This window comes from Cydia pomonella, chromosome 21 (assembly GCF_033807575.1).
Source record: "Cydia pomonella isolate Wapato2018A chromosome 21, ilCydPomo1, whole genome shotgun sequence".
NCBI lineage: Eukaryota > Metazoa > Arthropoda > Insecta > Lepidoptera > Tortricidae > Cydia > Cydia pomonella.
Genome location: NC_084723.1, coordinates 15405400 through 15477488, shown reverse-complemented (window position 1 = coordinate 15477488; position 72089 = coordinate 15405400). Strand labels below are relative to the sequence as shown.

At 37.1% G+C, this 72089-nt stretch overlaps 1 protein-coding gene and 1 long non-coding RNA gene across 2 annotated transcripts; both read right to left on the bottom strand.

Annotated features, from left to right (window-relative positions):
• Window positions 1-18059: 18059 nt before the first annotated feature.
• On the bottom strand, window positions 18060-19173 carry LOC133529799 (uncharacterized). Its single transcript, XR_009801215.1, has 2 exons — window positions 18856-19173; window positions 18060-18288 (listed from the first exon to the last, which is right to left on the bottom strand). It is a non-coding gene; the product is annotated as an uncharacterized LOC133529799 (long non-coding RNA).
• A 1464-nt stretch (window positions 19174-20637) lies between these two features.
• Window positions 20638-28603, bottom strand: LOC133529559 (cytochrome P450 6B4-like). Its single transcript, XM_061867304.1, has 2 exons — window positions 27250-28603; window positions 20638-25202 (listed from the first exon to the last, which is right to left on the bottom strand). The coding sequence occupies exons 1-2, from the start codon at window positions 28550-28552 to the stop codon at window positions 25036-25038; spliced, it is 1470 nt and encodes a 489-aa protein (XP_061723288.1). The 5' UTR covers window positions 28553-28603; the 3' UTR covers window positions 20638-25035.
• Between the last annotated feature and the right edge of the window lie 43486 nt (window positions 28604-72089).

Below are 72089 nucleotides of genomic sequence, written 5' to 3'. Positions count from 1 at the left end.
TGTTGACTCAAGTGGAGTCTTGTGTAAATTCTCGGCCACTAACTCCCATCAGTAATTCTATTGATGATGCTTCTCCAATTACACCGGGACATTTTCTTATAGGCGAAGCTCCTATCACTGTTCCGGAAGAAAGTCTCGCCACTGTGCCAGTATCCCGTTTGGATCGGTGGCAATTGCTCCAAAGGATGTTGCAATCGCTTTGGACTCGTTGGAGTTCAGAGTATTTAACAACACTACAAAACCGGTATAAATGGACCGTTACTAATCCTGATCCTGATATTGGAACAGTAGTTTTGGTCAAGGATGAAAGACTCCCTCCCGGAAAGTGGTTGTTAGGTCGTATAATAGATAAGCATCCTGGTAGAGATGGTTTAACACGAGTGGTTACGTTGAAATTAAAGAATGGTACTTTTCGAAGACCCATTGTTAAAATTTGCCCTCTACCTCTGGATCCTTAACTATCTGTTAAGAAGTTTAATGTGTTTTAGTTTTGAAGAATAGCTCTATTTGAGTTTCACTATGTAATTTAACCTTATTACTATTGATTCATGTTTTCACGTGCTGCTTACTTCACTATTCTTGGTTTGTTTTATTTACATGGATCTTTATGAAGGACAAGTCGTCCTTGGGGGCCGATAATGTTAAATGTAGTTGTCAAGTGAAGTGTTTCATTACAAAAGGTAGGAAGTGCAGTGCAGTGTAGGGAGTGAACACTTGTCCTTTTCCCATTATTTGGGGTCAACTCTCCTAGTTATGTATCGCCAGGATTTTCGGTCCTGGGTCATCTCAGGTGGGATTTGACTATTTGAGTTTCTTCCATATCCTTCTTCACTGTTCAGGCTGCCAGCCTGTTAGTCGGGGTCTTCTTCGTCGCGATTGTCTGGGGAATATATCATATGGGTATTAGTTAATAAAATAAATTGTAGTTATGCTGAGTTATTTATTATTTACAACTACTACTCGGGCATTTCGAACACGTAACAAAAACATTTCTGTTGCTTTTCAAAATTGAGATGTTTATCTTCGTTAGTAGCACCTTTAAAAACCGAACTAGCATCAACCTCAACAATATTCATAAAGATGTATACTAAATCGATAAACGGCCAATAAAAGAAACAACGCCTAACAAGCTGCTTCTTAAATCTTTTCTTCTCCTTCACAAAACAACAATGACCGCCAATAAAACAGCGATCCAAGTATCAATAAAACTAAATTTTATCACTCTTCACAAAAACTACAAAAGAGCATCATTCGCAACAAATTGTCATACATCTCGCGTTCTGCGAAGGCGCTAAAATTATTCCGCAGTTAAAATCAATACCAACTGTCAATTTTATTAATAAAAATTACATGCAGTTGGTTTTGTACTTTACTGTCCCATTCTCAACTTTACGCGTATATCGAGACGGTTTTCAATTTTATTGGCGGTATTATAATAGAATATAGACGTCAAAAGTCAAATGTCCAACGACAATGGACCGTGATTGCTCGGTCCTCATTCAACGATTATTCACGGCCATTATATTCTATTTAGTTCCAAATAACCATTTAATAATAGTTTACGAACGTTCCCCTTAGCACGCTTATTAACAATACAATAAAATAAATAACAAATAACAGAAAATAAGGGCCACTTTACACCTTCTTGGAAGCTGGCAGTTGCGCGCAGCGTGAGTCTGAAAAAAGAAAAAATCCTTTTCACTCACATGTCTGTGTTGTCTATTCTTTTGTGACGGTTATCGAATCTATTACATCCCTATGCGGTCGATCATTATCTTTTCATCGCAATTTGATCCTTATTTCATACTCAAAAAGAATTATAAGCCAATTTCGGAAGTACATTTAAAAGTTGTTGAATTACCGTCTGTATTACCAGTATAATGGCGCTTAGATGAAGTGGAAAATGATACAGTCTACGTGTCAATCCCTTTTCACGGTGCTAATATAGAATTAATACTTCGGTGGGAAAAAAACCTTGACAAATCATGTTGGCAGTCCGATTTTACGCGGCCAGCGAACGGCAAATTTTGAAAGAATTTATGGTTCGAGGAAGTCATTCGAAATTCGAATTTTATTTGAGGTCGAATTTTATGTTTCACACATGACTCGGTTTTGATTGGATAGGTTTACGACTAAACGATTTTGTCTAATCGGTATTAGATCGATACTTGGCTTGAATATTGATGAATATTTTAATAGTTTTTACCACGTAGACAATACAGGTTTTAATTGCGCATTTTATCCTTGTATTAATCAGGAATTATTTGAGCGATTTGTTGGTGATACATAGTAACTAGAAGCCTTTGTGTGGCCAAATGATATTTATTACGCACATTAAAAACCATCTCACACGATCAAAGCAAGTCAATGTCTCGCTTGAAACCATACGTTTTACCATTGCAAAGTCGTGCAAGCCATAAAAAAGGTTTTTGACCTCGATGTTTGGTTAGTAACGATAGCGGATTTTTAGGAACTCTCCATTTGGTCTAAATTCATTTTCCTAACGTTTAAATTGATGCGTTTTCTATGAACTGTTACAATTTTAAGAATAAAACTACCAAATAGTTAAATAATTATCACGTAGTATACCAACTCATAGGTAAAAATAAGAAAGAAGGGATGTAAACCTTCCTAAATAAATCTTCGAAAAAAAAACCAGACGATATAATACCAAATTGAACATGAACAAAATATAATTTTAATCAACAAAACTAACTTTCCTCCAAACCAACTGCCGCATCAGGCACGTTACAACAACAATGATTGACAGATGCAACTTTTTTTCACGTTCGAATTCCAAATATTTTCAAACGGCCAATTAAAATGGCGATTTGTAAAAGAGCCGCTGACGGTCGGCTAATTCGCTAAAATAACAGTTTTTGTAACTAATAGGGATGAATGATGGATCGTCGGCTGTTTTTGTTGGAATTCGGGATAAAAACGATTTATCTATGACTAGAGGGCGGGAAATCTCAGAAATATTGTGCGGTGCTGCTTCGGAATTTTAATATGTTATATTAATACACCATTTATTTCAGACTTAATGACAATGTAATTATTATGTAAGATGTAGACGATACGAGCGGCACAGCTGATTTTAAAAAATATCGGCCAAGAGCATGTCGGGCCATGCTCAGTGTAGGGTTTCGTATTTTCCATTTTGTCAGAACAGGCCAAACGAGGGCTATTAATTATTAAGTATCATGTACATTACAAGCATAACTGAGTACCTTCGCAGCGCTTTGTAGGTACTTACGTCATTTTACTAATAAGAGAAGATTTTTCCAATAACTCAAAAACGGCTAGACCGATCATGTTCGCTATAGTTTTCATTGAAAGTATTTACTAAACTTTTGTTAAAAAAAATGTTTTTTTACCGTTTTATGCATGATTTATGTATTTTATACCAAACTGCAGCTTTCTAGCACTAACGATCACGGAGCAAAGCCGCGGACGGACGTACAGACGGACATGGTGAAACTATAAGAGTTTCTAGGTGGCTACGAAACCCTAAAATTGATGGTAATGGAAGAGTCCGTGTATGCTAACTTTACAAAAACTGACAGAACAAACTGTGGCAGTGTCATAACAAGCGTCAGAGTTTCATAGAGATTCGTAGTTTATGACGAGACCTTACACTTACTTACGAGTATCATTGTTCCGGCTATCTATACCTATTAGAATCACAACGGTTCGTATATATGTACCTACTCGTATTCTAATTACATTGGTAAAATAACTCTGCGTATATTTTTGAGTGACAAAGCGTGAAAGTGTGACGAAACGTCATATTTTAATACAAATGTGACGTTTATGTTGGCATGTTAATACATGTTTTGATTTATTTATTTTTTACTTGCAATGTATGTAAGTTCTTGTCAATACTTGGATGCAGATTGAGGATGGATTGGATTGAGCTAAATCTTTACATAAGTATATACTAATGTAAGGTAGATGACAATGCAATGTTATGGTACCATCTAGCTGATCTGATGATGGAGACAGGAGGTTAGGAACTCTTTGATAAAATGACGCAATCTAATAGTGTTTGGGTTTGTTAGAATTGTCTCGGTGAGTATTTGATTGCCTGTTGAATAAAAAGGACAGTCAGTGAAAAAACTTGTATCTAAAATGAATTTCTCAGTCGCACTCAGTCGTTGCAGAGTTAGCTTGGTCTCGATTGCCACTGTGGTTTTCTATTTGGAACAATTAAGAAGCTTGTCTCACGGGTCTCTGAAAGAATAACCTCTTTGATAATATAATAACTTAGACGGGATACGCAACATTCAGTTTGATTAAAAGATTGTTGCTGACTAAACAAATCGACCTATACTTATTCGACAGAAACGAAAAGCGTTGTGAAATTGTAATGTATTGCAAATCGCAGCCGATCATTGGCGACGCTTGTAGAGGTCATCATGCAACTTTGAGAAGGAAAAGCATTGTAAAAACTCTCCAAATCGTCAAACTCACCACGGTCAAGCCTCGCGATCGAATCGCTATAACATTCCAACCACGCGCCGATAAATCTGACCTTATTGCGTTTAGATGCCTCGGTGCATCCACAGCGACCATTTGTGACCACACGCACGTGTTCGGTGAATTATACACGTTATAGACATTTGAGGAATCAGGGATCTGCAACATTCCCGCTTTTTTCCACTGGGGCGAAGATGAGTGGAGACATGCGGGAATCAACCAATAGCATTTGTTGTAATCCAAGTCCTTTCTCTGCTCCGCTGGATGGTGCATCAGACAACAAGACAAGAGACGCCGCACCCTGCCAGGAGCATGCTCCGGACTAGGCCTGTATACCAGGGGACGTAATTTTGTGGGGAGTGACACGCGCAGGGGAGTGGGATGGGAGAGGGATAATTATAACCAGCCGGCGATGCAGCCTAAAGCCAATATTGGAAGATAAGTGGGGTAGGTAATGTCGTCGAGGGAGAGCGTTGATGATATGCTACTCGTCGTTTCCGTTTCGGTGTTTGTAATATCCTGTATCAAGCGATGACATCTTGAGATGCTGTTTGCTCGTCGATTCGAGGTGCTGGTGTCAATTATTCTGATTCACTGTTGTTAAAAATTGTTATACAGGGAAAATAGAGTAGGTACGCGAACATTAATACCAGACTTAGAGATACTTGAATGTCATTTCAGAACTGTCCAATAAAGTCCTGTCCAAAGAAGGTTCCAATGTCCGAATTGTAAGAAGAGTAATTAGTAAAGTTCAGACTAACGGACACTTTAAACTTTTTCAACTACCGTGAATGGTTTTGTATTGTTTACGAGCTCCCGATATTTCGACGCAGTAATGCATCTTGTTCAACCATGTTGTTGTGTACCCGTGAACAAGATGCAGAGCTCGAAAACAATACAAAAGGTAATCACGATACATATCCCAGTTGATTTAAGTCTAGGTTGGTATAGGTACACAGTTTAGTACCAGAGTCTAGTATCATCATAATGCATCAAAGTTCTCTGTGATAGCCCTTTAGGGTAATAATTGCTGCGCGTACGCAGGAAACGAGCGAGGCATTAACGCCGACGCGGCGCGCATGCGTACGGTGATTTAATGCAGTTGCCATGCGCTAATCGAAGACCACCTATGACAGGACGATGCCATTATACTTTTGTCATATTAAGAGGAAATGCGAGCTAACGTTTCATCCGCTACGCTACGCTAATCATATGTAAAATCTCTCATCCAAAATTGAACCATATTGACTCAAATGGGACTGAGTCGGTCACATTTATCGTATGGATCCGAATAGGTGGGCTAACATACCCACCAAGTGAATGCCGGTAGAGAAGTGCGGGGTAGGCCCAGACGGAGATGGGGAGACCACTTTGACATCTTCCTTTACAACTGGCCGAAGGTTCCTGATAAAGAAATTTCGATTTTCGTTATTCGCGGTAGGCCCAGGTGGTGATCAAAACATATGGTAAGCAAAATTTCCCAATCGCATTGGGCTAGCGTGAGAACTATAGACCTCTAAGCCACTTATAATTACGACCCATTAATCTATCAAACTACCATTCCAATCTATCATGACGTTACTGCTTGATAAAAAATTTATTTATTTCCCAAACACCAAATCCAAAACTCAATATTCAATGTGCAGCGCCATAATAAACATTACAATAATTGAGAATTATGCAAAACCAGAAGATAGACCTTTGTCCAGCAGTGGGATGCTCAAATAGATAAAGGCAGTAGTAATATATAGTATGTGCAGATTGTCTAAAAAAAGAGGATTAGAAAAAGGTTACTCCCGGGATCCAATCTTCGCCCTATTTGGGCCTAGCGATAGGTTCTTTTAATTTTATTTCGAAAACATACCTAAAGCAACAGGATTAAGGGGCCTGCGATTTTCCGCTGCGAAAGTCTTTAAAGGTATTCTTATTGGATATATTTCTTATGTAGGTATTTAATAAGATTTCGATCTCAACTTAGTATCGAACAAGATTGTCTCAAATAAGAACCAAAACTTCTAATCCTTTTCAACTTATCAACGCATCATAAACCACAGATTATATCACAGTTATTTATCCTTAACCAACCAGTGTAATTCGATTTGAAATGAAAAAAATGGTCTCACTCAACCGCCTCAATTTTAGAGGGCCTACCGTGAAAAACAAAAACGAAATTTCGTTATGTCTCTCTATCGTTCTTGCTTATTCGAGCGATAGAGAGGCAGATAAAGACATTTCGGTTTTTGTTTTTCGCGGTATTGCCCCAGGCCCAGGTGGTGATCAAAACATATGGCAAACAAGATTTCCCAATCTCATTGGTCTAGCGTGAGGACTATAGCCCTAAGCCATTTATAATTACAACCCATTAATCTATCAAGCTACCATTCGAATCTGTCATGACGTTACTGCTCAATAAAAATGAAATTTATTTCCCAAACACCAAAACCAAAACTCAATATTCAATGTGCAGCGCCATAATAAACATTCATTGCAACTGCAGGAACGCTTGGTGTGGTCGCCACACCACACACTTCATCTCCAAAACGTCAAAACTCCATACATATTCCATATATTTTACCACTTTTTAATAAAGTAGAAATGCTACGCGACCAACGCACTTTAACATAACTAATATGCGATGTGCGTTTTGAATAATTCAAATAATGAGTTAAAACAATGTCTTCTAGTATTTTGTTTTATGTGGAAGTTATTCGGTGAAAAAATACGTTTACGGTAGTTTATGGTTATCGTTTCTGGAAAACAAAGTTACTTATGTTAATTTAAGACAAGCAAGCACGTCCTAGCGTGGAGGGCTGGAGATCTCGTTTTAAAAGGTCTGATCACAGACCTCTAACCAGTCGGGAGGACATTAAAAATATTTGCAGGCCCACTCTGGAGGAGAGAAGCAGCTAACCGGGCTAGTATTAAATAATAATAATAATTCAGCCTATATACTTACGTCCCACTGCTGGGCACAGGCCTCCTCTCATGTACAAGAGGGCTCGGGCTATAGTCCCCACGCTAGCCCAATGCGGATTGGGGACTTAACATACACTTTTGAATTTCTTCGCAGATGTGTGCAGGTTTCCTCACGATGTTTTCCTTCACCGAAAAGCTAGTGGTAAATATCAAATGACATTGCGTACATAAGTTCCGAAAAACTCATTGGTACGAGCCAGGATTTGAACCCACGACCTCCGGATTGAAAGTCGGACGTCATATCCTCTCGGCTACCACCGCTTACTGTATGGTGTGGGCTAGTATTAACTTTATTTTAAAAAAAAAGATATTTCTGGAGACCTTTATTCGTCTTGAAAGACCTATCCAACGATACCATTGGGTTAAAGCGATTTTTTTTTTCAAAAAAAAAACATTTTGTATTGGAGGTACCCCATAAAACCGTTATGTCGCAATGTATGATTCATGTATCCCTCCCAAATTGCAGGTTTCTAGGTACTAACGATCACGGAGCAAAGCCGCGGACGGACGGACATGGTGAAACTAGGGTTTCTAGGTGACTACGAAACCCTAAAAAGAGTCGTGTGTGTGTTTTTAAATAAAATGGCCTAGGTATAAATATAATCAATAAATAAATACATAATAAGGGACAATCTTACACAAACCGGCCTAGCTCCACAGTACCTAAGCGTATAAGGCTTGCGAGTTGCGTTGTGGTACTAGACGATAGATCTTCTTCTTCAGTCGGTCCCTCAATGCTGAGGATCGTGACATCATGTCCTGTTGAAGACCAGATTCCTCCATAGGCTTCTACTCCTCGCCAAGCGCATGGCCTCGTGCAGTTTTATTTGCATAGGTGCAGTGATTTGAGCACACCATCTAGTAGGGGGAGGGCCCTGAGGTCTGGTGCCTTCAACTTTGCCCGTCATAATAACTCTCTCTAGGCTATCCGGGGAGCGGACACGATAGATAGATACAGCTAAATACTTAACTACATAGAAAACATCCACAACTCAGGAACAAATATTTGTGATAAACACACAAATAAATGCCCTTACCAGGATTTGAACCCGGGACCTCTTGCTTGGTAGGCAGGGTCACTACCGACTAGCCTACGAGACCGTTAAATAGGGATGTCAATGACCTAAATATGATCTTATTTTAGCAAATACGTCATCCCACTTAGCTATTCCTAGCCCGTCTCTAACGGCGCCATTGACAACGTGCAACATGCCAGTGCTCGACGGTGACGCAAGCGATGACGTCACAGTTCTGGGAGCTTCGCGTGCGTTGATCCTAAATAGGTCGAAGTAGGAAGAAAGGGAGACTTTTGAATAAAATACCCCAGGTTTGTATATGACCTAAATATGATCTTAATTTAGCCCATTGTACTTAGTCATTCCTAGTCCGTGTCTAACGGCGCCATTTACAACGTGCAAGGCATGGCACAACGGTGACGCAAGCGATGACGTCACTGTTCTGGGATCTGCGCGTGCGTTGATCCCAAAAGAGGCCGGAATAGGACAAGAAACACGGTTTTGTGACCCCTACTTTTGTTTCAATTCGAAATTAGAATTTCGATTCAAGATGTCAGTCTCTTATGATGTCATGTTCTGTCTTAGTTTTTCAACGTCACATGTTGAAACTAGTTGTGAAAATACAGTTTTTATTGAATTCCGTTAACTCCGGGGTATGGGTAAGTACATTTAAGGAAACTAAATGGCATAGTTGTTTGTTAACGCAGGGGTCAAGAAACTTTCAATAGCCAATAACAAAAGATAACATTTTAGGTAAATCATAACAAATTGATCTATATTTAGGCAGGTAGTTGAATAACGTAACTATAATACAGATCGACCTAGCCTCAAACTAAGCAAAACTTGTACTTTGGGTACTAGGCGACGATTAACATACGTAAACTTAATATACATAGAAAACACTTGATGACTCAGGAACAATCATCTGTGTTCATCACATAAATAAACCGGGACTTACCGGGATTCAAACCCAAGACCATCGGCTTCATAGGCAGGGTCACTACCCACTAGGCCAGCCTGGTCGTTAAACAGTACACTACACTTTACAATTTTGAATTTAAGAAAGTGAGTGATGTGTGGAGTTTCAACACCCGTTACCCAAATAACTTGTACTTGCCTAAAATAAAAACAAAATTATTTAAAAACAGTTGCTATCCGATGGCCGTCAGATTATTTAATGCTCTTCCGAGTAGTTTCAAAAACTTGTCCTTAGGGGAACTGAAAAGGAAACTTTCACAATGGTTGCTAGAGGAATGTTTTTACTCTGTTAACGAATTCTTGAAGAGAAATGAAATTGCCCGTAGCTATTAAGTACCTATGTTAATTAATAAATTGATTATGGTTTGGTAATAATAGTTTAGAATAAGTTTATATATTTGCATGTCTTTACTGACAAAACATGTGAAACTTAATACCTCTGTTATAATACCTTTGTACTGACCATGTTTTAAGCAAATAAAATTTCTGATTTCTGATTTCTGATTTCTGTAATACCCTGCTTTGGTATAACTTACGAAAAAGAAAACGAAAGTAATTATTTCGGCATGTCTGTCAGCACGCTAAACCGCTAAACTGATTTAAATGAAATTTAGTAGGTATGGTAAGGATATATATAGGATAGCTTTAATAAAATAAAATATAATAAATATTATAAGACATTATTACACAAATTGACTAAGTCTCGTGTTATGGGTACTTAGACAACGATATATATAATATATACATATTTATAAATACTTAAATACATAGAAAACATTCATGACTCAGAAACAAATATCCATGCTCATCACACAAATAAATGCCCTTACCAGGATTTGAACCCGGGACCATCGGCTTCATAGGCAGGGTCACTAGGTCACTACCCACTAGGCCAGACAGGTCGTCAAGTCAGGTTTAATTACTCGTAATCATCATTATCCTACGCAGACGGACCCGCAAACAGAAGCTAGTTATGTCAGTCAAAATTATGTGGCTTGACCGTTGCTTGTGACAATCTGTCATCCCCTAATTTATAGGGTGGGATATGATTTACTAAAAAATCCTGAAATACGTATTTTATTATTTATATCAAGGAGTTCCTATATTAATTTTCAGACCTCTAGCATCAAAATTTTCGGAAGTCTCATACAAACTTTCATCCCCTAGTTTAAGGTATTAGGGGGTAAAAGTTCCAAGTTTTAGATTTTTTTATTGTTTATGTACTAATACTAGCTTACATACCTAATTTCAGCTTTCTAGGACTTCAGGAAGTACCCTAAGAGTTTTGATAATCATCAGTGAGTGAGTGAGTCAGTGACCAAAATTGGGGTATTTTAGATATTAATAAAATCTAAACTGTCTATGTTTAATAAGTCCACTATTCAGACATCATATCCCGAAAATTTTGTTTATAGCCGGTATAATCCAGCCCAAGTTATGAGGGTTCAAAAAAGCGACGAAGCGCTTCGAGAAAAGGTAGGTAGTGCCCTTGCGCTCCGCTTGGCTCGTCTTGGCGGGGGTACTACCGTGTCCCCCACAAGAGAGGTGTAATTCACTTTGTCCAAGCTCCACAAATACCTACACCCATTTGCAATTGAAGAGGGTCACTTAATGGTTTAGAATGTATATTTAGAAGATAGTATAAATTCCTCCAAATGCTTTTCTAATAAGCACTGGAAGTCGCAGCAAACAGATATTTCTTTTTTTTTGAGCAATCAAATCAGCCATTTTAATAAATCGTCTCAAAATCGACCTTGTTAAGAATCAGTTAGCTATAAACCAGGTTAAAATAATAGCAATTTAAAGGAAATAAAAACCCACTCGGGCAGAAATGAATTTCAAGCCACTTTAGCTACAATAACTGTCTTCATGTAAACGTACGACACAGAGAATGATAAGCAGAAGTACGACTCGTTCGCTCTTACACACTTTGAACTTTGACGAAACCTTTCGCAGAAGAATACCTATCTCAAAGATTTTAAAAAGTACAGTCAGATGCAGAGAGAGGTGACCCCCCCCCTGCATACAATCAGTCTATACAAGGGGGGTCACCTTTCTCTGCATCTTACTGTATATACATACATATAATCTCGCCTATTTCCCGGAGGGGTAGGCAGAGAGCACAGATTTCCACTTGCTACGATCCTGACTATACCTCTTTCGCTTCCTTTACTTTCATAATATTCCTCATACACGCTCGCTGGTTTATGGTGTTCTTGGATTATAAAAAGTGGTTGAAAATTATCAATTCTAGCGCTAGTAATACCGCCAATTGCATGTCTCTTTTATTGTTGTTTTTTTATTTTATTTTAATGTAATGCAGGATGCCTGAAACAGTATTTGTAGGCATTTGTTAACTTCTAAATCTTCTTTGAAATTCAAATTTATCGTGATTCATTTTGATGTGAACCGGTGAACTGGTAATCTGTGGGCTCCTTTACATTTCCTACAACTGTAATGTTGTTTATATATCAAAATAAGTTTAAAATATAGTTCCTAGCGCCATCTAGTACTGGCATGTAACAACATATGTCTATGGTAATATCTGTTCTTATGAAAAAAATCCCGTAACTTGTCAACCGTCATCCGTGTGTTTCATTACTTTCTTTAGAGGTTATGGGCGTTTTCCCGTATTTTTAATAAAAAATATCAGTAATTGTTAGTGTTTTTTCGTGTTTAGTGCGTGAAAATGAGTTCTAATTTTCTGACGAACGTGCCAAAGCTTAAGGGTCGCGAAAATTACGACGATTGGGCGTTCGCAGTAGAAAATTTGCTGATACTTGAAGGCGCGAACAAGTATCTGAAGGAAGAACCTCCAGCAGACGGGACTGCAATAACAGCAGCAGCAGACACTGCAGACGCAAAAGCACGAGCGAAACTGATTTTGACGATTGATTCATCGTTATTTGTGCATATAAAGAATGCAAAGACCACGAAGCAATTGTGGACAACGTTGAAGACTTTGTTCGACGATTCAGGATTTTCGCGGAGGATTACTTTGCTTCGTCATTTAATATCCATCAGACTGGAAAACTGTGATAATATGACGAATTATGTGACACAAATAGTTGAAACCTCGCAGAGATTATCCGGTACAGGTTTCGAAATCAATGATGAGTGGGTAGGTTCATTGATGCTTGCTGGTTTACCAGAACGATTTATGCCTATGATTATGGCTATCGAGCACTCTGGAATCAGTATAACGGCAGATTCAATTAAAACCAAATTACTCGATATGGAATCAAGTCAAGTAAGTGAAACGGAATGCAATTCAGCATTAGTTGCAAAAAGTTATTTGAAGAAGAAGTACAGCAACACTAGCAAGCATAGACAACAAACCTCTCAAACGTCAAACTCAAATGTAAACACGAAGAACATAACCTGTTATAAATGTAAAAACGCAGGCCATTATCGAAGTCAATGTCCACTGTTAAATGAAAAAACAGAAAAGAAAAAGCAGACTAACGCGTTTAGCGTTGTTTTTCTTAGTGGAGACTTCAATAAAAGCGATTTTTATGTGGATTCCGGTGCGAGTCAGCACTTTACGGCGAATGAAGCTTGGCTGCAAAATAAAGAGTTTTCGCCGGATATTCCAGACATAATTGTAGCAAATAATACGAAAGTACCTGTTTTGTGTTCCGGAGATATGGAAATTACGACAAGTCACGAATACGAAGTGAACGTGAAAAATGTCCTGTGCGTGCCAGACCTTACGACTAACCTACTATCGGTCAGTGAATTGACCAAAAATGGAAATAGTGTACATTTTGGTCGTAAAAAATGTTTGATTCGCAACAAACTAGGAGATTTAGTTGCAGAAGCAGACCTAGTCAATGGTGTTTACAAGTTAAAACTAAAAACAACACCAAGCTGTATGCTATCTTCGTCAACAGCTGATGGTCAGACCTGGCACAGCCGTCTGGGTCATATAAATGCCAGTGATTTAAACAGGATGAAGCGCGGATTAGTGGACGGAATAGATTTCCCTGGTACATTCACGGGTAGTAAATTAAACTGTGAAGTGTGCTGTGAAGGAAAACAGTCAAGGTTACCCTTCTCACCAGGCACAAGAGCCACAGAGATCCTTCAAGTTGTTCATAGTGACATCTGTGGTCCTATGGAAAAAAACTCAATTGGTGGTGCAAGATTTTTCATCATTTTTGTTGATGATTTTACCAGAATGACTTTCATTTATTTCCTTAAAGCAAAAAGTGAAGCATTAAGTTATTTTAAGGAGTTCAAGTCAATGGTGGAAAACAGTCAGAACAAGAAAATAAAAATTTTAAGAACGGACCAAGGCCGTGAGTACTGTAGTAAAGAATTTGAAGATTTCTTAAAGAATGAAGGTATAGTGCACCAGAAAACCAACCCCTACACAGCAGAGCAGAATGGTCTCAGTGAACGAAGCAACCGTACGATCGTGGAACGAGCAAGGTGTCTTTTGTTTGAAGCCGGCCTAGACAAGAAATTCTGGGCAGAAGCTGCTAATACTGCCGTATACATAAAGAACCGATCAGTAGCATCGGGGATAGATAAAACTCCTTACGAGATGTGGACAGGAAGAAAGCCTAATTTAGAAGGTTTGCGCATCTTTGGTAGCCCTGTCATGGTACACATCCCGAAAGAAAAAAGGACGAAATGGGACAAAAAGTCCAAGAAGCACATACTTGTAGGATTTCCTGAGAACATAAAAGGCTACAGAGTTTATGATCCAGTAAAGAATCAGATCACAACAAGTCGAGATGTAGTGATTCTAGAGAAGAAAAAGAATGAGGATACAGTCACGGTATGTATAGAAAACACAGATTCAGTGGGGGAGTTGACAGAGGAATCTGTGGTTAAATTAGAGCCAATTAACCAGCCTAACTCCAGTGACTCTGAATCAGAGTACCTCGAAGTGGATGATGGTGATCAACATGAAGAGGAAGGACAGCAGCAGTCTTTAGAAGGTGTACCCCATAGAATAGATGCTCTGTCACAATTGACATCTGAAAATCAGCAATTGTCTTCAGAAAATGCTTCACCAAGAAGAGTGGACGTCACAGAAAGATTGACCAAGAAACCTGAACGATTGAGGAAGAAACCTGAACGTTATGGTTTTGCAAATACATGCACCAGCACCTATGTGGGAGAAGACGAGATGACATATGCAGATGCTATCAGTGGACCTGAGAAACAACAGTGGTTGCAGGCGATGGCAGATGAACTGCAGTCTTTTGAGGACAACGAGGTATGGGAAGTTGTCGATGCCCCAGATAACGCGAGTGTTGTGCAGTGTAAGTGGGTCTTAAAAAAGAAACGTGATTGTGACAATAGAGTGAGATATCGTGCGCGGCTAGTAGCTAAAGGTTTCACACAAAAGCTTGGTGTGGACTATCAAGAAACCTTTTCCCCTGTAATTAGGCACTCAACTTTGCGGTTACTGTTTGCTTTGAGTGTGCAGTTAGATATGGATATCACTCATTTAGATGTCACAACAGCCTTTCTTAATGGCCAGCTTAAAGAAAGCATTTTTATGCATTTTCCAGAAGGTTTTCCTGTCATTGATTCAAATAAAGTGTTAAAATTAAAAAAGGCTGTTTATGGCTTAAAGCAATCATCACTTGCTTGGTATAAAAAGGTTGATGAAACTTTGTGTAACTTAGGATATACTAAGAGTAAACTTGAGCCTTGTGTATTTGTTAAAAATCATAACAATAATAAGAAAACTATTGTTGGTGTTTATGTTGATGATTTTTTGATATTTTCAAATCATAGTACAGAAAAAGATAATCTTGTAAAGGCACTGAGTCAAAAGTTTAAATTAAAAAATTTGGGTCAAGTAAAACAATACTTAGGCATGAGAATTAATATAAATAAAGATGAAAATTTCATTACTATAGATCAGGAGAATTATATAGAGACATTGTTGAAAAAATTTGATATGGAAGATTGCAACCCTGTTGAAACTCCTATAGAATGTAAATTGAATGTTGAAAAAACAAATCTTTGTGAAGAAAACCTGCCATAACAAAAACTTATAGGTAGCTTGATGTATTTATCAGTATTAACTCGGCCTGATATATCTTATGCTACTAGTTACTTGAGTCAATTTAATAATTCTTATTCTTATGTTCATTGGAACTATGCTAAAAGAATTTTAAGATATTTATTGAGAACAAAAGACTATTGTTTGAAATATTCCAAAGGAAAAGCAGAACTGGTAGGTTTTGTAGATGCAGATTGGGCGAGTGATACCATTGACAGACGGTCATATACAGGTTTTTGTTTTATGAAGTCTGGTTCTGCTATTTCTTGGGAGAGCAAAAAGCAAAGGACTGTTGCTTTGAGCTCATGTGAGAGTGAGTACATGGCTTTATCAGAAGCTTGCCGTGAAGCCATTTACTTGAAAAACCTTGAAGTGGAACTGATGGGTTTTAGCAATAAAATTGTTGTATACAATGACAGTCAGAGCGCATTGAAGCTGGCAAATAATCATCAGTCACATAAGCGTTGTAAACATATTGATGTTATAGTTGGTCAAGCAAATCTTGTCAGTAGAAAAACGCGGCAAATTTGAAAAATCGCGGGCTAGCAACACTGTGTTCGAATAATTCCAAAATCGCGTGTAATCTGTGTTTTATCTGTAGAATGTGGATCGTCCATCTTGTTTGTTTACATTCCGAATCGGTGCTAATTCAAGAGAAATTTCTGCTCCCAGCATTAAAATAAATACCAATATATTAAATAATATTGTGCATGACCATAAGCAAAGTCAAGATGCCTACAATGTAAGTAAAATCATGCTCGTTGATCTTAACCATTAGAAAATTTTGAGGTTATGATAATTACTGCAAGATCCCGGAGAATTTTTAAGATAATGTGCAGTTTTTTCTGTTTCAGGGTTAAAAGGCTTAAATAAAGATAAAACGTATGCCTAAATATATCCAATAAGACCACGAATTGTGCCCTCGAAACCGCAACTGATTCGATTGTTCCCAATATCAACAGACGAATTCCTCAAATATCTTCAAAGGTAACTTTTTTAAACAATCTTAAGACGTTTAAGAACCTTGATTATACCTAATTTCTTTCGCAACATCTACCTAATACTTCCATATGTTTGTTGCAGGATTAAAACTCGCCCAATATAAGGCGTTCGTAAAAGTTTCTCTTCATACAAAACTTACCTACGGCGCTTTACGTACATACGTGTACAACGCAAACAAGACGAAAAATAAACTTGTTAATTAAAAAAACTAAAAAAATTGGGACAATAGTTTAGATTACATATTATTGTAAAAGTTGTCCGTTTGTTAATCATCACGAAAATATATTATTTAGGCTGATTTGTTTCATGCTGTTTGTGGAGACCGGTCTGTTTAAGCTTACACGGGGTACAGGTTATGTTAAAGTATGTAACTTTACTTTTGAGTGACATTAACGTGAGACACTTCATTCGGTTCTTGTCTGTTTTAATTTATTTGTCTTTTAATTATTTATATAAGAATTCAAGCCTTGGCGACCCTCTACATCTCTAAGGATAATTTAATATATATTTTTATATTTTATCTCTGACACTTAGAGACTTATACATCTCTAAAGAATTTTAGTATTTTATGGTTTTATTTTTTTATCATAGTTTTTTTTTTGTGTAATTTGACATTTAGAGACAGTATACATCTCTAATAAAGTATTTATTATTTCATAGATTCGATATTTGTAATTGTTTTTTTTTTTAAATTTATTGTTTGTAAAAATGGACATGTAAAAGTGCCCCTGTGGCCTATTTGCTGAATAAATGTTTGATATTTGATATTTGATATTTGCACTCAGCTATTGCACATGTATACCTATGGAAAATCCTAGTTTATACTTTGTGAAGTCGGTATGTACCTATTAAAGAGAAGTTTTAAGTCGCTTTACCTGTTTGCTCAATAAATTAAAATCATTTATTCAGTGTGCATAATTTTAGAAAAATATTTTAACATTTAAATCATACCTTCTTTTATCCAGAAACAATATAACTCCATATTACTCACATGAGTGGAAGTTGTTAAGTTTCCATTGTCAAGGTATCTTTTATTAATATTTTGAGTAACTGAAATTGTGTCAGTTCCTGACAAGTCTTGAATAGACTAATGTGAAAGTTAATAAAATTTCTTAACAGCATTCTCCTGATATCTAAATGACTTTTTTAAATATCTACATATAAAATATGATCTAGCCGATACATGTAAATATCTAACATTTTTAGCCTGTATAAAAACAGTAGTGTGAGCAAAACCTTACCAAGCTAGCATGTAAGAGTGGTCTCAGAGATATTGGAATATCTCTGTACTATAAATTAGGCAAATTGCTTTAGACTAAGTTTTATGTGTAACTACTACTATAAGAATAAATTTTGAAACTTGGAGTGGAAACTTTAAACTTGAAATTACAAATTTTCAAACAGATCTGTTTTATGCTTAAGATGCAATAAGTGACTAGGTACAAAGTATTCTGATGCTTGGAGTGGACCAGTAACATTGGTAACTTAATGATATTTTTTCAATGAATGGCCTGAATTAAGTGTAAATAAGCTAAAGTGACCCGTATCTTAATTGCTTTGAAATTAAATGAACACCAAAATATCTGCAGTTGTGTTTTATTTATTTTTAATCTGTATATTTATATAAGTATATTGTAAAACCATTTCAAAATTACACTGGTATGTGAATGTGACATTGTTCAAGAGAAATACACTAATTTACAATTAACAAGTGGCATAAGGCTTCTTCAGTTTCTGAACTGATGTTAAAAACAGCTTTCTACCGTGGTGCTCATGTTCTCTTTGCTCCCTATTTGTCTTCTAAGTTTGCTAAAACAGAATAAAACCATATCAAAATGATGTAAATAGTCCAGATATTTGATATTTAATAAGCCCTGCAATTGTGACAAGAATAGTTACAGTGATACCCTACCAGGGCTACCGCTGCCAGTGATGGCTCAGGGGTTACTTACCTAGGTTTTAATATTTACCTAAATAAAACAATGGATTGTTTTATTCTAGTTAAATTCAGTAGTATAGGTACCTACTAACAGCTCGTTTGTTAAAAAGTACTCAAGTGCAAATGCCTTAACCTTTACATTTATTTAGCTATGACATCTTCATGTTTAAGTTGAATATATATGTAGCAGATCTGCTCCTAAGCATACCAAAGGTTAAGAATGCGAGCGCTCGCCTTTTGCGTCCACCTTTTACTAAGCATACAAACCTTTATTTTAATTCAATCTATTGATATATTTTTCGATTGTACCTACCTAAATATGTCTAATTAGCTTTTGAAGGTTGCATAAAGGAGCATTTGTATTGCATTTTATCGTGATATATCTTTAATATTGAATTCCAACCGAGAAATCTGATAATATATTAAAATCCAGCTACCTGCGGAAGCAATGATTTGATTCAAACATTATTTTCTCCAGCATAGTCCGTTTGCAAATAGGTATTTTTTGATCTCGTTTATCATATTGATTGACATCGTTTTTACTCCAGTTTAAATTGTCCCTCTCATAATAATAACAATTTCCAAATGCTTCAATAAACCGCGAGCGGCAATTTTAGTTGACGTACGAAGAGCGCGCTCAGCGGAAAAAAATATGTTTCGGTTCGATGTACATTGCTGCTTTTCTTAGCGCAATACTGCTCTGTGAGTGTTGCCATACTTCAGTTTGCTTTACATTGCTACTGACAGACTTTGCTTGACAGACTATAGATATAATTTCATTAGGGAAGTGATTGATAATGATATTGTTGAAACAAAATATTTGCCAACCGCTAACATGCCCGCTGACCTGTTAACAAAAGGTTTACCAGAGGTGAAACATTACAGGTTTATGAAAACGCTTGGTGTGGTTCAGAAATGATTTTATTAGTTAATTTCTGTTATCACTAAATCATTTTTTATATTCACTTGAATAGTGTAATAACTTCATGTTTTATTTTATATGCCTGTAGAGACAAAATAGTTTTTTTTTTTAATGAAAGATAGTTTCACTGGTTTATACCTGTTAAATATTAGTTTATTTCTTATTTTGATATAGTGGGGGTGTTGTTTATATATCAAAATAAGTTTAAAATATAGTTCCTAGCGCCATCTAGTACTGGCATGTAACAACATATGTCTATGGTAATATCTGTTCTTATGAAAAAAATCCCGTAACTTGTCAACCGTCATCCGTGTGTTTCATTACTTTCTTTAGATGTAATTACTGCTATACAGGCCAATTCGAATTTTAGTTATGAATCCTCATTCCAATATGACACTAAGCTAATATTGACCTGTCATTGTCAAAAGTGACGTTTTTGGATTGGGTTTTTGCATCTGACTGTACACTCACATCTGACATCTGTTTGAATATGATACTGATCTGTCAGTGTCCAAAGTGACGTTTTTGGTTAAAGGTTGACATAATGCGCAATTCGGCAGGTCCTCTAAAGGAGATTACATCCATCTCATATTGGAATGATGTCAGATCCATCGTCATTATTATATTGTTGGAATTGGCCTGAAAGTCGTCATAAACTCGATTTACCAAAGATTAATTACAATGAATCAGTCATGTTTCCAGGAATATGATGCGTGGTCCACGTCATTATTAGAAACGAAAAAGAGCGAGTCTGACTTCTGATTTCACGCTTCTGTGTCCCAATCACTCGGCAATAAAGGGCGATTTTATTAGTTTGGGTAATGTGTCTAATGAGTTCCCGGTACAGCTTACAGCCTTGTTATAATACTTTACAACAAGACACTATAAATGGGGTCGATAAGGTATTTTATATAATTCTTACTAATATTATAATATGTATGCGAAAGGAACTCTGTCTTTAACCTCGTCACGCTTAAGGCCACCCACACTAGCGTCTCCCGAGCGTCGGCGTCTAGTCAAACTCTCTGGCTGCTGCTCAACACAACGTTGGCGAACTGCGCAGCGATGCTATTTTCCATAGCATTGACTAGAAGCTGACGCTCATAAGATGTGGGGTGGTCCTTAAACCGCTCAAGCGATTAAGATGAAATTTGGTATGGAGATAGACGACGGATAGACGTAGGATAGTTTTTATTATAAATCACTATTCCACGCGGACGAAGACGCGGGCAGAAGCTAGTAATAGTTGTATGATCGATGGAATATAATAAAATAATATATTAAGAAAAAAAAACAATTCAATCAATTTTCATTTTTATTAAGTAATTTAATCAAAACAAAAACTCTAAATACAATCCACTATGATTAATTACATACCTAAAATCACAGATAAAGGGGCATGCCTAGCCAAAATAACAATCGTTTGCAGAAAACGAAACGAAATGCCATTGTCCCTCTATCACTCTTCCATATTAGTGGGATAGAGACAGATAGCGTTTCGTTTATCTGCGAACGATTGTCATCTTGCCTAGGGCCTGTGAAAATCATTAATTGTTAACGTCAATCGAAAAGTAAAAAATATGTATCAAACTGACAGATGCGAACGAACGGATCCCTTTGTTTGACATAATTATTGAAAGTCATAATGTAATGACTGTCAGATTATCATTAGCCATAATTTTGAAGCCGTCACCTTTTCAGGATTTTCGTTAGGTACGCGTTTCTGAGAAAAACCAAATTATGACTAACAAAAATGCGGACAAACAATACATTATGACTTAAAACTTTATGGGAAACAATAGAGACCCACGAACGAATAGTTATAGGTATGGTAATTTTAATCGAAATGTAAATTATTTATTAGGGCCACCCCACACTAGCGTCTTTGAAGAGTCAGTGTCTAGTCAGCGCCATGATGGCGTCAACGACACAGAGTTGACTAGACGCTGACGCTCGGGAGACGCTAGTGTGGGGTGGCCTTAATAAATAATTTACATTTCGATTAAAATTACGATTTCGATTTGCGTTAACGATTAACGATTGCCACATTAGTTACGCCCCAAAGTTTCCTCAAACTTTGACCTCCGAATTTTGGCATAATCATAATATGTACTTTGTCACTTGCGGCCCGATTCGAAGTTTAAGATATGTTAGTGTCAAAAATGACGTTCTTTTGACACTGACATATCTGATATATACCTAATATTTGACATATCTTAATAAAGTTTGAATCGGGCTGTTGAGTAATTATACTTGACAACAATCGAAAGTAGGTAAGGATACATATTTCTCTCGCTCTATAAATTCTTAATTTTAAAACAAATACACATGTGACAAATAGGTATGTCAGATGCATAGAATAAAAATTAACTTTGTTGGCAATTAAATACTCTTATCTTAGTCTCATTGTTCATAAATCTTTGTCTGTCTAACCAGAATCAAATAACCTGTTAAATTTCTTCTCTTTTTAAAATTTCTAAGGGCCACTTGCGCTATCCAGGTTTAACCACTAACTCGTGGTTAACCGGTTAAACCCGGAGTTATAGTATGAATTGTCTCAAATGATTTTTACGACTCAGACACTAATCTGTTGAACAAAAGCCGTGGTTTTGCACGATCGGTCGGCCCCGGTGTTGGGCGTGTGGCAAAGCAACAATGTCGCGTGTCGTTTAAAAAGCGGCTGTATCTTAGTGGTTTTAAGGTTCAAATCTATGTACATGTAACATGTTTTGGTAATGTAGGACGATCGACCACCTCAATGTAGGCGACCGCTCATATTGTATAGATTTGAACCTTAACACTATCCCGATACCGTTGCTTTTTAAAGAACATTGTTGCTTTGCCACGTGGCTAATACGGGAGCTGACCGATCGCACAAAAGAAACAATGGCTTTTGTTTAATACATTGGATCTTATGTGTATAAATAATTTGAGAAAAATCATACTATACTAGTACAATTAGTAGTAGTGGCTAACCCAGGAGTGGTGCAAGTGGCCCTGAACCCAATAACGTCAATGAAGTGACGGATATGAACAAATGAATTTCAACTGTATTTTAAATGGCTGCTAATGGTATTTAGATACAAAGAGAAAACACCCTAAATTCACCCTTATTGACAACCAAGAAAGTAGTACAAACTCTTGGTTTTTAAACTCTAAATAATCAGATACAGAAAGTCTAAAATATTTTTCACATAGCTTGGGTATGGTGATAGATGTCATCTCCATACAATTCGTAATTCGTAACCTTAAAACGCAAAATTGTATTGAGATGAAGTTGTCACCGCGCATCAGCATCAGCTGTCAGCGTGGCATAGGAAAAATACTTGACAGCTAAGTAATGCATAATATTGTAGCCAGTCTTGACAGCTCAAGTAGATGGATATGTATGGCCTCATACAATGACAATATAGTTACTCCTAAAACATTTGTAGCACCGTGGCAGCGCCATCTATTAAAGCTGTCTAAGTTAGAATTTGCAGTTATTTGTCTCAAAATTTCCTTTGTCTATTCATGTATTTTCCATTGGGTACTGAATTAATCTTAAACACCTGATCACAACAATATTCAATATTCTTAAATTTAGTTCTATATAACTAATTTCACGTGACCGCTTCTCCATACAAACATAGTCCTCATTTTCCTCTCTGGATAACATTATAGAATAATTATTTAAGCAGTATTAATATATAGATGTACACTCGCGGGCAAATAATACGGGTCAGTGACAAAACCCTTATATTTTGCAAATTAACAGCGTTATGTGCAAGAAAGGAAACTAACTGTATTATGGAGAATTTAATAACGAATTGAATTGAACCTTCAATGTTCTACAAGGAAAAAGTTTCTATTTAAAAAAAAAGTCGAATTTGGTACTAAATTGAAATTGAGCTTATTTCACTTTTGTTTTCAATCTGTCAAAGCAAAATGTATGTATAATGGCGTAAGCACCGACCGCCATAAGGTCCCTTTTGATTTGGATTATCACATTATATTAACTGAATTACGTTTATCTCCTAACTCGTTAATAAAAAAATTGAAGAAAGTCAAACGCAGGGACACAGCTGTGGTATGGTTCTTCTTCTTCTTGGTCCTCGCCTTACCCCGTTACGCGAGGTCGGCTTTCTTGATTTTAAGGCGTCATCTATATTCCGCTGTTTTGCATCGTCACAGACAGGCCACATTTCATTCATGTCCTTCTGGACGTTGATCATCCGCGTAGTCCGCGGCCTGCCCTTCCCTCTCTTTTGTGTAGTCATGAACACACTTTTTAACTATATGCCCAAACCATCTCAGTCTGGTCTCAGTTATTTTCTCTGTAATAGGTGCAACTTGGAAACTCCCCCTCATGTGTTCATTGCGCACTTTATCCTTAAGTGTAACTCCACCTGCCTAGCGTAGCATACGCATTTCCGTGGTATGAAGTTTTTGTTCTTTTTTTTCTTCATAGCCCAGGATTCACCACCGTACAGTAAAATTGGTCTTACAGCGGTTTTATAAACCTTACCTTTGGTTCTTGTTGGCATCTTGGGGTCGGTTTGAATGGTTAATCTACTTTTTTTCCATAATGTCAATATTCAGGAAGGAAAATGGGGATTACGTTTGTATGGAGAAGCGGGCGTCCACTATCATCTTAAAGCATAACCTTATTTGTGCAATAATTATTAGAACGAATCTAATCTATATTAATAGTGGAAAATAATCAAGTCTTATAAATTCGGTAGGGTAGGCATAGGAAAGACGGTCACACGGGACACTGATATATACGTGCATAGCGGTCTCTCACACACACCGGGAGCGGCATGCGGATCCGTATTAAGGTGACATTCAGATGGTAACTGTGGCGACTCCAGCTGTTAACTATTGCGATATTACTGCTGCAGCTGTATCTGTCACTTATTTGACAAAATAAGTGACGGAGCGAACGTCATACTCGCGGCAATAATGCGGCGGCGACGCTGAGTCCGCTGCGCTGCAGTAAAGTCGCAACAGTATGCAGCTGCAGTTGGTATCCAAACGTCACCTTTAGCGCCACTTGCACCGACCTAGTAACCCGAGATTAACCGGTTAAACCGTTAACCCAGTGTCAAATTTACTGGTAACCATGTTAACTCCAGGTTTAACCGGTTAACCACGGGTTAGTGAGATGGTGCAAGTGGCACTTAGTATAGCAACCGCGTAAATAATTAAGTCTAGTTTCTGATTGACATATGGTTTTTAAGGGTACAGTTGATTTCCAATTTTAACACATATCAGAATATTAAGTCGATATTTAAAGACACCACCGAAGCTTTGTTCTTATCTCATATACTTATTTTAAAATGACAGTTTGATTGCCCCATCTTGTGTCATTTTAGTACAAAATTGGTACAGTCTCTATCAGATATATCGGAGCGGCCGAGGTGCTCAAAAATATCAGAACACGCACTCTAACGCCTTGACAATTGAGGTGTGTTCAGATATTTAAGAGCAACTTGGCCGCTCTGATATTTCTGATGGCGAGTATACATAAGCAGGAATAAAAACCATGTATCAATCACAAACTAGAAACAGTCAAGTGTAAAAATATGGGTGCACACAAGTTGCTCAAAAATATGTGCCATAGCTCTTAAGTCTTTTTTTTATTATTATTATTATTATTTTTTTATTACCCATATTTCTGCACTTGACGTACTGTACACGTAAATATTTGAAATTAATGTCTTCTAACAATATTAATTGGGAAGCCTCCCTTCGGATACAGCATGACCCTCCGCGGCTCATATGCGAAGCGGAGCGGAGTGTTCTCTGAAGGCTCCACTCTGTAGCGGAGGAGCAGCTTGGCCAGGCCCACCCAGGACTGCATTTGTGCGAAGCGGATACCTGTAATAACATAAAATAAGTAAATAAATCAATATTATGGGACAAATGGACTAAGCCCCACGGTATGCTCAATAAGGCTTGTGTTGTGGGAACTATGTCGCAGCCATCTGGTTAAACTAGACAGCTAATTACTCACCTAGGCTATTTATTAAACGCCGTGCCTAGACCGACAGTTAATTGAACTGGTATCAAACTACGTTTAACAACTTGGAGTATTGAAAGTCGGCCCTTTGAAAACGTCTGGGTCACTCAGCCAAGTGATTTAAATGTAACCTAAAAAACTTACAAAACGGAAAGAAATTTAAATAAATAAAGAATAAATACATTTACAATAAAATAAATAAATAAATAACCTAATCTAACCAAACATCATAAATTCATCAATGTCTTAACTAATTGACTACACAAAGTCCGGCCATCTGGTTAAATGTTGCGATCAATGACTTGGCTGGTTGTTCTATACCCATTTAATTAGATGCCGGCTTTTAATGAACGGGCTAGACGTCTAGGTAGCTGGCTAATTTAACCAGTTGGATGCGACATATCATTATAATACCAATATGTGTATTTATATAATTAAATACATAGAAAACACTCATGACTCCTAAACAAATATCCATACTCATCACACACATAAATGCCCTTACCAGGATTTGAACCCGGGACCATCGATCGGCTTCATAGGCAGGATCATTTTCTTTTCTTCTTCCCTTTCCTTCTCAGATCTCAAGTGTTTAAAAACCAAAGCGTTATTGATAATAGTCTAAGAAAAAAATTACCCCCTAAGTGTCAAGCATTTGACTACCTAATCTACCTATCAGAGTTTCCGTACCTATAATGTAAGGAGCCATACAACGCCACTTACGTCATCTGTCAAATTGGAGGCAAAAAAATTCCTTAGACTTCATAACAATAATAACTAAATGGACCTTTGTTAAAAACCATAAATAATAAAGCACTATAAGATCATTGTTTTAGCTGGATTATTACTGCATTTGCTTATAAGCATTTTGCCTTGTATAATCCAGTATAATGAGATCTCCACTTAGAGCTTTTTGCATCGATCTGGAGGGTCAACATACACTGGGAATTTTCAATAAAATGGTAATACAATGCCTGATAAACTTACTTTATCAATGTTGGATATTTTGCTCTGCTAAACAGTACTACTGTGAGATAATAAAAAGTAACTCTTTGTGTTGTTATCTATTTCCTAGTATTCCTTTAATTGAGAAATGAAAGTAGCATACGAATTTAAACATCACTATACAATGACTGCTATACATTGACCCCTTGATTCGTTATAACTATTCCTGACGAGAGGTCATGACACTGGTTTCTAATAGGTACTACTGAGAGGTGGGTTCCTTGACTTCCTTGTTCAAATATCTGTAGGTACTTAGATAGGGGTAAATAATAACAGTAAAATAAATAGTATATCAACACTGCTCATACAAAGGTAATAAAGTCCAAAAAGGGCAGAGTAAACAAGTAAAATATTACTTAAACACAATGCAATCATTAAGCTAATAAGAACTGGTTGTGTTTAGGTAAATATTGTTTTATTAGTAAAATAAAAGTACTGGAAAATCTTAGTGTTTCTGCTTTGTAAGTTCATCTGATTTCATATATATGTATGTGTATGTAAATATATTATGTATTTGTATCAATATTATTTATATATACCTATGTATGTTTGTTTGTGTATTTTTTATGATTGTATTGTGTTTGTACAGGTACCTAATTGTATCAACTATACCTCATGTTTTTGCACCGCCTACAACTTATCTGCTTTGCCTAAAGGTTGATTGGTAGAGAATGCCCTATGGCATTAAGTTCGCCTTTTGAACAGTGGGTTTCCTTTGCGCAATAAAGATTTAAAAAAAAGTATAAGCCACCCAGTCATTTGTTATACACAGCATACATACACATAATTTACATATCTGCCTACTAAAGTATATTTAAACTTCAATCTTATAACATAGATAGGAAGGATGATATTAGAGTAAATATAAAATTAAAAGAAAAACCAAATTATCTCACTTACCAATACATTGCTTTGGTCCTTCTCCAAAAGGCAGGAAAGCACATTTGTGTCTCGCTTGCACATTCTCCGGAGAAAACCTCTGCGGGTCGAAGACTTCAGGGTTCGGGTAGTATTTCTCATCATGATGTATGCCAAGGACTGAAATTTTAATCAATTGGCCTTTATCAATAATTATATTAGTTTCTGGAATCTTATAAGGAGCTTTAGATCTTCGCTTCAGTTTGGTGATGATCGGATACATCCTCAACGTTTCATTGAAGACTTTTTCCATGTATTCCAGATTCATGATAGCATCATATGTCATCTCTCCATTGTTGTTTTCTAAGGCTTCTTTTATTTCTGCATATAGTTTCTCTTGTATGTCCTGGTTTAAAGCTAACTGGTATAATAAGAAACCCATGGTGGAAGCACTGGATTCATATCCTGCTGCGTAGAAGATGTATGCCTGTGCCGCTATGTCTTCATCAGTCATATCTAAGGTATTTTCTTTTTTCAGCTCTAAAAGCAGATCCATAAAGTCATGTCGGTTTGAGGGCTGCCCATTTCTCATAGCAATCACTTTGATTAATTTGGAAAAGAATGTCTTTACTTCTTCAGGAAACAACCAGCCTCCAATCTTCTTTAAAATACCTGGATACATGCTTTCCAGCTCCGAGCCGTATTTCACGCTGAAGATCTTCTTGTCAATCCTTTGAAGGGTTTCATGTTGCTGGTCAAAGGTGTCAAGGTCTAATCCAAAGACACAAGCAATTATGGCAGATTGGGTGAACTTTTGCGTAAGTCCATGGATCTCCTGCTCTGCACCCTTCTTTGTTATCCTGTCAATATACTCAACGAACCTGTCTCCACGTTCCGTCAACAAGTACATCATATTCCTCAATTTCCCAGACGTAAACATTGGTGAAAATCGCTTCCGCAGCACCCGCCAGGTGGCGCTGTCTGCGTGGAATAAGTTCGCTCCGAGCCCTGACTTACTGTATTCCTTTCCACGATCAGTAAATATATCGAAATCTTTTATCAAAACATATTTTACGACATCTAAATCTCTTAAAAGCAGATCCGGAGAACGCATCCTGAAAAACCCGACAACTTTCTCTTCTGGATAAGCATCGTATATTTCCTTGAACACAACTCCAACTGGTTTTTTTCGCAAACAGGAATCTATGATATTCCCGAAGAAAAAAGTAGGTTTCGGTCCCCGCACATTTCTGATCTCCCAATAATTATTGAACTTGGTAAAGTGTTGGTATAAACTATAACCAAGACAAATAACAAATGTTATAATTAATATTATAAGAGTCATTGTTATGGGTTTCAGTATTCTCCGGCACTTAGTTTTCCGCTATGTTGTTACAGTGAACTGAATAATTTCAAATGGTGTGACCATTTATATATTGTGCCGATTCTACCATCGCGGATATTACCTCGGTTTAGCTACTAGATTCTACTATTATTATTTATAGTTTAACTACGAAATAAATATACATAGAATTTGTAATGTATATAAGAATAATATATTTCTAGCTATTATACTTTAGAAACAACTGAGGGTGGCTTTCAAAGTTCTCTACAAATAATACTTATATTAGACTAGATTCTGCCCACGACTTCCGACTACAACGAGACTACGCGATTATCGTGAATTCGCGCGAACGCACGATCAAACATATTGAACTCGAATAAATGTCCTAATTGACAATCGCGCGGCCAATTAGGACACCTATTCGAGTTCAATATGTTTGATGGCATGTTCGCGCGAATAAAATTCGCGCGAAGTTGCGATAATCGCTTAGTCGCGTTGTATTAGGACGACCCCTTACAGTGGCATTTATATCGTTAAATAGAAACATTTTATTGGCTTTTCATTTTAAATAATTAACGAATTTCATGTTCATATAATATTTCACTATAAAACAAATTAACTTGGGCTGCCGGCCTAGCCAAGGTGATAATCGCTATCGCTACGATAACGAAACGCTTTGTGTCTCTCTATCACTCTTCCATATTAGTGCGACTGTGACAGTTGCGTTTCGATCGCTACAGAGATTAAGCGATTTAAATGTTGGCTACGCGGCCTGGTCGTGATAAAATAATCGAAAGAATCGAAATTAGGTAAATTATAAAGATATTTAGGACATTGTTTATCTATATATGTCTAACCTAACTATATTGATTGACTTTATTATGTTCAAAGTAGGTATTTATGTTTCTCAATTAATTATAAAATAATGCCATAATATACAAAACAAAATAATCCTTCAGATGAAAATTCTACCAAATAGTAGACTTGTACATAAACTGGCAACTCTGTCGACGTCAATCGCTTCTAGGATCCACCTAGTAAATGTTGCCATAACTAAATATTCTCGGTATGGCGGTTAGAAAAAAAATATGTTTAATCTTGATTGCACAATTATTTAGAATAATTGCCGTGAATGCTGAGTAATACGATATTGATTAATGCGTAATAGGTAGGTACATACTTAGGTAGTTTATGAATTGTGTAATACGAGTAGGTAAGTTACTTTGATCAAATAAACATAAGTACCGTTCAGTGGATAATTGTTGTTTAGATTTTTCTTTGAAGTTAGTTTTGTATGACGAATCCGGGATACTAGGAAAGTTAAATACCGGCCATGAGCAAGTCGGACCACGTTTTTCGTGGTTGCCCATATGGCAAATCCTATTACACACTATGTGCGAAATTCAGAAATGTGTATTTAATATTATTGCACAAAAGAAAACCTTATAGTACAAAAGGCGGACATAATGCCATAACTAATTTAATGTAATATTCATATTTTTAGACTCTCAGTTCAAAAGTTGGGGGTCGGGAAGTTATCGATATATTATATTATGACTATAGAGGCGGTTATGGTTTTAGAATATTGTTTTTTATTGATGATTAAAGGATGACTCACGCTAGACCGGGCCAGGGCCGGATCTATGGAGAGCACCACGTGATAACCGATCAGCCGTTATAGAAAATGACGTGTCGGAGGCTCCGGCCCGGTCTAGCGTGAGTTATCAGGGATCGTAACCAGTTTTTTTGCAAAAACATCGTAATAACCATATATTTCGGTTTATTTTATACTCTAAATGTAGGACTCAGTTGTGTTTTCAGATAACGACTTCGTATTATTAGATTGCCTAATTAGAAATGAAGTAATTAACAAAGAACGAAAAAATACCGTTTCGTTGCCATACAAAAAATACCGGTTTCCGATCCCTGTGAGTCATCCTTAAATCTTGGTAAAGAATAAACATTTTTTGTTTTAATTTATATAAAAAAATTGCCATGTTAAATACATTTTAAGTAATTTTTAGATTGGTAACACTAACCAAGAATAATTCCCCGTTATTTGTTAAGTACACAACAACGGGTATTTTATAAGATGTAATTTTTTTTAAGGCACCTCTCAGATATGATTGAAAAACATAGTGTTATCTTTAGGTCACATGAGAAACAATTGAGCGACATAATTAGGGGAATCCCCGTGCTTTGAGCGTCGTGTAAGATTGTAAAAGGTGAATACCCGAATAGATAAACACGCATTTAAATATATTGGTGTTATAGCATAAAAGAGGTTATTTTTGCTCTATGTAAACTAAATTTTTGGTGTAGGTATATTATATACAGGATGGGCCTAAAAAACCGAGCAGATTATAATATAGTACTTGACGTTTTAAAAGTAAATGCCGCCACAAGGTTCTTTTTTGTGTTATAGGAGGCAAATGGGCAGAAGAATCGCCTGATGGTAAGTCATTACCGTCGCCCATGGACACCCGCAACACCAGAGGGGTTGTAAGTGCGTTGCCGGCCTTTAATATGGGAGTAGAGTACGCTCTTTTCATACCCGTGGAACGTCACAAATAATGTTCCTCTAATAGTCGTCAAAAAACTTTGTCACTAGAAAAAGGCGCGAAATTCAAATTTTCTATGGGTGATAACCCTACGCGGTTACATTTTTTAAATTTGCCGCTTTTTTCTACTGACGGAAATGGCTTGACAGACTGTATTAATAAACACTCTAGATTAATAACAATGAGTCGTGTTGTACAGAACTTCTGTAAAAAGTAGGTAACCCGTTTTCATTGCTATTTCGTGTGGGTAAAATACAGGGTGTTTATAACCTGCAATCATTTACGGGGTGAATATAGGTCATACTGAGCGTGAACTTTTATTATGAGACCAACCCCGAAATCGCAAAAAAATATGGCTCTTTCATACATTTTGTCTCTCTCATTTTTTTCTCTCAAAATTAATTAGTAATTATTTTTCTCGATTTCGGGGTTGGTCCCATGGTAAAAGTTGCTCAGTATGACCTATATATTCAGCCCGTAAATTACTACAATAATGTATATACGTTAGGTATATAATATTTTTGACTAGTCAAATCAAGATTTTTTTGTCTTCATTATTATTAATCATTTATTTCAAATAACAAGGATTCATAATACATGGTTAGTAACATAATAGCTCATGATCTTATTATCTACGTTAGTATTCTTATATCTAAGGTTTTTATATTACTATGGCTATGTACACAAATATATGTATACATCGCATCGCATGTATGTATGCGTTGGTGTGGGCACCTTGTACGTATGGCACCATCTAGACTGCCTAAAGTAGTGTTTTACTCTGAGCTAGCTGCAGGTAAACGCAAGGCTGGTGGGCAGTACCTACGCTACAAGGATGTCTTAAAACGCCACCTTTCGGCCACCGGCGTATCATGCGAGTCGTGGGAGGAGCTTGCATCTCGGAGATCGGACTGGCGAACTGCTGTCAACACAGGTCTTAGTAACTTCGAGCACACCCGACTTGAAGATCTTGACGCCAAACGCCAGCTCCGAAAAACTCAGCCCAAGCCCTCCTACCATTTCACATACAACGCATCTGGGCAGCTCTACTGTGATTCGTGTTGCCGGACTTTTAAAACAAAATTTGGATTCGCAAGCCACGTCCGCGCCCATGCACGTAATAGTTAAGACCCTTTTATTTGTCAGGATGTCGCCGTCGACGGATACGTCTGGGAGGACATCATCATCATGTACACAAATAAATAAATACTCCATTGCAACAGTGCGCACATCACCCCACTACTTGAGCATTGTTAGAGATGTGCACACTGCAGCAATGTCGTATATAAGGACAATCAATCCTATCCGCTATCATGGCCAGGATGCTGTTGCGGCTATCCCGCACCCGCCGCACCAGGGACGCGCATTTCTTTCTGATTGTTGCATAAAAGCAGTCAACTCTCGCTTCCGCAAACATCCCCGATGCGCTGCAGAAGCGGGGCAGCCGCATCAACACCCTGAACGCATTATTATATTGTATTGTCTTCGAACAGTCAAAACGATTAGTGACTACGACGTCAGGTTCATCTTTTTTTCTCTCAATAATTTTTGTGCTAGTCATGCACGAAGTAACCCCACTGGTCTTACACATTGTGTGTCTTTTTTTATGCTTATTCGTTGCTGTGTACTTATTTTTTGCGTTAATAAATAATAAAAAGCGCTGGTGGCCTAGCGGTAACACCGTGCGACTTGCAATGCGGAGGTCACGGGTTCAAACCCCGGCTCGTACCAATGAGTTTTTCGGAACTTATGTACGAAATATCATTTGATATTTACTAGTCGCTTTTCGGTGAAGGAAAACATCGTAAGGAAACCGGACTAATCCCAACAAGGCCTAGTTTACCCTCTGGGTTGGAAGGTCAGATGGCAGTCGCTTTCGTAAAATCTAGTGCCTACGCCAAATCTGGGATTAGTTGTCAAGCGGACCCCAGGCTCCCATGAGCCGTGGCAAAATGTCGGGACAACGCGAGGAAGAAGAATAAATGACTTTCTTTTACTCAAATTGCTATCAGAATGTTGGTCGGGTTATGGCGGGCCACTCTGTATAACAAATGTCGTATCACATATATGCGGTGATGAAATGCGATAATGTAAGCAGGTAGCAACTTGTTTGTTTGGTATCATATCAGTCTATGCCGAGGATAAAGATAAATATGATAGTATATTGTTATGAATTATGTTTCGTCGTATCTTACCTCCTGATTTTGAAATATACCTACAATAACTGAAACATTTTGCAAATTTTAAAACATTTTTTCATCGCACTTGCTCGTAAAAGACAAGTTTTACACGTAGGCGATGCGTTCCGTAAATCCTAAATTTCGATCTAGGCTGTAATGAATTCTACAATACGAGTAGATATGGTGCTACTTTACAGCCCTAGTGCGGTAACTAGCACTATACGTGTGTATGTCGAAAATTTAAAGGGCCATATGTACTGTTAAACGTTGTACAATACACGTGCGATTTTCCTACTTTTCGCACTTGTATCGTAATGTACAATTTCACCACACTTGCTAGGCGATGCGGTTCGTATCTAAATCCTCAATTTTGACGTAGGGCAATAATGTACGTCCGAAATTAGGCAGAAGTTTATTTTAATTTCTTCCTTACAAGTGTGATGAAAAACATTGTGTGTGCCACGGGCGGTATATAAAAAAGATGGTACGGAATGGTAGACTGTAATTTTAAAAACCGGCCAAGAGCATGTCGGACCATGCTCAGAGTAGGGTTCCGTAGTTACTCTTCCGTCACAATAAGCTAAACTGGAGCTTAAAGTATGGTAGATTGTTAACCAAGGGATGAACTGTGGGTGTAGGTGTGTGTGGGTGTTCCTAGTTGACTACGGAACCCTAAAAAGGAGGAATATATTACCTTTGTTATTATTTTAATAAATATTTACAATAATCAGAAAATCACATCAACGACACAACCAATCAATATAAATATGTAACCAAGTAATCAGAATGACAACTTTTTTTAAAGTCAATTTTGAATTTGAATTTATAATAGACAGATAAGAAAAATAAGCCTGGTGCTGCAAAGAGTGTGTGCAACAATACAGGAAAAACGAAACAAAACAAAATTCTTGTTTACCACCCTTAATACCCGGGACTTTTGGACCCTAAACGTACGTACGTCCTTAAACTACGTCTAAAAGAGAGGTATGGGCATTGTGAATGTCATCTCGTTTTATGTGGTAGGGCACAGCCAGTGGATGTCATTCCAGATCTAGAGCAGAGCCCAACTGGGGAAGTACCTCCACCTTACAGAAAACAGCAGCCAAATAACACTAGACCCTACTCATCTCATAGTGTTGTGTTCCAGCCGGTGAGTAAGGTTGTCAGAGCTCAACTACGGGGGGGGGCGGGTTTAGGGTCGGCAACGCGTATGTAACTCTTCTGGAGTCGCAGGCGTACATAGGCTACGGAGACTGCTTACCATCAGGCGGGCCGTATGCTTGTTTGCCACCGACGTAGTATATAAAAAAAATACACAATTACGGTTACTTACCTCTAAAGTTTTATATTACTTACATTATACTTTCTTCAAATAAATGTGATTTTGCATTAGAAAAGGGTCCATAAGCATAAGGACCTGGAAAGCCACAATCATACACGAATTAACTGAAAATATTGTAATCGTACCACATTAGTGGCGACTGTGATGCTTGACGACTACTTATCTCTCTCTGATCAAATATCGGGACGGTCAATTTGGTTAAAAATATCTGCACTCTAACGGCCCGGCCACGACATCGCGCGGCGGCGGCAGCGGCGAGCGGCGACCATAGGTTGGAGCGAGACACAGCGATCCGACCTTTTGTTCCCACCTATGGCCGCCGCTAGAGTCGGTAGTTAGACCAAGACTGTGAAAGTGTTATTTATAAGTACGACATAATTTCATATAAATTTGACGTTTAAAATAACACTGGCACAGTCTGTGTTATCAAAATCGCTGCAGAGTTATGATGGTAACTCTACACCAGACTACATTGTTATTAACTTATTAACAATGTTTTCATTCATGAGCCGTACTTAGTAAACTAAATAAGTATGTTACAGTTTCCGGCCGATAGCTTACTTCTTGAAACTGACAATGGGACTAACTATACTGAATGAGTCTGTTGTTCTCTGAACTAATTCAATAGCTAGGCTCAAGGGCAGTGGCGGGGCAAGACCAAAATTTTATGTGGGCAAGGTACATTTAGCGAGGCCCTCTGGTGGAGCAAGAAATAACGAATATTTTTACGTTGTATATTGTATCCGAGATATTATACTTATTTAAGGCGCGAGGCCCCTCGGACCGCGAGGTTTGTTGTTGGTAACCCCGATCTCACAGTCGGTTTGGAACCTCTCAGTCTTCGGAGAGACGTTGGCTCTATGCCTGTTCTACCGTCTGTACAATGGGGAATGTTCTGAAGAACTTTTTGAATTGGTGCCACCGTCACGTTTTTATCACCGCACCTCCCGCCAAAGAAACAAAGTTCATCCTCACTTTCTCGACACGTGGCAAACCAAGAACAAGCGGGCATCTCGCTCGTTTTTTTTCCCAGAACGTGCAAGTTGTGGAATGAGGTACCTTCTGAGGTGTTTCCCTTGCGCTATGACATGGGGTTCTCCAAGAAACAGGTAGTTAGGGTTCTCAAAGGTTGGCAACGCATAAGTGGCTCCTCCGATGTTGCTTATGTCCATGGGCGGCGATGACTGCTTCCCATCAGGCGGCTCGTCTGCTCGTTTGCAGCCTATTACATAAAAAAAGGCCGTACGCAGAGGCCCACGTCGCCCACGCCTAACGCCGCCTCTGCTCAAGGGCAATGAACACGGGTCACTTTGTATGGAAAGTTTTGTTGTTGCTCTTTAGTGTATCAGGTGTAAGTTGTAGGCTCCTTAGTAGGTAACTATTAGTACAGTGTATAAATGTACTATCAGGTTCAAATTTGCATGGACAATTTATGAATGAATTCATTCATAACTTGTTCATTCACTTTTGAACCCTATTCTACATTAAGAGAAAGGGGTCCTCATTATGCAGCCTGTGGGTGTGATATTCTATTAGTACCCTGAATACACTAAGGGTACAATACAACAACGCATTTAGGATGTTGATGGGGCTGCCGGGCTACTGCAGTGCTTCAGGTATGTTCACGGAGCCCAGGACAGATGGCTTTCACGCCATTATGCGTAAACGTGCGGCATCCCTGATCCGACGCGTGTGCGCCAGCTCCAACAGCCTCCTACGCGTGGTGGCCAGCAGGCTGGATTGTCCGTTCCAGCAACACTGGATGAAATTACATGTCCGGTGACAGCGGGTAATCTAGACTGCGAATTTTAAAATTGGAAATTATCTTTAGTTTTTGTTTTTAGCCTTAAGTATTTAATACTATCATTATTTTTATTTCGTTTATTGTTTTGTTACATTGTTACTAACCAAGATATGGATACCTAATGTGTCTGAAATAAAGCTTTCAATTTCAATTTCAATTATTTTCTCTGGATATTTATATAATGGAAAATATTTTTGCATAATTTAACCATAGCTAAATATGTATAGCTATTGTAAAATATAGGAGAAACAAACAGATTTCATAGAAATGTTCCTAATTCTTATAATGGCGGTAGTAGTAGTAGTAAACTATTTATTGTACAAAAACACACAATAAAAGTAACTTACAATCAGGAAAAGCTAAGTACAAAGGCGAACTTATGCCTTTCAGGGATCTCTTCCATTTAATCTTTGTTATCTCTTCTTCTTCCTCGTTTTGTCCCGGCATTTTGCCACGGCTCATGGGAGCCTGCGGTCCACTTGACAACTAATCCCAAGATTTGGCGTAGGCACATTTAATCTTTGTTATAATAATTTAAAAAAATGTAACGTACGGGAAAAGCTGTGGTTGATACACAACCATTTGTAGTTGATTTTTGGATTTGGATTCATATCGAGAGAGGAAAATGAGAACTACGTTTGTATGAAAAAGCGAGGAAGCGACGCCCCCCCCTCCCCCTCCCCCTCCTTTCGTCTTAAGAGTCCGCAGTAAGCTCGGTTCTCACTATAAACGTAGTTACGCTCTCATTTTACGACTTGCTAGATTGCTCTGTATCTTTGTACTTACAATAGGATAAGGTATATCTAGTCCTGCAATTAGTTTAATGTAGCTCCAGAGACCAAAGTTAAAAAATACAGCGAATTTAAGTTTTTCATATAACACTTTTTTTTGCTTTCTTTCGCTATATCAAGTAATTACAGCACTAGATGTACCTCATGTCATGGTATTTTGATGTTTGACGATCCTTTTGTGTAATTCTTATTATTAAGTTTACCATATCTATAATAGTTCAATGTTTTTTTTAGAACAATAATAACTGCATCAATAAATTGCTCTGATATTTAGATTAAGATGGTATTTGTAAAATTTGACGATTTAAAAGTGCTTGTTGCTAGGCCTATATGAATAAAGAATATTTTGACTTGACTTGACTTGACTTGACTTGTGCAAAGTTTCATTACAATCCAACACGTAGTTTTAAAATGAGAATGAAACTCCGTTTGTATGGGAAGGTGTAATTCGGCCGAGCTTGCTGGGGACTCTTAAGACGAAAGTGGCGGACTCGCGCAGAATCACCTTTTCATACAAACGTAGTCCTCATTTTCCTCTGGACATTAACATAATTGAAAATATTTTGACATAATTTTTTTTGAAGTTTTAGTTATTATAAGACATATGGAGCATTTAAAAATGTGTATGAAATCTGTTTTTCGCTCCTAATTTTTACAATAACAAAAAAAAAATAAAAAAAGTCAAACGTTAATATGCTATGGTTAATATGCATCAAATTATGTAAAAATATTTTCCATTAAGTCAATATCCAGATAGGAAAATGGGGAAACGTTTGTATGGGGAAACGGCCGTGCCCTTTCCTCTTAAGTATTGCACTTAAGCTGCATTCTCGATAGAAATGATATTAAAAAATCCCCAAATAAAAAAATATACAAGGTTGTATAAATCGGCCCAGCTACAATCTTAGTTGACCATTAGTAGACCTTATTCAGTTGCAATAAGACTCAAGAATGATCAGTTTATTGTGTGAAGGATGGAACGCGGGTGCCGGACTAATCGATTTTTTGCTTCGCCACTTATGATATTCGCCATGCCAGTGGGATTTGTTAGGGCAAGTTTATATTCATTTATTTCAATATTAATGCCTCTTATTATTTTTTTACTTTAAAGATACACAAATGGGAATCGTTTTTTTTGCTTTGTTCGACCTGTCTTAGATAGCCGATAGTCCCGGGTTCAAATCCTGGCAAGGGCAACTATTTATATGTTATAATATCGTTGTCTAAGTACCCACAACACAAGCCTTATTGAGCTTACTGTGAGACTTAGTCAATTTGTGTAATTGTGTCCTATAATATTTATTTATTTACAGTGAGCAGTTTATATTTATGAGTGAGAGTACTGTGAGTAATCTTCAAGGTCATATCCAAATAATAAGTATTACCTATTTTTTACAGCTTTATAGTTTTTAGATTATTCCCTGTACTTTTATTGTAAGAAGATATTACTTGCCAAATTTCATAATTCTAGGTCGACGGGAAATACTCTATACATTTTAATTCCCTTGAGAGTGTCGAAATATATGTTTTTTGCGATATAAGCGCCCGATAATTTTTTTACGTTAACTTAATTCCAATCCAATATAATAAAAAATAAATAAAAATAAAATAAAAAGCATTTATTTCGGACAATATCCATAGGTAATACAAAAACACAAAACAACAATCAAAATATTTACATATAAAACACAAAAAATAAAATAAAAATATGAATATAACTAAATTAAAAATACGGATCCACGCGTTCTCGAGATTAAGGGTTTTGAACTTTTGACACACAGACAGACGGACGGACGGCCAACAAAGTGAGGTACAGAACCGTAAAAATCGTAACAAGTTGTCAAATCTGATCAATACCAATATCAAAACCATAGAAAAGCTTAAATAACAGTCGACCAGATAATAAAATACCAATATAATCGCCACTTTACGGAACGCAACCCTTCCAGCGCGATGCGAACGGACGGCGCGGCAAATTAATTATCTTATATATAGTTATTGACCACTGAACTTTGCAGGCGGGTGCCCTTTTGTACCGGCTCTTTTTACTTTTAAGGTCTGGGTTCATCTTCTTTATTGTTTTTTTAAGTAAAAATAAAGGTCACCGTGGAATGAAGACGTTTAAATCTGTAGATGTCAATTGAATTTTGTCAACCGTTTGCCATGTTATAAAGCTGGGATTTTCCGGTTGAACTTCAAAATGGCGTAGTCGTCTTGAGAATATTGTTTTGTTTTTTGTTCATTAATGTTGTTCCCAAGTTCGCAACCCGCATTAGAGTCCCCAACCCGCATTGGGCCAGCGTGGGGACTATAGCCCAAGCGCTTGGGAGGAGGCCTATGCCCAGCAGTGGGTCGTATATAGGCTGAATTATTATTATAATAATGTTATTTAATATGTAATTGATAGTTTATTACGTAGTGAATTTTACCCAGATGTGGGCTGTTATATTTACTTATAAAATGTTGCTATGTATTACTCATATCACTAGATCATGCCACTATACCCAAACGTTGCATTTGAAAGAGCCCTTGAGGTCTACTTACAGGATACATTTTTGAATTTTGTATTTATGCCAAATGTCACCTCAATCTACGGCTGAAAAATGACTTGTAAATTCTGAAGACAACTTACGAGGAAATACGACAAGGATTTGACGGCCCTGCCTACGAAGGCGGTGGTCCCGGGTTCAAATCCTGGTAAGGGCATTTATTCGTGTGATGAGCACTGATATTTGTTCCTGAGTCATGGGTGTTTTCTATGTATTTAAGTATTTATAAGTATTTATATATTATATAAATCGTTGTCTAAGTACCCTCAACACAAGCCTTATTGAGCTTACTGTGCTTACTCAATTTTTGTAATAATATCCTATAATATTTATAAAATAAAAACAATATATAAGTTGAGCTCCTTTTTAGATTAAATACATTTTAATCAATGTTGCTGTCTCGCTTGCGCGGGCGGAGCTTTAAAATGTGCGATAAGAACAACTGCAGCTGCGTCCAAAATTCTGACGTAAGCATTTTAAAAATTGAGGTTTCGTTCTCAACATTTTCCTCTTCCAAAACTTAGCCAATTGTAACGAAATTTTGGGAATGGAATGAGATAGAAATTATGTACTTATGTATAACGGTTTTGATTTTTGCGTTTATTGTTGTCGATTTTATTTGCTAGGCGTCTGTTAACGGGGCATTTCTTTGGCCGTTTTTAGCGTGGCTTGACGTAACCTAGTTCTTATAAAAACAAGAATATAAATAAGAGCAAAACGTACAGACACAGGAACTGGTAATATATATTGAACTCATAAACAAAATTATTCATCTAGGGCCAAAATACAGTCAGAAAAATTGTGAGAACCTTTGTATGGAAAAATGACCACATTTTCTTTTATAATGCCTATACCAATACCCAAATAATAACATAAATAAAAGGATCGGAAACTAAAAATATTAAAAAAAAATTACACACACTGACGTAATGATACCTACTAATTATGTTTCCAACAAAATGGTTTATTAAAAAGAAAAAAATCTCACGAAACGTAAACTTCATTACACGCTCAAACCATCGTTATAATTAAGACAGAAAAAACTCCACCTAATCACTTATTAAATGCCCCATCTACTAACAATACCCTTTTTTGACTCAAAATGGACCTTATCACTTTGATTTAAGACTTACATATGGTCAATCAATAGTGTGACGGATTGTCTTAAGGTAACACTTTTAAATGACTTAAGATGAACCTTAATGTCTTAGCAACAAGGCTTATAAAAGGTCAGTGAGCAGTGTGGTGATGGTACTAACAAGCTAATCGGCCAAAATCGGCCCGTCCACAGTCCTCGTAAAACAAACAACCATTAGTTGAGAATCCGGCTAACGAAGCTATAGATTACATAATACTGTAGTAGATACGCCACATCCTGTGTAGAGCTACGTATTTGTATGATTTGATATACATATATATGTTTTTAAAGGCCGGTAACGCACTAACAACCCCTCTGGTGTTGCAGGTATGGGCGGCGGTAATCGCTTACCATCGGGTGATCCGTCTGCTCGTTTGCCTCCTCTATCTTATATAATAAATATAATTTTAAATCAAATTTATATAAAGAAAAGTACTTAGTGTATGTAATTGCATGAATTTTAGTCATTTTAATGATATATATTTTTTAATTTAATGCATGTTAGTTATAGGTACTCCTTCAATTGAGGGGGATTTAAATATTTTAAATCTCGGGTCAGAAGTGTAAAATTAGAGCCGGATTGTTATATAGTTGAAAAATATGCTATGTTTATCTTATCTTTTATCCTTATCACAGAAAGTCAAAACCCGCGGTCGGCATCTATCTGGCAAATTCGAACGTACACTGACATCAGAATGACACCTAAGTGATGTCATTCGTTATCTCGCATGTCGCTCTTATTTGTTCGTACATGTATTGGCGCGAGCGAGACGCACGATAACTCAATGACATCATTCAAATATCTTTCTGATGCCAGTCTTCGTTCGAATTGCCCGGTGTGTCCCAATATTCTACGCCTAATCATCATCGTGTGATCGGCAAATAAATTCTGATAATCCCGATATATGTCATCTACGTAATTTTTGTTTGCCGAGACAATAAATAAAGAGTCGAAAGAGTCTTTACGTCATAGTGATAAAATACACATTAATGACGGAAATAGTACATTGTTGCCGAGAGATGGAAAGTAAGGCATTTTCTAATGAGAAGCCTGGATGCCAGCCAGAGGCTTGCCGAATGTGTAATAAAGTCTTATTTATTTATTTATGGTTCTATTTTCCTTTAAAATTTATTTGTAGTGCAGTAGTTGTAAATGTATGTAAAATGTATAATTGTTGGTGCAATAAAGACTATTTACTTACTTACTTATTAGTGTCTCTTATAAACTCACACGTGTACCCGACACATACATCCTGGTCATTTGATAGGCGTGCGTGGGGATACAGATCCAACACGTAGAGTCCCATTGGAGAAGTTTGCACACTTGCTAGAACCCATTCACATTTACACATAGATACCATTAATGGCCCTGTAAAGGAAAAAGTACCTAATAGATACATTTCGGGATTAATAATAAAATATCGGTGCCAATAAACGTCATTTTGGCTTGATGGCCTGATTTTTATCTGGTTGTAGTTTTTTTCGTCAGAATTCAATAACATTTGATGGCTATAAAGAATAAAAGCGCAATTTTACTGTAAATAGGTCCTTAAAAAATCTTCCCCTGAGCTCCAAAAACGTATGTTACTTGCGTAACTCAACGAAAGAAGGATCGAGCTCTTTAAACTTACCAAATTTTATGAAATTTGAAGAAAGAAAATATATCAAAATAAAAATCAGCCCGATGTTCGTTCTAGTGGGGTATCTGCTATAATATATATTATTTAATCTACTGTATCGTTTCCCACAAGTATTCATGTAATTATCTCCCATCTCTTTTAGGTGTTAAAAAACTGATTGGGATACAAAACGAGACCCGTGAAACAAAAACACTTCAAATGCGTCTAAACACTTATTTTATTGGTTTTTATCTTTGCATGTTTAATTTACATAAGCTTTCTGAACCTGAATTGTGGAATGGCTTTGTTTAGACTAGCAGGTTGTTTTAATTGGTATTTTTTAACGATCAAGTTAAAATATTTACCTAACCTGCCGCGTAGCCAACGTGCCAATAGCCGGGTCCACACAGAGCGAGCATACGCGCGAGGCAATTTCCTCACGCACAATACGGCCAGTGCAGACGTGTCTCGTCCGAGGCGGCGTGCGCGTTTTCCTCGCCCGAGCGTCCGTAGCGAATGAGACGCAATTATCACTGTCACACTTAGAGAGAGACGATTGCGCTACGCTACGGAGCGAAGAGCCCGGTAACGATTTTAGAGCAAGAATGTAAAATTTATAGATTTAGTCGTTGAAATTGTAAGTACACCTTTGTTACGTAATATATAAATATAGTTTCTATTTTCCTCCGTGAGCTTCTACGGAATATCGTCTTATCTATTGTTTAAAAACCGCAAAGGCGCGTGCCACTATGAAAAAATGGTCAAGCCGCATAGGTAGCGTTTATTGAATTACTACTCTATTGAGCACGGAATAAGATTCATTATGAACTAATACAGAATTCTAACAGAATAGCTGTCTGATCTCTATTGGTGCGTCTAAGGTAGGCGACTAAACGCTCTCAAACCAGCTTAACTTGTGACACTGCGATCCGAAACAAAGATACGTATTCGAAGACCTCGCTTGCACTGGTAATGCGAGCGCACGGCTAGCTAGCGCCAAGGAAGCAATGTTATGTTTCTCGAGGAGCAGGTAAAAAACAGGGCCGGATTTTCACACAAATATATTTGGGTGGTTTTACGTTGTTTAATTTAAAGAGATAAAACATAACACTATTTAAATAGTAGGTACACATCTAACAGAATGGGTTTATTATAACAACTATTGGTTTCTATTAGCACGTCTTGTCATCTTGCCTTTTAATAATGAGGTCGCAAGCGTGAAGAGTGAGTGGTGCGTGTGAAGAGAAGGGACAGTTTTTAAAAAATTATGTTGGTAAAATGATGTATAAGAACATTTTCAGCAAATGTTGTAGATTGTTTAAATATCAAAATTACGTTGAAATTAAGTCGACTTTCAGAGAAATTGATTTCGTATAACTTTCATTTGTACACTACTTTTTTTTATACCACGACGGTGGCAAGCAAGCATACGGCCCGCCTGATAGTAAGCAGTCACCGCAGCCTATGGACGCTTGCAACTCCAGAGGTGTTACATGTGCGTTGCCGACCCTTTAAAAACCCGTACACTCCTTTTTTGAAGAACCCCATACTGTAGACCCTCGGAGCGTCCGCGGGAGGAAATTCCTCTTGAACCGCACAGTGCGTGACCATTTAGGTTCTAAGGTGTGAGGATGAACCCTGCCGACGGCGGGCGGTGCGGTGATAGAAAGTGGCCGTTGGCATCATGTCAAACAATTCCTCAGAACAAAGCGGTAGAACACACACAAGGAGGCAAAGTCTCTCCTTAGACTTAAAGGTTCAATACCGCTTGTGAGTTTGGGATCGTCAACGATGTACAACGCGCCTTTGGACCGAGTCAAAGGGTCCAAGCTGGCATGCAGGTGCTCCTGCCCAGAGATGACAGCAATACTCCATATGGGGTCTGACTTGCGATTCATATACTCGTAGCAGCAGTCTTTGCCCCGGAGCACACTTGAGTTTTTTGGATGTCAGCGCAGCCTTCCCTTCCAGGTGGCTACGGAATTGGACGTCACTGGAGATGTCGACACCGAGGATCCAGCAACTACTACTACTTCATTTTTTTTTATTACCCTATTTTAGTGTCCCTCTTCTGGGCAAAGGCCTCTCTCAGCTTGATTTTCAAATTTATAATAACATAATCTAAGAGCATGTCGGGCCACGCTCAGTGTAGGGTTCCGTAGTTACTCTTCCGTCACAATAAACTAAACTGGAGCTTAAAGTATAGTAAATTGTTAACCAAGGGATGAAACGGTACCTTTCACTCGAGTTAAACAAATAGGTAAATTTGCATAATCGCAAAAAGTTTTCCCTTCATAGTAAAAAGACTTACTTTAATTAGGTACTAATTAAAGTAAGTCTTTTTACTATCAAGGGAAAACTTTTTGCGATAACTCAAAAACAGCTAAACTGATCATGTCCGCTATAGTTTTCATTTAATGTCTTTCTTAAGCTCTACTTCCACGATTTTTTTCATATTTTTTGGACCTATGTTTCAAAAGTTAGAGGGGGGGGACACAATTTTTTTTTCTTTCGGAGCGATTATCTCCGAATATATTCACTTTATCAAAAAATGTTTCTTGAAAACCCCTATTAGTTTTGAAAGACCTTTCCAACGATACCCCACACTCTAGGGTTGAAGCGAAAAAAAAATTTCACCTCCACTATACGTGTAGGGGAGGTACCCTAAAAAAATTATTTTTTTAGATTTTATTGTACGACTTTGTCGGTTTTATTGATTTATATTATATATCCATGCCAAATTTCAGCTTTCTAGCACTAACGACCACGGAGCAAAGCCTCGGACAGACAGACAGACAGACAGACGGACATGGCGAAACTATAAGGGTTCCTAGTTGACTACGGAACCCTAAAAACTAATACATATAAAACGAAGGGCAAAGCTGTGTAAAAGTTTGCTGTGTTTAAATTTTATTTTGTATGTCACTAACCTTAATTAATTTTAAGATTTGTTGTAAATACTAACAATTATGGATCTATTGTGGATTCGAATTAAATAAATAATTGAAATTGAAATTGAAATTGAAATTTATCACACTGCGTAAAAAAAACTGAGGAAAATGGGTACGTTTGTATGGGGGATCGGTCACGTGACGCCGTCCCCTTTCCTCTTAAACAAATCAGGCGCAGGCGCATCTTATTAACGCGGCAGCACTCATTTTAAGCACAAAGGCAATAAACACCGATGTACAGTTTACGGGTTATTGTTAGCCGTCTCTCGTTAAGAAGTTAAATACAATACATCGCACTAAATATGTAAGAGTGATAGAGAGACAGATAGAGTCTCATTGTCGTAGCGCAAACGGACTTGTCATCTTGGCTAGGCCCCCAATAACCCGACAAATTTACCGAATTAACTGAGTAATTGAGTAGTAAATTATGTTATCGCAAATTGCAATGTAGGTCAAACTTTGCTGTTAATATTTAATTATTTTATAGAAAAAATATTAAACTTTCGTTAAGTACCTGTTTATAATGTAAATTACTGCTTAGGTCACGCTACATTACAATTGACTGCTGTCAGCGTGTGGCTGACGACAGTAATGAAATTTTATGATTAATATACTTATTTAAGCTTGTTTTTAGCCGGATGGAAATTTACTGTATTAGTTTTGAAATGAAAAGAACATTAAGCTAATTTTACGGTTTCACTCACGTATTTTTAACATGCGCGACATGTTTCAGAGAGCCTAGGTCTCCATTTTCTAGCACTGACAGTGCATGAGTAGCGTTCACGATAGCTGCGTGCCGCATACCTTTCGGTTCGTTGCACTTGTACGTTTTTTTTTGTAAATATTTTGTTTCGTTTGTATTTGTGTTTACGTATAAAACAATTTTTTCGGAATCTACGAGTACCTGTGTACTATCATTTGATATTTACCTGTCGCTTTTTGGTGAAGGAAAACATCGTGAGGAAGCCGGACTAATCCCAATATGGCCTAATTCCCCCTCTGGGTTGGAAGGTCAGATGGCAGTCGCGTTCGTAAAAACTAGCGCCTACGCCAATTCTTGGAATTAGTTGCCAAGTGGACCCCAGGCTCCCACGAGCTGTGGCAATAAGCCGGGACAAACGTGAGGAAAAAGAATATTAAAAGAACTAGGGAATTAATAATTGGTAAAAAAATTAGTTTACGTGGTGAATATTATATCGCAAGTGACAACAGACAGCAGTGCAGCAATAAAGTTGACACACATTGTGTCGTAATAGAAATACTGATGTGTCAGCAACACATATGCAACAGATGGGCTTCTCGCTAAGAAGCAATCGCTTCCATCCTCTGGTTGGCAGTCCTCCTCTGTGCGTTTCTCCAGAAACTTCCTGCCTCGCACATCTAAACTGTGGAATGAACTATCTTCCGCGGGATTTCCGGACTGATACGACCTATAAGAACGTATTCCCATTCTAAAGGCCGGTTATGCACTGGCAACCCCTCTTGGTGTTACATGTGTCCATTAGCGACGGTATTTGCTTACCATTAGTCGACTTGTCTGCTCGTTTGTCTCCCATATCATAACAAAAAAAAACAATCTTAGATTGCAGACACATCCATCTGACTGCTGACAGATCTGATGGATACATTTGTACATTTTGTACATATAACCTTATCGCTTTCCAAAACCTACAACAAAGCCTGCGAACTATTCTAAACATAATTAAAATTAATAAACAAACCACCAATTACCTCACAATCTTCCTGACAACAAAACGTGCTACTTCAGATACAACTCCCACTCACTTTCGACGTTTTTCTGTTGACCGACGCGTGCGCAGTAACTCGCGGCGTTTGAAACAAAATGGCGTCGGGATAAGTAATTAAATGCAATAAACAAAGAGCGGGTTTAAACCGAAAGGCAATCCAGGCGATTCGTCATGCGGAAAATTACAATTCTACAATTCTAAAATACATCCCATTCTCAATATGGACCAACTATTTAATGTTATTCGCTGTCACATTTAGGTAAGTATTTGTTTATTGAAACCATTGCATAATTTAACAGAACAATTGTACAAATGACGGACTTAAGGCATTCTCTACCAGTCAACCTTCAGGCAAAGCAGATAAGTTGTAGGCAGTGCAATAACATGAGGTATAGGTGATACAATTGATACAAGTACGAACACAATAAATTCATAAGAAATACACAAACATAAACATACATATATATAAATAATATTGATACAAATACATATACTTACATACACATATATATATGAAATCAGATGAACTTACAAAGCAGAAACATTAAGATTTTCCAGTACTGACAGCAAAGTGCTCGCAGTACTGGAAAATATTTGCTGTCCTTGGGCGAGATCTCAGTAGCTCAGTTGGCAGAGCGATAGGCTAGTGATTCAGAGTCGTGAGCTCGAGCTTCGCCCGAGGCAGTGAATTTTTTCACTTTTTATAAATATTCATTTCTAAGCTTTATAGCATCGTTTGCTTATGCCGAAAGCGGGGGACCCGCGCGATATCACCTTTTCATACAAACGTAGTCCTCATTTTCCTCTCTGGATATGAACATTATTGAAAATATTTTGACACAATTTGTTGTACATCAACCACAGCTATGCCCTAACATTTGATTCTTTTAGAATTTATCATTATTATTGTGTCTGTTTTTCGCTCCTAATTTTAACAATAATCAAAAAAATCAAGGGTCTATAGGGTTAATATACATCAAATTGTGTAAAGAAATTTTTAATAATGTCAATATTGTATGGAGAACCGGCTGTCCCCTTTCCTCTTGATACAAAATTAATTCAAAACACCCAATCGAGGTCATTACTTCCCAAGAACACACCTTAGATAACTGAAGGCAACCAGCAAATATTGATTCCCCGTAGAAATTAATTATACGAGCTAACTCGCAGCTAATAGATAAGTTTAGCTTCATTATAGAAATTAGAAATTACGCCACAGATGAAATAAAATGATACGCGGGAAGTGTTGCTGCGTTTCGCACACTTAATTTAGTGTTTATGGTTTGCTGGTATAATTATCGCATTTATACGTATACGTACCTACGTATTTTTCTCGTGTTGTTGTGATGAAAATGGCGTTTCACCCGGTAGCAAAGTTTGTTTAACCCTCGTGCATTGAAACCTTCGTAAACCCTCAAGATTATGCTTTAATATTTTGGAATCTTTGATATCTTTCGCTTGCTTGGTTATTAATATACTTACAGGGTGATGGCCCATTTAGATCGGTCAGTATGGGAAAGTCTAAACCTATAAGACATACGAAGATCTATTCATAGGAACCATGTCATCGATTTTAATAACAAGAAATACTGAATTTTCTACATTTTCAGACTTTCCCATATTGACCGATCTAAATGGGCTACGTGTATACGAGGACCAAGAGAGGTTAAACAACAACTGTTATAATTTATACTTTGGCCCCTTGTAAAACAAATAAATATTACCTAAGTATCTTTTAAATAGGGTTATTTTTTATTCACTTGGAGTTAATCTATTTATACAGTTTAACTGTCTATAAACGATTAATCCAAGTTAGTACCTACTCATCATTGGCGTCTTGGCATAAAACAAATTTTGGTATCTTATGCATGGGATGGTCCCATGTAGTAAGTAAAACAGTTACCTTACAGGAGCGCTAAATAGTGATCTTTGGGTAAAAACGTGATCACTTAAATTATTTACAAGAGCAATATAAATAAATTAAATCAACTATTAACGTTAATGCACACCTATCAACCTTATGCAAGCATGTGTACCTACCTCTAACTTCAATTTTCCTATTGATTATCACCTACTGTTACTGTTACGGTGTTATTGGGGCAAAACTGTACAACTCGCTTCCTGCAGATATGATTGAGTCAAGCGATACAATATTCAATAAAAGACTCAAAACACTCTTAATCGAACTGGCGTGTTATAACATAGATGACTTTGTCAATAGGAGTGGCTAACCCAACCACACAAAACAACCAAGTACGTACCTATTTGTAAAATGTACAAAATGAATAATTTGTGTTGTTTATTGTACATATTGTAAAATGACATGTAAAATACTTAATTTTTATGAATAAAGTTCTGAATCTGAATCTGAATCTTGCACAGTTTCACTTTGTTTATTACTTTGTTTCACTAATTATATTTGTATATTATTTTGCACCCAACGGATAACTGTTATTGGCCTAATACTATGTAAAAATACCTATGTAAATTGTATATCTACGGCTGTTGTTGTCCTGAATACCAATAAAATAAATAAATAAATAAATAGTTGGCTAACCCTGGAACGCGCTAGTGGCCCTCAGTGTCTGTTGTCTGATTGTTTTTTATTTTGTTTTTTATAAAAATAAGTTTACAGAAAACTGGCCGCATTACCGCGTTGAATGGCAATGCTTATACGTTGAGCAAAATACTGGCCAGCCTTCTAGTTACCTGTGGTGTCTGATTGTTACATATTTTTAGTACCTACGTAGCCTAATCCAATTCCCAGGCTCACTTTAACCAAAAACCCACCGTGTTCCCTTCAAAATACAGCCCATATTCCAATCTCCACTGTCAACTCATGACTATGTCAATATTAGAGTAATTCTTAGTAAAACGAGTAGATCTATTAAGGAAGTTGTTTGTTGAATAAGCAGAACTAAGCGCTTCCTGTATGTTTGTTTGTTATTTCGACAGTGCCTTTTGGTACTCTCATACTTTACATTTAACCTTTTACTTACCTTTACTCAAGAAAATTAACAGTGTACGCTGTCATCATGTCGTTGCTTGTCACGCTTTAAACTTAAAAATTTGCAATAATAATAAAATAATAATAAAAATTGTTTATTTCGGACCATTCAAAAAAATCCATAGCGATATTAGTAAAAATCTTAATAGCTATCTTATTATCTATGTTAATCAACTACAAATTAATCCATGCCTTACCACCTCACCAAGAGGCTTTGCCCTACTTATCCCTCCCAATCACCACACCGACCCAGTATTTAGTGAGCGAGCAGTCGAGTCTCTCGCAATACATTGCGTTTTTGAATAAACTTTAAAGTGTCTAATCAAAACATAAGTATATGAAAGCATTTATTAAAAACACAATTAAAATCATATCAAGACAGATGTCAGATCCACGACGCAGGCTTCTTCAATATATTATACGTAAAAGCAAAAAAAAAAAAAAAAAACACCTACAACACGCTTCGTTATCGTAATATGCACCTATCCTACAAAATATATATCCAAAACAAGTTTCGTCACGTTATTTTCAAAAGTCGCTGAACAAATGTTGGTCAGTTTTTTTTTATACTACGTCGGTGGCAAACAAGCATATGGCCTGCCTGATGGTAAGCAGTCTCCGTAGCCTATGTACACCTCAGTCACCTAATCGTATAATCGTAGCCTATGTGTCAGTTTGAGGAGTACAGCCTACATTTTAATTTATTGCTCTTGTTACAGGAAACACGGTATATTGACTAATTAAAATAAAAAAATATTACTTTGCTAATCCGCGAAATAATATCATGCTGGCTAGTCCAAGGAGATGCTGGTGATGTTACCGGACGCCAGACCGTCAACATCTCCAGCATCTCCTGATGATGCCTTGTAGAGAGGCGAAACAAGTGTCGAGTTTTGTACTTTTGGTGGTGGTTTGTTGTATTTATTTGTGTATTTATTTTCGCTGTGGCAACATGTAAATATGTAAAAATACGCAAGAGTTTTCAAGTAACAGGTAATTACTGATTGTGTCGCACGTTATTATTTCGCGGATTAGTAAAGTAATATTTTTTATTTTATTTAAACCTAGATATATCTATGATATGATTAGGCGTAATGACATTCTGCCAATAGGTACTCTGCCAAAGAACCCGTCTGCGAATCGTTGTCAGCGAAACGAATATCGGTTTTATTTTTATCGCAAAATCAATAGGGCACCCTATAATAATTTGGTGTTAAGAGGAAGTCTCTCAATGATTGCTTTGTTTATTTCCGTTTAAGTAGTTCCCAACAATTTACAAAAACATTTGTTTTGCTTTGATCTGAGTAACTGGTTTACAGTTGAAAAATCTACTTGCTTTACTTACTAAAAACTTTGAAAAAGAAAAGCTAGGCATCTATCAATGTAGGGCTTGGAGAAGATTCATGTTTTGTCGGGCTACCTTTTATTTAGAGATATTTTTTGTTCACGATCCTATTCAATTTCTTCATCTTCTTCAATCGAACAATTACTAAATCGTCACCTTCCTAACTCATCCACATTACCATTTAGACCACAGTGCCAGCTCGTCAACATTATTGTACCATCCATTATCCTGACTGCCTTGTATTTAAGTAAGATAACTTCTGCACTTTTCATATACTTTTCTATTGCTTTTCATAAACAGAAACATTTTTCATAGGTATTATACACACTATTAATAACACAACATTGTGTCTTTACTTACAGAATAGTAGATTGCAAACCAAGAGATGAAAGGCACCCATTTCTGTCGAGGTAGTTTAGCGCTCGAACGCAGTGAGATCGCTAATAATCCGAGTCTGAAGTGGTGCCTTTCACCCGAGTTAAATTCTCAACTTTTCACTTCGAATACGAGGGAAGTAAAATACACGTGTATTTTAAAGTTACGGCTAAGTAAAAACTTCAGTAGTATTTTTTGAGTTTACTTTTTTTTTCAATTTTCAATTAGCAGTTTTGTTAAAAAAATCGCTATTTATGGAATAGAGAGTTACTTATCAGAATGGAAATTGTGCAACAAATCCATTAAAAACCTACATTTTCATTGCTTATGGTAAAAAAGAGAAAAAATGTACTTGGAAAGTACAGTGTTCTAGAGCAGAAACGTATCATTTTCTGCTGCACATTTCTTAGAACAACAACTACCCACTTTCAAAGCATGAGAAATGAAATGTACATTTTGCTACACACAGCATACATCAATTAGATCCCTTGGATCATTTGAAACATTTTTTTTCAGCCATGCGCTCAAGAGGCCATCTTTGGCTCAGAAAATAAAGCCTCGTGTTCAATTTGTGTGTATCTGTGAGCGTGTTGTCGGGTCAAATTGTTGCACAATTTCACCTAGGCTAGGACCCGGGTACGTCCTTAAACTACGTCCAAAAGAGAGGTATGGGCATTGTGAATGTCATCTCGCTTTGTGTGGTAGCAGCACAGTGGATGTCATTCCAGATCTAGAGCAGAGCCCAACTCGGGAAAACCGCAGTCAAATAACACTAGACCCTACTCATCGTGTTGTGTTCCTGCCGATGAGTAAAGTTGCCAAAGCTCAACGAGGGTGCGGAGTATTAGGGTCAGCATTGCGCATGTAACTCCTCTGAGTTAAAAAAAAATCTGTTTATTTCATAACAAAAAACATGCATTTTTCTAAGTTAACTACTAATCTTAAATTAAAAAAAAATTTGAGTCTAGGCTAGGTGTGTAGAATTAATTATACAGTACACTACATCTTTATATAATATTGCACTATCTTCATAGTTGCAGGCGTACATAGGCTACTGAGACTGCTTACCATCAGGCGGGCTGTATGCTTGTTTGCCACCGACATAGTATAAAAAACCTAGGCTCTGCAAGCAGCGTACACATACATTTATCTTGTAAGAAAAAAGTCAATTCCTGCCTTTTATTCATTAGTGACGAAGCAATCATAACCTTACCCTTATTAAAGTAAGTACATATTGTGAAACTGTTTTTATCCGATTTTTTACCTTTCATGAGCCCATTTCTGTCTCAGCAAATAAAGCCTCGTGTTTCATTTGTGTAATATCTGCGAGCGTGTTTTCATGTCGGGTCAAATTGTTCCACAATTTCCATTTGTTTAGAGTTCTCAAACTTTAGCAAGCGACCATTCCAAAACAGTTTTCAAGTTAATAAGATGTGAAGCAGCAATTGTGCCCTCGATTTTAGAAAAATTACCTCTTTAAGGGCACTTTCAACACAAATTTTCTCATCCCATCTCCGTCTCAGCAAATAAAGCCTCGTGTTCAATTTGTGTAGTATCTGTGAGCGTGTTGTCGGGTCAAATTGGCTCCCACTTCGCCTCCGAGCGCTCGTCGATGGGCGGGGCGAGGTTAGGGCTGTCACTCAACAACCATTATTGACATAAAGATCGAATGAAGAAGCGTAGGTAGGTATTTATTGTCTAATCATTTGTGAAGAGTCATCATTATCATCAACAATGGTTTCATTATCTATAAGAAATTATCGAGAGCTTCTACAAATAGCTTGACCCTGCCTATGAAACCGATGGTCCATGGAATCCCGGTAAGGGCATTCATTTGTATGATGAACACAGATATTTTGTTCATGAGTCATGGATGTGTTCTATGTATATAAGTATGTATATCGTTGCCCAGTAAAGTAATTCATAGTACTTACAAGCTTTGCTTAGTTTGAGGCTATGTCGATTTGTGTAAGATTGTCCCCAAATACATAAATAAAAATCTTTCAAAAGCTAGGGAGTCTAAACTTAAACTACTAGGAGTCTAGCCAAGACGACAATCATTCATCGATAAATGCCAAATGATTGTATATTATGTATATTATTAATAATGTAATATTTGTATACGTTATTTACGTTTTGATCAGTGGCGTAGCGTGCCTTGGCGGGGCCCCGTATACAAATTTGTTTGGGGGCCCTTAGGAAGGGTAAAGATTTCTCATAAAAACGCACGTTGGGGGCCCCCGTGGCCCGAGGGCCCCGTATAATTGATACGGCAGATACGGCGGTAGCTACGCCCGTGGTTTTGATTGACGTCTATCAGCGACGCGATCTGGATGCTATTATTTCAGAAACCCGTGGCAATTCACTTCTGATCCGATCTTACATTGCTCGTCAGAAGATAGAAAATAATTTTAAATAGGTAAATCTTTTAAATACGTTAGTATAGGGACACGTTATCTTATGAACAAACGTTCGGCACCTATTTCACCAACTTGACAATTAACACCTCTTGAAATTTTCCAGTGCATTTCCTGGTCGGTAAATACCGACGGTATACAGCGTGAATGTTTACCTGTTGGACCGGCAATGTACCACTAGTACGGTGAATTGTCAGGCGACTATTGTTAGCCCAGTAAAACATGGGTTTAGCGCTTGACATCACATCATACAGCATAACGTCATTTCTGACAACGCATGTTAGTGAGTAAGACACACACGTCACCGAGTTATTTATCATGCGCGATACATAACCATATTAGATTTTTCAGTTTTCCCTTTAGACGACCTTCTCCACATCGACCTTACTTTATTACCCTGTACCTAGTGAATAAATATTTAAAAATATAATCTACATATTTACAAGTATATTATAGTCGCATTTGTCGACTGGTCTGGCTTGGTGGGTAGTGACCCTCCCTGTGACTCTAAAGGTCCTGGGTTCGAATCCCAGCACCATTGGAGTCATGAGTATTTTCTATGTAAGTATTTAAGTATTCATGTTATACTTTATCTATCGGTGTCTGAGCTCCCATAATAACACCTTCTTGAGCGTACTGTGAGACTTAGTCAATTTGTGTAAGAATGTCCAATATTTATTGTTTGCAGTGGCAACCCTACTAACGAGTCGACGCCATCTATATAACAATTTAACAGGCCCGTTTCAACGGCTATAAATTAAACGATTTAACTGCCTCCTGCCTCCTCCGGCTATTACTAATTATCACTAATTAGGGGAGAGATTACTAACAGATTACTAGATTCTAATTAGGGCTTTAGCTAAGCCATGCGTTGAACCTATTATTTTTAGTTAATTTTATGCTTATATCGGTAATCTAACTCTCATGAATATCGACTTCCCTCTTCGAGATCATAATTATATTACATATAAAACTTTCATGTACTTATGCAATATTTCCCTACTACTAATTGTAAGTAAAAAGACTCTAAGTTATGGAGGAGCGGGGCATCCTGATACAGGTTTATTCACCTAAAAGGAAGCTCCAACCACTTATGCCAAATTGTAAACCTTTACTTCATAAGGAAATAAATATTTTCATTTTAATTTTCAATTATATGCAACTACAGTCACCTGGTAACTGTTTTATCCTACAGTTATAGCTGAAAACAAGAATTTGTCTAAAATGTCCATAGTACGAGTAGTTTTGTATAAATGTTCCATTTTCAGACTAGGAGCTCATTAGTGTCTTGTTGAATCTCTAAATACCTAAAACTCGATTGCCGATGTTTTTGTCAGCCAAAACATAAAAAATATACACCTGCGCGTTGACTAATAGTAACTCTTAAAATCAAATATTATCTAATTTAGCAAATTAATATGCTACATATATAGAAGAGCGTATGTGGGGCACCGGGGTGGAAAACGTCCGTCTGGGCGTCCCAGATACCGCTGGAGTGACGAAGTCCTAAAAGACCTGGTCGCCCTCGGAATACCCAACTGGCGTGAAGTGGCGCAGGATAGGGCAGAGTGGCGCTCTCTTGTGTCAGAGGCCAAGATTCTGTTTGGGTCACTGAGCCAGTGAAAAAAAAAATGCTTACAGAAAAGTAACGAAAAAGTTTCTAATAACTGGTCATGATTTTAAAACATCACTATTAAACACACTGTCTAGACACGATCAAATTTATCGCACTACTACTATACTACATAAAACGATTAATAAAACACTTAGCAAGCAACCACGGAACCATAAACGGCGCTTCCATAAAATGCCATTAATGAGCCTTTTAATTGCTCCCCACACTTTTATGAACCAATGGAATTATAAAATTCAAATTCTAATCATCACCTCTCTTCTTTAAACACTCACAAACTCCTAATCCACTCAAAAGCACATTTAAAATCACCTTTAAAAACATAAGTAACAAAACCCCTTTTACAATCAATAAAATATAAGATAGGATGTTGCAGTAGCGATCAAAATACGCATTTAAACACGCCACTGTTATTTAAACGCCCACAAACCAAATCAAAACTAATATATTGACATGAAAACCAAATTAGCAGCGATACAAACCCGACAGTTGCCACAAATCATACACAATAACCAATAAACAAAAAATACAAACCACTTACGCTGTTCTTCCCACCTTACCATACAAAAGAACGATGCTAAAACTTAAAAGAACGTATGTATAAAGCAGTTAACGTTTTTTATGAAGTTCTAAGAAGGATCATAATTGGCCCGATATTGGGCTAAATAATAGGCTATAAGAGGCCAAATTTGGCCCATAAAATAATGATCAAATTCGTTAGGCCCCAGGTAATATGCGTTAACAAATTTTCGAGTTCTGGACTGATGATGGGTAATCAGGGAAGATTGTGCTTTCTATTTATCCTTATTATGTCGGAGTATCTTCTACAATTGAAGATAATAAGCATGATGGATACCGTGGCAGTGATCAAGTACAAAATCTAAGATGTAAGTAGATATTCAGATGAAAAATGCCACATGTTACGTTAACCATTCGTGTAATCTACGAATGCGGGTTCGTGTTTGCACGTATGTCAGTGACGGGCATTGGAGTAAGATGCACTTAGATGTTTCCGAATTCATGCATAAATATTCGAGAAAAATAATTATGCCCGAAAGATAACGAAACTTGAACAATCGTTAGAACGCTTTTAAGAAGTATTTGCAGAACTCTTAATAGTTTCTAGAATTTTTATAAACCAAAAAATGGAAATACCTACCTTTGTGAGGGTAAAACAACTGTTTCATGGGCATAATAGATAGATAGAATACTTACCTACTCTTTATCGGCACAGCTCAGTAAAAAGATACAAAAGACAAAAAAAAACAATTAAATGTAGGGACAGGGACAGACAACAGGCGGTTAAGATCGCTAGAGAGTGATCTCTTCCAGACAACCTTAATTAATAATAGATAAGAAAATGTAGAGAGTTGGCACCTAAATACCTACAATATATTTTTATTGGCTTATGTTTCTTAACATCATTCTGAATTCGGTCGGTCCCGATAAATATTTGATCTATGGTCTATCAATACAAGACAAATCTCAAGCCAGCCGTACCTGTTGGCACTGTAGTTTGGCCAGATCACGGGTCGTGAGAGTATGTAAATCAAATAACGTAAGCCCGGCGTTGGCTTGGCGTGTTATAGGACTGGGAACACGAGTGCACACTTAGGCATTACGGTTGTTTTAGTGCTGTAACGCCTGGAGCTGATCTTATGGTTCAGTCTTAAATTATATGTTGACCAGCCTCTGTACAAATTTTCGTACATTTAGTATGCTGAATGGCCAAAACTTAGAGATTGTTTTGCTAACCGCTGACCCGGAAAGAAAGAAAGGGTTGATGTCGTTATCACCTGCCATTTTGTGTTGTGAAGAAGATCAGGCAGGGAGATCCGAAATGCAGGCGTTCTACGTAAAGCCCGCAGACCAGAAGCAATATCCACACTGACTCTTGAGAGAAGCCTTGCGTGCCCTCCCTTCGTTTCGTTCTACGCCTGAGTATTCACAGCGCTTTATCGTTTATCGATCGTCATCATGGCTACGGCACCTGGACCTTAATATCTCCTCATTTTTACTAGGTCGGTGGCAAACAAGTACACGGCCCGCCTCATCAGGCGCACCATCGCGGCTGCTTACCATCGTAAGCAGTCTCCGTAGCCTATGTACGGTCAACCAATTTGATTCCTAGGCCACTATAGAACCATGTCATAATGACTTCTACGACAGTGCTGAGTGATGCATGTCATGTATAGAATTTAAAGCGACAAGGTTCTATAGTGGCCTAGGATTCAAATTGGTTGACTGTACGCCTGCATGCACGTTGCCGACCCTAACTCCGCACCCTCGTTGAGCTCTGGCAACCTTACTCACCGGCAAGAACAAAACACTATGAGTAGGGTCTAGTTTTATTTGGCTGCGGTTTTCTGTAAGGTACTGTACTTCCCCAGTTACTTATTGAACTTAAAAATAAGAAAATATAGTACTCTTGCTTATTGTGCAGTGAATGGCAGCCCTATCCATTCCAGTCCATCATCAGGGCAGTTTGTATAACCCTAAACCCACACGACGTACAGACAGCATGTTAACAATGTACAGATACGAATAATAAAATTAATTATTAGGAATTTACTCATGACATGCCGGTGCATGTGAAATACAAGCAATTAATGGACTCAAATGTGATTTAGGGAGGGTGACATCATGAATTAGCTTTTTGTTAATAGTTATTTGTGCAACAAGAGAGGAAAGTTGTTTTTTCTTGCGAGTGTCGATTTTGAGTCCTGAGTAAGCGAAAGATTCTAAATTAGAATCTTTCAAATCATCAAAAACGCGAGATGTAAAATAACTTTGCTCTCGTGTGACACATACAACTTTTCACCTCAGTAGTGAGAACATATTAAAGGTTAACAAAATTCAACATCAGCTAGTTAACCAAGTAAAGTTAACCACATTTATTTACATTCATGAATGAAAGGCAAATCATCATTATGACGAAAGCTTGTCTCACTCCTTGGAGTGAGGAAAGTAGGCTTGTTCGAGCTGCTGAGGTGAAAATATATTTAAGATATTCTTATGTTTTCTTTAATTATGTTACATGACCTATCGTATCATATAACTCAAAATAGTTATACTACGTTTATCAATAATAATATAACTTCGTTCCAAGCGAGTGTTTTACGACACTCACACACTTTTATTATTTATCGTCGCGTTCGCTAACATCTAGCTCTGAGCATACGATAGAAAAATCCAAGTCCAATTCAAGAAGATCGCAGTTGTATCCGACATCTGATACCTGTCATGTAATACAATGTGAAAACGCTCTAATTCTGAGTATGTTGGTCCTTGGTACTTGATTGCACTCTGTATACCTACACTCGCTTGGAGACAGATTCTTCCTGCACTTTGATTTTAAATTGTCATATATGCCAGATAAAGACAGTTTAACAGTATCGTAAACACATCTTCATTTTTAGTAACAAAACTTCCTTGAGACACAGCCACATTATACACAAGAATGCCGAGAACGAGGGTAGTTTCTCGCCTCCCGTGCCGCCGCCGCCGCCGTTGCCCACGCCGACCAATCGCTTGCGGACAGCTGCAGCTCGCAGTTTACGTCGGTCCACCAACGCGTCCTCCAGTTGAAGCTCCTCATTATGGAGTGAAATTAAACATGTTACAATCTTCTACTTGAAATACGTGAGAGACCCATTTTAATATGTTTAATAACATTTTCAGTTGCATTATTATAAGACAATTTAAATTGAATTTAAGTGAGATTTGTTTGCCGACAGTCCGGGGCGTGTCCCTCACGACGCAAGCGCACCCTGAACTCCAGAACCAAAAGGACGTAACTCCATATGCCATTATACGGCACTTGTACCCTACTAGTGTTGGGACACAACCGCCTCGCCGGCATTACGCGCATTAACTAATATTTAAACACATCGATATCGTGACCTGACTGCGGGCTTTGCAAAACGGATAGAAATATGCTATATCTTTCTATGCTGGGATAATTTACGACTCATTAGAGAAAAATATAATATTTGGAGATGCATGTGATGTAAAAGGTATCTAAGGGTCTGTTTCCTTTTATCTGTTACCTTCCGTGATTATTTCTCAGTTGATGGTCTCATCGGAAGATCGGCGCTGGAAGTCGCCTCGCCTGCAACATGCTGAGATGAGGCCATTTCGTGACGCTTTATTCTCACTATGTTCTCTTTTATGTATTTCTACTGAGAGTTTGTGTTTAAAAATAAAATAAAATCTATTCTATTCTAAAATATCTAACTAAAGTCATGAATAAGCTGCTTGCCACTTATCTGACGAATAAAGTCATCGTTGGCGTTTCACAATCTTCAAATAAGCTTAACTGGTAGATAAAGTACTAAGTTTTGAGAGTTACGAAAGTTCTATCTGGCGGTTTAGTTGTTAGTAATTAGTTATCGAATACTTTATACAGACTTTGTGAAACAGACCCTTAGATTTACTAATACTTATTTTGTTGGAGAAGTACGTGTTACAAGTCAGAATGCACGCGAAGATGCTGTTGCGCTTGTTCAACAGATGAAAATGTTTACTTACTTGACTGATTAATTTAAGGACAAAACTCTATTAAAATTAAATACTGCACGATACTATCTAGACGCGTAAGATAATGGCACATAAGTCTAAGAAATTAACATTTTTATCGAAATCCGAAAACAAATCCAAACCTCCAAATTTAACGCAGCCCAACTAAAATTCTCGCGTTCGCGAACGCGCACATAATTGGCCCTGAACAAATTCACATTGATATTTTCGTGCTGAGAAAAAAATACAAAATCGCCGACCATCGAATGTATACATCGATATTTCTCCGGGGTACAACACTACCACCACACACGCGCTAAGAGCGAGAACTTTATTGTGAAGGTAATAGGGTTTATTTTAGCTTGATTCGACTGTAATGTTATGTTGGTTTAGTAGTAATGGGCCACTTACAGAGCCCGCAAATTGTCCAGAATTGCAACGGACGAACAAGGTGTCAATTTGCCAGAGTTATGAAAGCCCTTTTCTGGGAACTATTTGTTTTTAAAGTGGGCGTTGGTTTATTGAATGCGTGCGATTGTGTGTAATAAAGTATGGATGCAAATGAGATATTCCGAATATTAGGTATGAAGTTTAAATTGATTTTGTTACGCGGGGATTATGTTAGTGAGTAATTGGTTTGTATAATGAGGGACGACGTTTTGGTATACAATGAGATGAGGTGATTTTATAAATAAGTATTCGTTTTGTCAGTTTTGGAACGATACCTACACTAAAATTACCTACGTAAATGGTTGATAATTTCAGTTTATTTTATTATATTTATTTATTCCTTAAATTAACACTTACAGTCAAGCTACACATGTTAAAAGGAGTGACATTATATACGTATTGATACTAACAATTTACTTGCTGCTAACTATACAATGATTGAGCTTGTCGTCGTTATTGACTCTACGTATCGGCTACTAACTGCCAAAAAACTATCTTTAGTGCATTGGAATATATCTAGTTTGCTGTCGCTGTCCAATATATCATTCAGGAGAGACAATGCGCGGTGCAGCGGTGAGTGAGATAATGCCCGGGTCCGCGCCGCCGGGACTGCGAACAGCGCGCGGCGACGAGGGCGCAGTTGAATACTGCTGTGGACAGGTACTCGAAGCGGAACCAATGCTAGCAACTGAGGGTTACGTATTTGGCCACGAATCAGGAGATAAAAATATTTTACTTTAACTTTTTGATGGTTTTTCATAAAGTTAGGGAAAAACGAGATCGTTTAAAAATATTATTACAGTCTAAGGACCATATTATTCCAGCGTTTGATAAGAAATGTTTTGATTCTAATTCTTGTCGCTGAGCGGTATTTTGTATTGTGCGAGCGGGACATCGCTATATACGTGCATAACGCTGTCACACTCATATGTCGAAGCGACGTGCGAATTCGCATCTGTGTAATAGGACTTATGTACAGAATATCATTAGTTATTTATCAGTTAATTTCCAGGAAAGGTAAAATATACTTAATGTATTTAAATTAATTCAAAAATATCTGAAGTTTCCAAACCACGTTGGTCTAACATAGGGACTATTAGACCACATCCAAGTATGATTAGGTACAAACAAAAGTGAGACGTATAAGGGCTAGTGATGGTCAGGGGGCTTAGCCAAGATGACAACCGTACATCGGCAAACGCCAAATGAATAGAAAAAATCCATTATTTTAAGTTTCGATTTGCGTTTTCTATCAATAAGTTTCATGTTGGCTAGAGCCCCTGATAATGATACATAATAGGACTGTGACTTTACCTTATTAATTGATATTGAACATCATATATGTACATGAAAACTTATATTTTCGATAAAACATGAAAATCACACCCGCACATCGTACGTCCACAATCAGTCTCCCCGAATCCACGGTTACAATTTAAAATCTGCCCATAGCATTTTGCTATCTCTTTCACATGCACTGACACTCGGCATCATAATCTCTCATTCACACATCATTCATTCAACAAGTCATTCTCGGTAAAAGAATAATGTAATGAATAGATAAAGAAATGCTATATAATAATACAATGTGGTATAAACAAATTGATTTATTAAATCATCGATATCGATAACAGCGGCACCGTTACCCCATCCCTATTTCACCGAACGAGATTTATATCATATCATTACGTATAAAATATTTCTTTTAAAGCTATAATTAGTTGTTATTAATATTATAAATAATGTGCCTGAAGCCGTGTTGATACAAACACAAACGAAAAAAAAAACATTTTAAACGCCTGGGCTCTTACTATGCGGAACGAATTTCTACATATCAATCATTCTTACTCTTTCTAACTCGAATATTATGTCTGTGGTGAGAATGAGACACAACACGTGTTCGGAGATTTTTAGATAGAATTATTATAAAGGGTTGATATTTGGCTAAGTAAATAAATTAACAAGTTTGTTTTGAATGCTATAATTATATTAGCATATTTGTAATGATATAAACCCATGTGTGTAATGCGTCGGGATTTCAAATAGATTAGAATAATATAATATATTATGCAAATGACTTTAGATATAAAAATACCGTGTTCAGCATGGGGTTCTTCTAAAAAGAAGTACAGTATTTTAGAGCGTCGGCAACGCGCATGTAACTTGGAGTTGCAAGCGTCCATAGGCTACGGTGACCATTTACCATCAGACGAGCTGTATGCTTGTTTGACACCAACGTGGTATAGATAAAAACTTAATTGGTATTATCAATGGTCATTTCATTTTTTTTTTTATAGAACACAAAGGAGCTGACGAATCGCTTGCTGGTAAGCGATTACCGCTGCCCATGGACACCAGCAACACCAGAGGGGTTGTAAGTGCGTTGCCGGTCTTTATGTTGCGTTCTTTTCTTGAAGGTTTGATGAGAAGGGTTAACGCCCATGGACACCAGCAACACCAGAGGGGTTGTAAGTGCATTGCCGGTCTTTATGTTACGTTCTTTTCTTGAAGGTTTGAAGAGAAGGGTTAACATATATTGTTAATAATGCGTTTATTTGTTGATTTTTAATATCACTGTGTGGACTCCGGCCTCTTTAGAATGTTATCATTTTATCAATAAACATACATACCTACATACATACAATCACGCCTGTATTCCCAAAAGGGGTAGGGCAAAGCATAACTGCTAGTTTCAGTGCCACTTCTAGCAATTAGGGGATTTACGAAAAAAGGAAGTTCTAATGTTTTCAAAAGCAATAACGAAATATGAAAAAGACAATATGTACCTACAGTTTTACATATTCTGTAAAAGAAAAATCATAATATGATGGAAATCAGCAGATTTTATAGTAGGAAGGCCTCGTAAAACTTTATGACAGCCAACAGCATTTAAAATAATGGCATAAAAACTCCAATTAAAAATGATTTCCTTAAAACCCGTGCACTTTTCGAAAACTTTAAACAAAACGGCGCCATCGTGTTATTACCAATAATATAAAATAAATGAAGTATAAATCGCGTCGCTCATAAAAGAACCATCTGCTATCTTATAGCCTTCAGCGAACACATTAAAAAAACTTACCCCAAAATCTTGAAAAATTACCTTTTATGCTGGTAATTTGCACATACTGGTAACACCGAACCAAATTGCTTTACCACCAAATTCCTAATACCACTAAAACAACGAAATATCAACCTTATTTGTGCATCAATAAATGCGTGCTTAAATGTATTCTTATTTTGGTAAATTGTAAATTCACCTGCGCTATAGTTGATTGATTTTCAATTTTATCATATTGTAATAAGGTTGTTTATTGCTGTTTGGTTTAACATCGGCAAACATTGCTTAAACGTGGCCATTATTGAATTTACTTTATATAATAATGTTTAATCGTTGGAAAGTATCGAGTGATGCTGCCTTGTTACTGGGCCAGTGATGAGGTTGTATCGATTTTTTCTAGTCGATTAAAGTGTGGTTTTAAAGAGCCTAATGAGCAATTTTTATGATTTTTTTCTAATCGCGAAGTCACGAATCTTAACGTACCTAACCTGTAAATCAGTGATACTTAGTTCATACATCATAATTTATGTATGAAGTATGATCTAAGTTATGATAAGAATAGTTATGGCCTGGGTTAGCACTGAATTTACCTTCACGAAGAGCGTGATAAACCTTTAAGTTAGTAATGAACCCCAAAAAAAACCCGAACTGAATTGAATAATTTATTTATGTAGCATTAATTCTAGATAATTAATATTATTTCCATACTTTTCATTTTTCTCTTTCTAAAGATTGGTACTTGTTGATTAGTACAGTTTACGAACGCTAATAGTACACATTATTACCTTGATAAAATATATCTGACAGTCCAAATCAAAAGGGACCTTATGGCGGTCGGCGCTTACACCGTTATTAGCGGCGAGCGATTAATACTACTGCGGTACTACGCGACGAATTCGCCAGCCGCCATAAGGTCCCTTTTGATTTAGACTGCCACATATAATCCAGCTTTTAAAAGCCTTCTGACAAAACTTAACCACTTGAATACTGAGCAGAAACATAATTATCTGTATATTTTTTTGCAGGCAATACAGGAAGCGAATTACACCGAGCTGACCTGAAAAAAGAATAAAAAAACTGTCTAATTAATTAGTAAAAATACATGAACCGTGGTACGCGTATGACGAGGTAGTGAAGGTTGATGGTCTATGACAAAGTATATTTTTTATCGAAAATACTTTTATAACCGAAAAATGTATCGTCACTTATCGATACTATTATCGAGTTTTCCCCTCTCGCCGGCGGGCAGGGCGTGTCCCGCCATAACTTACTCTGCGCTTAAATAATCGCGCGCAAACTGATTGCCATTTTAATTGTCCATCTGCTGAACGTTCAATTAATTATTGTTCGAATTTACTACGATTTACAAGGGCTTCGGCACGTATTTAATATTGTAGTGTCTCATTGTCAGTATGAGTGCTTCCAGATTAAAGAAATTAAAAGTGCCCCTGGTTTTTTTAAATTATATAATTTACATTATATACAGAATAGATTTTGTCCGCGACTTCGTCTGCGTGGAATTAGTAAGTATAATAATGAGTTTTCTTCCCTGCTTAAGATATTCCCCCCCTCCCCCCTCCTTTTTATATCCTTAAAGGGCTTACCCACATTTCAAACTTTTTCATGCCAAAAATCCTCTAAATCGGTTCAGCGGTAATTAGTTCCCCATACAAACGTTCACCCTCTTAAATGATGATTTCTGGGATAAAAACTACTTTAAGTATGTCCTTTCCGACCAAAACTAGAAAATGGGTCTTGGAAAATGGTTTTGTCTTTTTCCTTTGTCTTTCGTTTTTTGACGACCGGTCTGGCCTAGTGGGTAGTGACCCTGTCTATGAAGCCGATGGTCCCGGGTTCAAATCCTGGTAAGGGCATTTATTCGTGCGATAAGCACGGATATTTGCGGTTCAGCGAGATGATGGATATTCGTCCCTCCTCTGTGTTATAAGTGTCACCTGTATTCTAATTAGTATTTTGATGTTTCATGTCAACTCTTTCCAATTATACATGTCTAGATTGTCTAGGTTCAATATGTAATTTCACAGTGCTTTAGTTTTAACTGTTATACTGTGTTAATTAAAATGAATAAATAAAATAAAAATAAATAAATAAATTTGTTCCTGAGTCATGGGTGTTTTCTATGTATTTAAGTATTTATATTTTATATATACCGTTTTCTAAGTACCCACAACACAAGCCTTATTGAGCTTACTGTGGGACTTTAGTCAATTTATGTACTCCCGGGACTCAAACTATCTCTAAACCAAATTTCAAATAAACGGGTTCAGCGGTTCAAGCGTGAAGAGGTAGCAGACAAACAGACACACATTCGTATATTATAATAAGTATGTATATGCGAGTTAACACTTGAACAGTTCTGGAAAATCATCTATCTCCCGCGATTGTCCTGGCACTCCCGGCTTTACACCACGCCACATGGAAACTTGGGGTCCACTAAGCAGCTACCTACTCTCAAAATTTATACCAATCCGACTGTCATCTAACCTTCCAATTTAGAGGGGAAACTAAGCCTTGCGGCCCGATTTGAAGAAAGATTAAGACAGGTTTAAGATCTTGGAAACATCTTTCAAAGATCGATAACTAAAAGACATGTCAAAATTACGTTTATTTTGATTCCGCTGTGATCCCAATAAGATCTATCTACGATATTTCTAACGTCAAAGTGACATTGGTTGCCTGAATCGAGCTGCTTCTGTCAGTTATACGACATACAAATGAGAACTTATCTATTCTAAACCAGAACTTATCGTTATCGTATCTCATTCTTCGAAACGGGCAGTTGTTCCGATTTGTTCGGTTTCCTCAAGATGTTTTCCTTTACCGAAAAGCGACTGGTTAAGCTAGTTAAGTTCTGTTTCTACTCCTCTACTATTATCTGTCATTTATACATTCATTAAGCACTAAGAATATACATAATAGGTTTGAAGAAAAGTCTATATTGTCTATGACTTATAACACTTGAACTTTAAAATCACTAAAATGATACTGCGATTAATGGCTACCAACATAACAAAGTCAAAATCTGCCAACTTACGAAAACTACTTTTTTTAATGACATTACTGTCTAGTGAACGTCAATTAAAAACAAAGATCACCATCATAGATAATGTTTTTCATTTTGCCATATATTTATATTTTCATAAATAAAGTTTTTTAAATTATTTTGGCATTTTAGTGTTGAATAAGTAGGTAAAAAAATGCTAGTGGCGTTCTTTTACCCACACTACTCGCCTTTTTTGACCCTTCTCATTCAACCTTCATATACTATTAGTTCATCATACGTTTCGTTATGATAGCGCTTAAGTTTATGAAGACATCAGCGGGCGATGGCTTCGCTTTCAATCTTATTACGAGCCATTGGAGCTTTACTTATAATAAAGTAGAGGGAAGTCATGATAAGATTCTCATAAATATACATAGTGGCAGGATTAGTACCTACCGAGTTGCCCTAAAAACAATATTAAAAAAATTTGCTCGCGTAAAAATACAGGCGTTTTGCGCATCTATTACCGGACAATTGAAAAACTGCGAAAGCTTTGGGATCCAAGTAAAAACGCTCAACGAAGGGAGGGAGGGGTGTTAGGGTCGGCAACGCGCATGTATCTCCTCTGGAGTTGCAGGCGTACATAGGCTGCGGAGACTGCTTACCATCAGGCGGGCCGTATGCTTGTTTGCCACCGACGTAGTATAAAAAAAAACATATAGCCAAATACTGGTTTACCTGAGCCAATATTCTATTTATTTATTTTATTTTAGTATACTTATGGAAAACCAACAGCAGCAAATCTTTCTGCAGGCAAATGTAATAATAAAGGTCTAAGTTTGCTAGACGGGTGAGAAGGACAGGCGTATGTTTGTAAGGGCTGAAATAGAGCTCTCTGATTGGGCGAACATTGATCTAGTTCTGCGTAAGAGTGGTTTACAATATTGAGAAACGATCTATGGTGGAAAGGATGAAGTTTCATGCACATAGTTTAGCTGTATATTTTACCATCGTCTCCGTCTGCGACTGCCGTTATAAAGTCGTTGGAACCTTTCAACCGAATCACCAGTTTTAAAAAGACCTTCCTTTATTCCATACAATTAGATTTTTTTTTGATTTCAAGTAAGTTAAGTTTCTTATTTTGACGGGGGAGTGGCACGTTAAAAGTATGGCTGTTATTACGTTTTTTTTTTTTTTATACTACGTCGGTGGCAAACAAGCATACGGCCTGCCTGATGGTAAGCAGTATCCGTAGCCTATGTACGCCTGCAACTCCAGAGGAGTTACATGCGCGTTGCCGACCCTAACCCCCTCCCACCCTCGTTGAGCTCTGGCAACCTTACTCACCGGCAGGAACACAACACTATGAGTAGGGTCTAGTGTTATTTGGCTGCGATTTTCTGTAAGGTGGAGGTACTTCCCCAGTTGGGCTCTGCTCTAGATCTGGAATGACATCCGCTGTGCTGTGCCCTACCACACAGAGCGAGATGACATTCACAATGCCCATACCTCTCTTGTGGACGTAGTTTAAGGACATACCCGGGTCCAAATGCACGTCCTAATAAACGTCAGTCCATACAATATGACTATTGGCCGAGGTTTTCGACAGAGATTAAGCCCTTAAAGGCGACTCCAGTTGTTAAATCATCCAAGACGGGACCCATAATAGGCACCCTAATATTTTCGGATAATTGTCGGATGGCGAAACTGTAAAGGTTCATTTGACTACGGAACCCTAAAACACAGATTCTTGCTATCAGTGTGTCCATGTACGAGTATTTAATTATGAAGGAATTTAGTAACATAATGGTCATAAACCCAAAGCATTATAAGTGAGGTTAATAGCCCGATTAGTGTCGCCGTGTTGGTGCCGGGGACCAATTAGTTTTACTTTATTTTGTATATTTAAGAATATTAAGGTAAATGTCTATTAGGTGTATTCGGGTAATTCTGTATGTCAGATCATTCTGACAATCAAATGAAAATCACAATAGAGTCCCTTTTCGGAATTATCCCTTAATTTTCGACATTATTCTACAAACATGTATTTTTTTAATCGCTGGAGGCCTAGCGGTAAGAGCAATCCGGAGGTCGCGGGTTCAAACCCCGGCTCGTACCAATGAGTTTTTCGGAACTTATGTACGAAATATCATTGGATATTTACCAGTCGCTTTTCGGTGAAGGAAAACATCGTGAGGAAACCGGAATAATCCCAACAAGGCCTAGTTTACCCTCTGGGTCGGAAGGGCACGGGCAGATGGCAGTCGATTTCGTAAAAACTAGTGCCTACTGCCTACGTCAAATCTTGGGATTAATTGTCAAGCGGACCCCAGGCTCTCATGAGCCATGGCAAAATGCCGGGACAACGCGAGGAAGAAGAAGAAGATGTATTTTTTCCTATTTTTGAATTATTTTCTACACGCTGTTTCCTTCACGCATATTCAACAGTAATACCTAGACCGGTCATTCTGTATGAAAATTACTTAAATAACCATACAAAGTAACCCGTTTTGTTGCTCTCAAGTACAGATATTAAGCAACAAAAGCAATTATCATCATTGGCAGTTGATTATTTCCGAAGCGATCCTTTTACCGTCTTATAACGTCATAATTATAAATAAAAACGTAACGATTCGCGTGTCTACTAACAATTCCTATCTATTTCTAAAACGACTTATGAACCATTAAAACTGCAAGAAAATCCTACTTTTTTGAACTAAATAACTATACGAACTATCATAAACATGTATGCAAATTTTCGCCTTACTCCAATGAAATTAAAGCCCAAACCGCATACGTTTTTGACCACCAGATAACTTTAGAAAGGTCGTAACTGATATGAAAAGTAGCAATCAGATACGCCGTTTCAAAAATGAGCTCGAGGTGTAAAATCGACACGTTTCTCACGAGACCAATAAAATAATATAGCGATTGCATTACATATAAAATATGTGCGGGTGGAGAGTGTAATTAATTCAAGAATTCTGTACTTCACACGCGACGGAAGAATGTAGAGTTGGGATGATGTAGAGAGGACTTCATTTTAATATATTCTTACATAATTATACTGGCGAACTGCGCGCCGCGCCACGTCACGCATAATGGAGGTATCTGTACCTATCCATATGATACATGTAACAAAACCTATCAGCAAAAATGGCGTCCGTTGAATACACACCACTAACAGCACCGCAGCCATAATTGCGTGTTTTTAGTTTTAAGATATATTTATGATAATATTTATGCTAGTTTAAAGGTATATATGGGCCAACGGTTGCCTGAAAATAAAGATTTACATTCATTCAATAAGAAAATTAGTTACTTATGTAGAAAAAGTCATAAATGGCTCAACCGATCATGTTCATAACAATTTTCGTGGACAGTACGTATTTATTGAGTTATATCTTCTTAAATTTTTTCATAAATATTTAATGCATATTATCAACTGAACTAATAGGGTTCCGTTTTTGGCATTTGGGCTACATATCTCTAATAAATGCCAGTTGATAAGTTACAATTTATCTAAGAAGTAATAACCTTTAAGCTGACGTATCACGGATTCATTGCAAAATCTCAACTAAACTGGTCGATCCGTTTAAGAGATATGAGGAAAATATGGCCAAACATATAGAGGTAAAATAATCAACTGTATATTTTTATCTGTGATACTGATTTTACTACAACCTTGTTTAGGGTTCCGTAGCCAAAATGACAAAAACGGATCTCTTATAGTTTTGTCATGTCCGTTTGTCCATATGTCACAGCCATTTGACTCGGAAACAATACTTAAGTACCTACTTCATATTAAAGGCAAGTTTTTATTCTTCGATCTATCGTTTTTTTTACTGTCATTAAAATCGTGAAACTATTTAAAAACTTTTCGTAAGCTTCTAATGAAGAGAATTATCAAAAAAATAAGTCTTAATCCAATTTATTTATCTAAGCCAATTCTATAGTTTTCAAACTCCAGATCAATCTCAGCACTAAACTGTTTGTGTATGAGAAAAAGAGACAAACGCAACATGTTTTCAATTGATATGAAAAGGATGAACTTAGAATTATTACGTCACAGCGGGGCATCTTCCACCGCCTCTACCAATTCATAACTCTTCGAAAACGCGAACGATTTCACAGTACTGTCTACTTTACATTGCTCTTTTTATACTAACGGTACCTATATAATTCTAAATTTGAAAAATTGTAACAGCGATGAATTAATAACAACGCCATCTAGTGAGTCAAAACGTAACTAAAAACAATGGCTGACGTAAACACAAATTGTTTAAAGCTAACTTACAATGCATTTTCGTGTTAAATAAGAACATAAAGCGCGTGCAAAAATAAATAAAAATACATATAAAAACAGCCTCCAACCTTATAAAAATGTCGAAATATGTTTTAAAGAGAGCAATGGATGTCATATTTGTAATATTGGTCGTTAGGTTATGGTTGTTGGTGGGGGAGCTCGTTAGGATGGTATCTTTTAGTTTATTTTCATAACTACCCATATCTATCACTGTTAACGATGTTTATTCAAGCAGTTATGATGGGGTGACAATCGTTGGAGATAATTTGGGATAGTCCTTCTTTAGAGCACAGCAATTATTTTACAAAATGCACCAAGTGTATTTTTTTATTACTGTGAACAACTTTTTTTTTTAATTTATTTAGAAAACAAACAGCCTTTTACAACTAAAAATAGGCCTAAAGTTTCCTACGTTACTAAGAAAACTATTACATAGAAATGTAAATTACGCAATTATAAATTACCGGTTTAGTTGTGTACTACATGCAAGTAAGGTAAGAAAACATACAAAAGTATGAAAAATATGACTGGAACCAAATTGATCAATTTCTAGAAAACAAAATTTGCCGAACTTTGTTCTTGAACACGGACAAACTATGAACAAAAATATCTATATCGTTAAGAGAATCATTATACAAATAACAACTTTTGTTATAAAAGCAACACTGAAATCACAAAAAACCAGGTGTTCAATTCTAAAGTTCTACTCGACACAATGTACGTAAACCAGGATTTTTT

Bases quoted from the DNA above. Each gene is read 5' to 3' on its own strand.
- LOC133529559 (XM_061867304.1), bottom strand. From the start codon at position 28,552: ATGACTCTTATAATATTAATTATAACATTTGTTATTTGTCTTGGTTAT. The intron at 25,203-27,249 runs GTAAGTGAGATA...ATGTTATTACAG, and splicing joins AGGACCAAAGCAATGTATTG to GTATCCGCTTCGCACAAATG.